Genomic DNA, 72,089 nt, shown 5'->3' with positions numbered 1-72,089 from the left:
TATGACCTGAGCACATCATACTAGACATCTCTGACCATACTCTCATACTAGTTCATTTAAATTATTATAACAAAGACAAATAATGAAAGTCCTCCTTAATCCCTGACGACATGAAAATTATCGTTTCATTACATAACGTCCTTTTTAATCCTCCATCTTAAAAACCTGTGCCTGACATAATATATCAACTAAGAAGTCTCACTGCACATTATATAAAACCCCAACGGTATTTTATACTTACCCAAATAAACTGGTTAAAACAAACCGGCAAATAAAAGCTCCTCTACTCCTGACAGCATGCAACTATGTATTTAAATTACATGACGTCCACAACCACAACCCAACCAACCCTCATGGAACTTAAATATATCACAAATATCTTTTGATATAAAAGCCTAAAAATACTTGTTATCTTAGTTCATTGAATTTGCTAAAACAACTGGCAATACAGTCCTCCTTCCTTCCGACAGCATTCACATTTAATATTTTGTAATTCATACCGTCTCCTCCAGTTAGCCCACCTACTTATACTAACTGTTTTAAGGATATAATAGGTGAATTTTAAGTATTTACAACCTCCCATACTTTCCGGAAACTCCGTTTAAGCCCCTGAAGTCAGAAAAATTACCAAAAAAACCCCCGAAGGGGTTTTTGTTCAAGGGAGCCGGCTTCCCCCCATGGTGACCCCTGAGAGCCGTCTCTGCTCCATGCGTCTTCTCTGTTTCGTCCGGTTGCCTTCTGCGCTTCCGGCGAAGCTTCCAGTCACTGTCCCAACACTTTTAACATTCCTAGGGTTCCATCTAAGTTCCTATAGTCCTAAAAACTCTTCACCTTCCACTATGAATTAATTTACAAAATTTTTAATTCATAAACAAACACAGTATGCAGGGAACCGATTTCAGTTCTTTAAACACAACAAGTTACAGTCTGTTACACATGCATTAACCATCAGTTTTGAGCTTAAATTTAAAACTGGAATTTGGCACAGCCTTGTTATATGAGCTCAAATTCCAACACTTCTCATATTAGAGCGGGACTGACAGAGTAGTTTCCACGGATCTAGATGAGCGATTGCTGATGCTACACATGGGTCAGGATTTTGGTTAGGATATTGTTTGACTAATAAAAATAAATCAGCTTCACTTTATCTATTTTAAACCTGGTTAGGTATCAGTTCCTACGAATAGCACAGATCACGAGACGGCTTAGATGGATAGATGTGGTGATTCACACTTTACATTAAGTTTCATCTGGTGGAAGTAATAGGGAGGAGGATGATCTTATCAACCGATATGGTAATTGAACATTCAATGGTTATTGCGCAATTCATTGCGTTTTTACGTGTGGAAATAATAACACTTGCTATTACCAGGGAAAGGGAGGCGGTCAACTTGGAATATTTGAGCCGACCCCACAGGAGGTAGTACTTTACTCAAATGGGTAGGGAAGGAGGATTGGTAGTTGTTTTACTGATTCCAAGAAGGTCGGAGTGACTAAGATATAAAATTCATAAATTTTACGGTATAGTCAAATGGATAGGAGTTACAGCACGACTTACCAAGTTTGTCTTGGTGAGCCAGTACGGATAGAGACATGTATATCACTGTCTCTAAGTGTATCACCTGTGAGTAAGGTGGAACATGGATACTTGGATATCATTGGAGGTTTTAGCCACTTCCTATATCAAAATGGGAGTAGGACTAATCAGGAGAGGGTGGTGGGTAAAAGTTACCGCCATTAGTTGGGAATTTTAATTCCATATGGATTAAGCATGGTGGATAGAGCAAGTTTGCTTAGGGACGTCACTTTAGTGGTGTTTACCTTGGTGTTTCATGTCAGTGCTACATTGCATTGATCACGGAGTTATAGCATGTGCTTATTTCGTCTAGTTGATTAATAGTGCTATGTTAATGGAATTTTCTGAAGGTGTTGGAGCAACAACTATGCTTCACATCTCTAGACGGAAAATTTGATCAAAATATTATATTCGATCATGGCGGATATGCTTAGGATATATATCCTAGGTTTGCATGGGTACTTGAAAGTGTTATTTCGCTTTACAGTTATTATCTGTGCTATTGTTGGCACAAGGAGGTTAGTGCGACAATGTTTGGGATTTTGGATGCTATGTAGTACAGATCTCTCACTGGTTGGTCTGGCTTGGAAGCGAGGTTCTATAATAAGACCTTGACTTTATTTAAGGATACATCAAAGAGAACTACTCTCTTTTGTAATGATTAGGCGCGGTTTGGGGGCGGCAGTCGGATTTTGTAGATAATTGAACTCGTACATCAGAGTTTTCTACCAGGAAATGGTTGTTTGGGAGGATTTCCATATAGGAAGCAATGTGTTTCGGAGGAAGGTTAGTTTTACGTATTACACTGACTTTTCAAGGATTTTGGTTTTCGATTTAGGCAGTAGCCTATTGCTTAGTGTTACCAATTAGCTGGCGCTGGATGCATAGGAATTTTATGCATCTGTTCTACAGAACTTGGAGGAATAGAGCTCGTTACCCTTCGCTAAATATTGGGTAAGATTGGATCGTTGATAGATACAACCTAGGCGTTGTACAGTTATGGTATTTCTTAAACATAGAAACTTGGTTATTGTTGGATGTGTTGGAATTTGGTAGAGCTCATATGACAAGGCTGTGCCACATGAAAACCGAAAAGAATTTTGACCAGAAATTAATTTAGAGTTTCGTGAATTCTGAGGACGGAATTCCTTTTGTTAAGGGGGAAGAATGTAATACCCCTAGTTTTCAAAAGGATAAAATGGGAATTTAATTTTGATTTTTATTGCGATTTTATTTAATTATGTGACTTTTGTGTTTTGGGTTCTTAATTGAGTAATGGTGAATTTGGTTTATGTGTATTTGCTTAATTGATTAATTGATTATTTTTGTGTATTTAAATTAATTATTAATTAGAAATTGTTTTAATTTAATTGTTGATGTGTGTGGAATGTTTTATTTAATTATATTTATTTATTTGTTTACCTTGGTTTGTTTGTTTTAAATGTTTTATTTAATTATCTATTTAATTGTAATGGACGTAACTGTTTGGTTATTTGTTAACACAGTGTTTGCATATACTTAAGTTTAGGGTTTTGTTTTATGTAATTAGGTAAGCCGACATATAAGTAGGCTAGAATTAGGATTAGGGTTTTTACAGAAGCCTATATATATGAAACAATATATGTCTTCAAGGGTTTGAGAAACCCTATTCACGTATTATCTGGAGAGTAGAAACAGAGGCTCTGGAATGGTTTTGAGAATAAACAGAGAGGGTTTTGGGAGATTAATAAAGGGAATTGCTTATGGGTTAAGCCAAGGAGCAACCTAGGTAGAGAGCAGTGGACAGAGGAGGAAGGAATGGTCTTGGAGTTGCCAGATTATAGAGACGACGTTTTAAGGTTTCAAACTGAAACCTAAAGGCAAGTTTCAGTCTATCTCTTTCCTATAAACTTGTGTTCTGTGCATTCTTTATAGTCTCCAGGGTTTAATTCAACTTTAAAACTGATAGTTGATGCATGTGTAACAAACTGTAACTTGTTGTGTTTAAAGAACTGAAATCGGTTCCCTGCATAATATGTTTGTTAATGAATTAAAAATTTTGTAAATTAATTCATAATGGAAGGTGAAGAGTTTTTAGGACTATAGGAACTTAGATGGAACCCTAGGAATGTTAAAAGTGTTGGGACAGTGACTGGAAGCTTCGCCGGAAGCGCAGAAGGCAACCGGACGAAGCAAAGAAGACGCATGGAGCAGAGACGGCTCTCAGGGGGATAGAGCCGGCTCCCTAATTGAGGGAGCCGGCTCCCATTAAAGTAGAGCCGGCTCTCCATTGAAGATGTTTAATTTGAGCTTCATGTTCCCAAAAGAAATATCCATAGCCCCAGTCCTACAGTTAATGTTGGCATTTGCTGTAGCTAAGAATGGACGACCAAGGATCACAGGAGCACATCAATTGGGATCATGGATAGGTTCTGTATCTAGGACAAGAAAGTCAACCGAAAAATAGAACTTATCCACTTTAATGAGAACATTTTCAATGATCCCACGTGGTTGCTTCATAGATCGATCAGCAAGTTACAACACCATTGTTGTGGGTTTAAGCTCTACCAAGCCTAATTGCTCATACACCGAGTAAGGAAGAAGATTAATGTGACGGCCCAAGTTTTGTAAACTTGGTGCGTCAGTGATGACCAAAAGATGACCCGATAACGGATCCGAAATGCGAAAGCAAAAGGTGAAACAATGGTCTCTAGAGATACAATGCGTCTCTAAGACACCAATGTGACCCTCAATGAGGTCATGGAACCCAAAGGAAAGCAAATGCGGAAGTGTCGTTTCAAAACGGACAAAAAGGAACCTAGGGGCAAAATGGTCATTTTGTAAAAGTGGATTGAAGTGCTATCGAGCACACCGTTGGGAAGACAATGAAAAATTAAACATAATGGACTCAAGAATTTCATTATTCGGAGTCCGGACGAAGGAGAAAGGTCAAAAACAAAAATGATGTCGTGGCGGCCCGAGGACAGCCCACTACTGCTGCAACTGAGAGTAAAAACAAGCATCTAAACGGACTTTTCTGCAAAAACTCAAAGAATAAACCCCCCCTAAATCGAGTTTCCTACTTCGCACGTGAATAGGAAAAAAAAAATGCATTATAAAATACCCAGAATGCCCCCAAGAAAATCTTGTCAAGGGGGTAAAAATTTCTCCGAGCTGCTACCCAAGGAAAGGAAATAGGGCTTCGGGAGGTTTTTAAATTGCCTAAATTGAAAATGCAATCTTAAAATACACCCATAAGACCCCCGGAAGTTTTGGATCGGTCGTCACACTTTTAAAAAAAAAGTCGATGAATAGTACCAAGTACATTTGCACTAAAAATCTGCAAAACCTGGCAGCAAGGATTTTTCAGACAAATAAGGATTTTTGAGGGCTAAGATAGAATTTTCTGGAAATACACAAACAAGAAACCTCCCTCAAAGTTGAGTTTTCTATGTGACTCGTGTGGAAAAATGAAAAAAATGCATTTTGAAATACCCAAAATGCCCTTGGAACAGAATAGGGTAAAACTCCTTTAAAATGTTACTTAGAGTTTTTGTTTCATCAAGGATGGTGTTGTTTGCCTAAGTGAGTATGCAAGTGCACGCAATATGATAAAATAGATGTATCAACATGGCTTAAATCCTCTTGACATTCCATTAACAAGTTTTTGCATACAATGCCTCCATTTCGCACAAATAAGCTACAATGGCAATACTTGAGTTTTAGAGGAAACATACTTGTAACCTTTCAAGTTAAAGGCCCTTGGCCTCATGTCATATATGTAAAATGCATTAAAAGGAGTGTACTTATGTACACTTTACATACGTAGAATCAAATAATACAAGTTTAATACATAAAGCTACCAAACGATCTAAGGCAATGAAATCTTCAAGTCTTGAGTCCTGTACCTGAAATATGCCCCAGTATCGTAGGGGTGAGTAACATAAAGCTACTCGTAGGAGATGAGCATGCATCGACCTAGCATTTTATAATTTTATCACCTTAAGGTGAAACATATCAAAAGGGTTAAAGGAGACTCAAGAAGCATCCTAAGCTACCTTAAAACATTTCTAGCATAATCACATTATTCATGCAATTCAAACAACATGGAATCATGTTATACAAAGTAACAAGATATAGATTCTCAAAGTCTTCAACTTGAAATCCAAGATACAAAAACAACAAGAGTGGGTCATGCCACCTAACGTCTATGTTCAAAGTGAATCTGTAGGATCATTCCTAAACTACATTTGAACATCAAAACACAAATTATGATATCGATACAATTTAACCAACATTGGAACTTCCAATACAACGCTTAAAGCATGATTTCTCAAAGTTAACATCTTGCAACTTAAAATGGGAAATCAAACAAGAACAACAAGTTACGATATCATCTAGTTATCAACTTGAAATGAAATACGAAATCAAACAAAGTGGATACTCGGACGTCACGCCAGATCAGACCAACAACATAGTTACTTTAGGGTTACTAGCTCATGGGTAGCCTCCCTATGTGCACACTAGACTACATAAAGGGACAATCCCCCATACTAGAACCAAGTCCTAGCCGTAGCCAAACAACGACATCCCTAAGTTTCCAAAATCAACAAATTATGCAACAACGTATATATATATCAACATGTATATACAAGATATCAACTATTTACCAACCATAATCCAATTTTGGAAACTTATACAATACATGCTCAAAGTTTACAACTACTATGGCATGAAAGATGTCAAATACAAAGTGTGCAATTCCTTACACATAGCAACAATATATTCAACAAGGAAAAACATATTCTCATGAATATAAAAGTAACAACTATGTTATCCAATGCTCAAAAGTAATCAAGTGAACATACACCAAATCCAAATCCATGATTTAAATATAAAAACAACTTCCAAAATGCAATTAAATCCATGGAGTAATAAAAATAGAATTTAATTAAACATAAATAGTTAAATTCTCTAAATCCCATGTTAATTCCAAATAACCTCAATTTAATATATTTTGAAGGACATGTCATGGTCATCACATATATATCATCAAATGACAAGTTAAGTGACTCAAAAATACTTAAAACAAAATTAATCAAGCTAATTAATTAATTTCCTCTAGATTTTTAAACAATTCCTAATGCCCTCAATTTAATCTATGTTAGAGAACATGCCAAGGCCTATCCAAATAACACATTACATCATGATTTCATGTTTGCTATCACCATGTGAATTAAACTTTCACAAAAGATAAATATTAAATAAATTTTGTAATTCTTATCCAAATGTCCCAAATTTATTATATGTTAATCAACATACTAAAACTTAATTTCCTAGCATGCCACAATTTAATTCCATGTTATACACAAAGCCATATGAATTAAATCTCAAATATAGAAATTAATTAAATTAAATTCTAAATCTTAAACAAAACATGCTCACAAATTGTATATGCTCATATAACAATCAATACAACATAAATATAATCCTAAGACACCCCTACCTCAATTTGAGATGAAAATCTCAAAAGCCATTAAAACGAAACGGCTCCCAATCCGACGAAACTCCTAGGTTTTGTCCGGGACAACAAGATCTATATGAATCTCAAAGAAGCCCCATGAAAATCCAAACTTGGCCTAAATCCCAAACTCAAAATTTGGATATATATGGTTTCTAATAAGGGGTAATGGTAGAGCATGATGAGGCGAGCAACAAATGCAAAGGTTGAAGGATTTTCACTTAGGAAAAGTAGGTTAAAGGAGGAAAGAGAAGATGGAAGCTCCATGGGAATCCGTGGCTGCCTTTGGTTGTGCAAGGAGAGGAGGAAGAAGAAGAAAATCTGATTTTTCTTCTTTAAGGCACCTATTTATAGTAAATCACAAAAAGTGCCTTGAAAGGGCCCCGCCGGGTCCGGAAAAGTGGATTTTGAGCAAACGCGCTTAAACGAAAAAACTTCGTGAACAAAAAAGATTCAAAATTAGAAAATATGAACAACGGAAGAAACGAAGTCAAAAACTGAGTCTCGAGCAGAAAGTTATGCCCCGAACAAGTTCGACGGCAACCGGGTCCAAGAATTCTGAAACTGGAGAAAAATGACCTGAACGGAATTCTATGAATTTACAAGTCAACAAAAAGTGAAAATGAATCTCGTACGAGGATCCAGGCTCCAGACGAGACATTTTACAATAACTTTCGTTAATTGTACAATGACCCCTATAAAAAGGGTTAACTTCGAAATTGCCCTAGAATAAAAATATCTTCCAAAAGATATTTTCTTAGATGCCTCTGAAATAAAATATCTTCAAAAGATATTTATGAAAAACACCCCAATAAATGAAATTAATTCCAAATATTTATGCATCCATGCCCCTGTGGGCACCGGGAGCAACCAGAGTAATTTCTTGCAAAAGTAAAGATACGTATTTTGTGGAAACCACTCACGATAAGGATACGTGAAGTCAAAAACCAACTCCGAGCACAAGAAGTGAGATTGTGCCAAAAACTAACAAACATAGATAAGACAAAATAGGGAAAATGATAGACTAGGGAAAAGACGAAATAGCGCATAGTGTCAAAAAACGAAAAATTCGAAAATGACTCGGTCCTCAAAGGAAGTTTTCAATTCATATGAAAGAGTCTCAGAAACCAATTCTGAGCACTCGAGATGACACTAAGTGACGAAAAACCATCCACAGAAAAGAAAAGACAACGGAAAAAATTTATCCGTAAAATTTGAGGAAAAAAGGAAAAGGAAGAAAATGACTGGGTCATTACAACCTTCCCACCTTAAAGGGATTTCGTCCCCGAAATCCAGCTCCAACAAAACAAAAGGGAAAACTAGGATAACTACGGAGTACATCTCCGAGTACCCCAAACAACATGCAACGAAAACAACCCTAAGGCTGAAAGACAACGCTTAAGCCAGTGACATTTGCACCCACGTGCTTATGACTGGACAACCTCTCAAAAGAAAAATGACCACACGGCCACACGACAAGTCAAAGGTCACTCAGAGAACCCAATGCCAGACAAAGGAACGGAAGACAACAACCGTAAGCATTTCTCCTGATGAACCATCATACCAATCCAAAACCAACCCAAAAAGAACTCCAAGATCATCACAGATCAAATCAAAGTACAAACAAGGACAACGTGGCAGTACGAATAGCGACCAAAACCGGCCACACTTACTCGACAGTAACGTAGCATGATAGTATAAGACACTAATTCATAACCTTCCTCTCACTAGGTCTGTAACGACCCAGTTATTTGCCTTCCTTTCCTTTTTCCTGAAATTTTACGAATGAATTTTTTTTCGTTTAATTTTCTTTTCTGAGCTCTGTTTCGTGTCGCTTAGTGTCATCTCGAGTGCTCAGAATTGGTTTCTGAAACTCTTTCATGTGAATTGACAACTTCCTTTAAGGACCGAGTCATTTTCGTATTTTTCGTTTTTCGGACACTATGCGCTATTTCGTCTTTTCCCTGTTCTGTCATTTTCCCTATTTCATCTTATCTCTGTTTGTCAGTTTTTGGCACAACCTCACTTCTCATGCTCGGAGTTGGTTTTTGACTTCACGTGCCTTCATCTTGAGTGGTTTTCTCGAAATACGTATCTTTACTTTTGCAAGAAAGTACTCTGGTTGCTCCCGGTGTCCATAGGGGCATAGATGCATAATTCTTCAGAATCTTTTTCATTTCTTGGGGTGTTTTTCATAAATATCTTTTGAAGATATTTTATTTCAGGGGCATCTAAGAAAATATCTTTTGGAAGATATTTTCATTCTGGGCAATTTCGAAGTTAACCCTTTTTGTAGGGGCCATTGTGCAATTAACGAAAGTTATTGCAAAAATGTCTCGTCTGGAGCCTGGATTCTCGTACGGGATTCATTTTCACTTTCGTTGACTCATAAATTCATAGAATTTTCTTGTGGTCATTTTTCTCCAGTTTCAGAGTTTCTCAACCCAGTTGCCGCAGAACTTGTTCGGGGCATAACTTTCTGCTCGGGACTCAGTTTTAAATGCCATTTCTTCTGTTGTTCATATTTTCTCATTTTAAATCTTTTTTGTTCATGGAGTTTTTCCATTTGAGCACGTTTGCTCAAAATTCACTTTTTCGGACCCAGCGGGGCCCTTTCGGGGCAATATTTGAAACTTACTATAAATAGGATGCCCTAAAGTGAAATATCAGATTTTAGTCATCTTCCCCACCTCTCTTGGCCGGATCTCCTAGCAGCCATGGCTGCCACTTTCTCTCTCCTCCTTTGGTCCACTTTTTCTTGGTAGAAATCCTTCGACCTTAGCATTTATTGCTTCCCTCGACGTGCTCTACCTTTTGCCCTTATTAGAATCCATTTCCGACGATTTTTCGAGTTTGGGTTTGGAGTCAAGTTGAGATTTTCATGGAGCTTCTTGCGGATTCTTATTCACGGTGTTGTCCCCGACAAAACCTCTCGTTATCGTCGAATTCGGAGCACTTTTATTTTGGTGGGCGTTTGGGATTTTCATCTCAAATTGAGGTAAGAGGTGTTATAGGTTTAATTGTTGTTATATAACATGCTATTGATGCTTATACAATTTTATTGCATGCTTAAATATGAAATCTAGAGATTTTATTATTTAATTTTCTTGTATTGGATTTGATTTTCCCGGTTGCTTATAACTTGTTTTAAACAAGTAGCATGGTAATATAATACTCTATAAAATGGTCATTGACATATATTAAATTGAGGGAATTTGAACAAATATTAAAGATTTTATTTAATATTTATCTTAGGTGAAAGATTAATTCACATGGCCTTAACTAGCTTAAAATCAATATGTGTTAGCATATTAAATTAGGCCTTAGCATGCTCTCCAACATAGTTGAATTTGAAAGTGATTGGAGGTGTTTTGAAAGTTAGTAATTATTAATTAATTAAATTAATTAATTTGCCCCGAGTGCACTATTCACTCTATTTGAATTCCAACTTGATATTCTTGACTTACATGCCATATAGCTTCACATATATTTGATTTAGAATATTCGGTTAGGTTTTGAAACCTTTTATTTAATTAAATTCCATGTTTAAGATTTAATCCTCATGGTGATATACAACTTGGAATTGTATTGTGGTATGCTAGAAAATTAAGCTTAGGTATGGTTGTTCACATATATTAAATTGGGATTAATTGCATGAGAATTGCAACTTTTAATTTATATTTAACTTTAGTGAAAGTTAAATTCACATGGTCGTAAATTGAATGAAATAAACTTGTAATGTGATATTACATTAGTCCTTGGCATATTCTCTAAGATATGTTAAATTGAGAGCATTTAGTTAAGTTTGAAAATCTAGAGATTTTAATTAAAAGAATTAATTAAAATCTATTTTGTGGTCCCATTAGCTTAATTAAGGTTTTAACTTGATATTTGTATTGATCATGACTTGTTTACTTGCATGTACTAATTTGGGACTATTTGAAGTTGTTTTAGAACCTTGGGATTTAAATTAGCATGATTTAATTAAAGTTCTACCTTGTTGTTGTATTTAAACTCATGAGCTTATATTTTCAATATTGAATATATTGTTATCTTGCGTAATGATTTGCACACTTCATATTTGACATCATTTATGCATAGCGTGTAACGAATCGCACACTGAAGATTCGACATTCATCCTAGCATATTAGTTGTGGATTTAGAGCATGTATTGTATAGGTTTCCAAGTTTGGTTGTGCTGGGTAGATAGTTGATTATCTTGCATATTCCTGTTGATATATGCATTGTTGCACAACTTGTTGATTTTGGAAACTTAGGGATGTCGTTATTTAACTATGGCTAGGATGTGGTTCTAGTACGGGGGATAGTCCCTCTATATAGTCTAGTGCGCACATAGGGAGGTTACCCATGGGCTAGTAACCCTAAAGTAATTATGTTGTCGGTCTGATCCAGCGTGACATCCGAGTACCCACTTTGTTTGATTTCGCATTTCATTTTCAAGTTGATAACTAGATGATGTTTGTAACTTGTTGTTTCTTATTTGTCGTTTCATTTTAAGTTACAGGATGTTAACTTTGCGAAATTGTGCTTTATGCGTTATATTGGAAGTTCCAATGTTGGTCAAATTGCATCGATATTGAAAATCGTGTTTTGACGTTCTAATAAAGCTTAGGATTGATCCTATTGATTCATTTATAACATAGACGTTAGGTGGCATGAACCACTATTGTTATTTTGTGCTTTAGATTCTAAGTTGATGGCTTTGAGAACTTAAACCTTGTTGCATTGTATAACATGCTCTTTTGTTGTTGAATTGCATGGATAATGTGATTCTTGTTAACTTGTATTCAAATATGCTTTTGTCATGTTGTATGGATTACTTTAGACCTAGTTCAATTGTATTGAAAATGCAATTCATGTTAATTTATGCTCAATCATTCTTCTTGTCGTGTTCTTTGGATTATCCCAACCATGATTCGTTTCATACACGTATGTATATCATGATTCTTGTTGCTTAGACTCTAAGGTAGCTTAGGATGCTCCCCGAGTCTCACTTGGACATAGACGTTAGGTGGCATGAGCCCCTTTAACATGTTTCACCTTAAGGTGATAAATTTGTAAAATGCTAGGTCGATGCATGCTCATCTCCTACGAGTAGCTTTATGTTACTAACACCTATGATACTGGGGCATATTTCGGGTACGAAGACTTGGTTCGGGACGCCTAACATTTCTTGGATGTCGTGTAGCTTTCAAGTTTCCATTTCATGCGAATGTTAGCATGAAATGTCATTTTGTAGACTTATATGTAAAATTTGTATTCTTTGATTCCATGTATGTAATGTGTACATAAATGCACTCCTTTCAATGTAATTGACATGTATGAGATGAGGCCGGAGGCCAATGACATGTGTATTATATTCTATACAACTTCTTAACTTCATGAAATATTATGAAAACCTTGAAAAATCGCAAGTCATTGCTTCACCACGGTTGTTTCGGGTGTGGGAATTCCATTTTCATTCTTTCATAGGGTCTTATTAATCTTGTATGAAGTGTGGCCAAGGGCCAAATGGTCATTTGACTCCATTTTACATTTTTGGATTCCATGTTTTCCATTCCAAGTCCATTTTTGCCTTTTTGCCCATTGAGGGGTCGGATTTTGCATCGGCTATATTTTTAAGTCGTGGACCATTGTAGCACGTCAAAATAGGTAAGTTACGTTTGCGTGCATGGTCATTTCTGAGCAAAACCTTATCGTTTGTGTTTTGAGCTTCCTATGGACTCATTTTGAAGTTTTGTTGCATAATCTGATTTTAGGTAACTTTGGGGTTTTCCTTCAGGAAATAAATTCCGTTCTTGACATGGTCACTTAGAAAATGTGATTTTAAGGGGGGTTTCTTCTTCGTGTTTCTCCAGAATATGTCGCCTTGGTGCCGGAAATCCCATGCAAAGTTCAGTTTTCTGTTATGCATATAGTAGCTTTTTAATCCTCTTGCCCTTTTCTGATCTAGGGCATTCTGGGTACTTCATAGTGTTTATTTTTCATTTTCGTCTACTAACCGGGTAGAAAATGTGATTTTAGGGGGGGTTTCTTCTTTGTGTTTTTACAAAAAAAATTAGGTTGATGCCGAAACAACTCGCAGATTTGGAAAATCTGGTCGTTCCAGGTTTTTCCGGAAAAAGTGCTGATCTAAGGGGCATTTCGGGTATTTCACTTGTAAAATAAAATCTTCTCTTGACATGGTCATGTAGAAAACATGATTTTTTGGGTGAGGGGGGTTGTTCACAACTTTTTGCCAAAAAATGTGATTTAAGCCCTCAAAACCACATTTGAAGTCCAAAAATCTGTGTAGGTCCTGCCCAGATTTGAACCCAGAAAGTTGTTTTTTTGAAACTTTGAGGCTTCATATCTTCTTCGTCCCAACTCCAAATCAAGTGATTTTTGAGTCTAAGTTTATTAGTTTTTGCTGGTCTATATAACGGTATGCACAATTACTTCAAATTATATCTTAAAAGACCATTTTACCCCTTGTAAAGTACCCTTGCCGCACTGATTTTAAACCCAAAAGTTGGTTTTTATGAAACTTTGACGTTTCATATCTTTTTCGTCCGGACTCCGAATTAAGTGATACTTGAGTCTAAATTCTTTAATTTTTCCTGGTCTATCTAACGATATGCTCAGTTACATTCAGTTTTGTCAGAAAAAACCATTTTACCCCTTGCAAAGTACCCTTGCTGCATTGATTTCAAACCCAAAAATGTGATTTTTTTGAAACTTTGGAGTTTCATATTTTCTTCATCCGGACTCCGAATCAAGTGATTCTTGAGTCCATCTTGATTAGTTTTTTGTTGTCCTTCCAGTGGTGTGCTCGGGTGGCACCCGAGTCCACAGTTTTCAAAAATGACTATTTTACCCCTAGGGGCTTATTTGTCATATTTTTGGTCTTTTGCTTCCGCGTCAGTTCTCATTGAGTTCCACGACCTCATGGAAGGTCATTTTGACTTCTTGGAGTCTTGTTTTCTGTTTTCGCTTCCGCATATCGGATCCGTTATCAAGACAATCTTCGGTTCATCACAAGACACACTGGCCTAAAAACCAGGGTCATCACAAGGTCTACCCATGAAACCTCTCAATACAAATGACATCAATGTCGTGAATCATCATTACCTAAAGCACTACGGGAACCAGGCATCTTGTCAGAGTTGGGGTAGCTAATCCCAAAACTCTGACAATAATGTCATAGGCACCGCTAAGCTTAAGGTCCTAAGTCCTCAATACAACAAAACCAACAACTCTAACGCCTCAAAATCCTCCTATTAACAACCTAAATCACGAATCTAAAGCCTACCAAACAAGTCAACACCTCAAAAAAATCAAAACGAACCTCACTACAAGACTCTTCATCGAAAGTCCTATATATCTCCCAGAAACAGATCAACCGTAAAACCACACCAAAATCAAACATCAGATCAAAATCCCTACTACGGATGACCAAATCCTTGAAATACAAGTCCACTAAGTGGTTCACACATCAAGTCCTGACAACCAAAGTCACAAAACGAATCTCTCAAAACCGTGCTTGGCATCACCAAGCTAAATCAAAATCCTTTAATTTCAATTCACAATCAATCACTGGAACTACAATTCCTCAAAACTATGCCTAGCCATAGCTAGGACGAGAAAACTCTATAAACATGCCAAATCCAATGGCGATCTTCCAAAACTTCTCCTAAAAGTCAACCATATCTAGGTCTCCAAAAACCAAGACAAGTCTCCAAAGGACATTCTCAAAAGAGTAGCGAGTTCACCTCACGAATTTAATAAATCCTCAATCAATTGGACACAAGTCCCCGAAAAATGATCTCACACCAATCAACTCACTCTAAGTATCACAACTTCTTTAACAACCACGGCAAAACTTCCCAAGGAAAGGCACGAAGGAAAGGAAACCACCAGTCCTAAGAAGGATAACACCACGACTCCACCTCTGAAATGAATGACAACAAGGTCAAAGACTTCACCCCCTACATGAAAGTAAGTCGACTAAAATCCATCAAATCCTCGCTAAAGACTCAAAACGACAACGATGATCCTCACGGACCAACCAACCCCAAAACTGCGCACAAGGCAACGAAGAGAAGAGACTCACTCTTTGTGAAGTCCCAACCATGAACCAAGAAAGAAGAGGAATCCCATTCTCCCACTTCCCACCTTAAAGAAATGGACAGCTCAAGACTAAACAAATGTGACAACTCCTCTACAAGGAATCTCATAATAGAATCGTACACACTATATACGACTGAGGGAAATAAAAAGGAAAATCAAACAAGGAAGTCATGCATTTGACAAGGAATGCAACTACCAAATAAATAAATCTACTCTCATAGATAAAATCAAAGGTACATGCGGCACGCCTCCATGTAAACACAAAAGCATGTCATTAAAGCACAACAACAACATGACATCTCTAAGCATATATGCAGGGCATGCTAATGTTACACAACAAGAAGACAAATGTGGATAGACCTCCACCTACTCATGCATCGCAATAACATAAATCATACTACTAGCATGGTAGTAAACGAAATTACAGAAGATAAAATGATGCAACAATGAACCTTATGGACATCGTGACCTAAAGTATCTAGATAAAAAAAAAAAAAAAAAAAAAAAAAGGACCAATCCTAGCCACAATCTGACTCCAAAACCATTGTGATAACAACCTATCTCAAAACAAACATGAGCCCTTACCACGATGGTAAGACTCTAACAATCCATTTCCAGTCTAAAGGTGACACTACAAGTGACACTAACAGTGCAATTGTCTTACCAACCCTAAACATCAATCAATCAACTTGATCCCAAAAGCGTTATCACGCAAGGAGAACTTAAATGAAATGGCCACTCTAGCCATACAATTGAACAATCAAAACGATTTCCAAAATCATCCTCAAAATGATCATCAATCACTGACCAAAAGGACTACACCTGTCGGAACAAAACCTAATGTTGATTCCATCCGAACTGCACTCGTAGCTTGCCAGTACGGTAGCATGACAGTGGCATGCACCCACCCACAACGTACCCGCCCACAAAAATTACAATCTCAGAGGAACCTTCCAAAACAACCAAGGATCCCAAAAGGTCCAAAACCTAACCATGGCCTAAAATTAACAAATCCAGTACTACAGTTGTGCCTAATGGCTCACCCCACGAGAGCCTAAACAAAGGTGCCTCTCTACCTACCTCAAAACCAACTTTAGGTCAACAACAACCTAAACTACAATACAACCGTGACTACAATCACCATCAACCTCAACTCGTGCCTCAATGACCCATCCTGTGTCATGCCAAATATGCAACACAGTTATGTATATACGAATCTAATCTAGCATACATCATATTCCATGCTCTTTATATTGGAATCAAAATAAGTTAAACAAATAGCATACCACGTATAACACATAAGCACCTAAACATGTTATCAAACCAAAACATGTTATCATGAAGCATATAAGTACGTAAAACAAAGCAACAGAAATGTGATATGCACCCAAAACCTATCATCCCAAGGTATTCAAACCTGGGATCTCTGATACCACCTGTGACGGCCCAAGTTTTGTAAACCCGGTGCGTCAGTGATGACCAAAAGATGACCCGATAACGGATCCGAAATGCGAAAGTGAAAGGTGAAACAATGGTCTCTAGAGATACAATGCGTCTCTAAGACACCAATGTGACCCTCAATGAGGTCATGGAACCCAAAGGAAAACAAATGCGGAAGTGTCGTTTTAAAACGGACAAAAAGGAACCTAGGGGCAAAATGGTCATTTTGTAAAAGTGGATTCAAGTGCTATCGAGCACATCGTTGGGAAGACAATAAAAAATTAAACATAATGGACTCAAGAATTTCATTATTCGGAGTCCGGACGAAGGAGAAAGGTTAAAAACAAAAATGATGTCGTGGCGGCCCGACGAGGACAGCCCACTACTGCTGCAACTGAGAGTAAAAATGGGCATCTAAACGGACTTTTATGGAAAAACTCAAAGAAGAAACCTCTCCTAAAATCGAGTTTCCTACCTTGAATGCGAATGGAAACAAAAAAAAAATGCTTTGTAAAATGCCCAGAATGCCCCCAAAAAGCCTCCATTTCTCACAAATAAGCTACAATGGCAATACTTGAGTTTTAGAGGAAACATACTTGGAACCTTTCAAGTTAATGGCCCTTGGCCTCATGTCATACATGTAAAATGCATTAAAAGGAGTGTACTTATGTACACTTTACATACGTAGAATCAAAGAATACAAGTTTAATACATAAAGCTACCAAACGATCCAAGGCAATGAAATCTTCAAGTCTTGAGTCCTGTACCTAAAATATGCCCCAGTATCGTAGGGGTGAGTAACATAAAGCTACTCATAGGAGATGAGCATGCATCGAACTAGCATTTTACAATTATATCACCTTAAGATGAAACATATCAAAGAGGTTCATGCCACCAAACGTCTATGTCAAAATGAGACTCAGAAAGCATCCTAAGTTACCTTAAAACATTTTTAGCATAATCACATTGTTCATGCAATTCAAACAACATGGAAACATGTTATACAAAGTAACAAGATATAGATTCTCAAAGTCTTCAACTTGAAATCCAAGATACGAAAACAACAAGAGTGGGCCATGCCACCTAACGTCTATGTTCAAAGTGAATCTATAGGATCATTCCAAAACTACATTTGAACATCAAAACACAAATTATGATATCGATGCAATTTAACCAATATTGAAACTTCCAATACAACGCTTAAAGCATGATTTCTCAAAGTTAACATCTTGTAACTTAAAATGGGAAATCAAACAGGAACAACAAGTTACGATATCATCTAGTTATCAACTTAAAATAAAATACGAAATCAAACAAAGTGGATACTCGGACGTCACGCCGGATCAGACCGATAACATAGTTACTTTAGGGTTACTAGCCCATGGGTAACCTCCCTATGTGCGCACTAGACTGTATAGAGGGACAATCCCCTGTACTAGAACCAAGTCCTAGTCGTAGCCAAACAACGACATCCCCAAGTTTCCAAAATCAACAAATTGCGCAACAACGTATATATATATCAACATGTATATACAAGATATCAACTATTTACCAAGCACAATCTAATTTTGGAAACTTATACAATACATGCTCAAAGTCTACAACTATTATGGCATGAAAGATGTCAAATACAAAGTGTGCAATTCCTAACACATAGCAACAATATATTTAGTAAGGAAAAACATATTCTCATGAATACAAAAGTAACAACTATGTTATCCAATACTCAAAAGTAATCAAGTGAACATACACCAAATCCAAATCCATGATTTAAATATAAAAACAACTTCCAAAATGCAATTAAATCCATGGAGTAATAAAATAGAATTTAATTAAACATAAATAGTTAAATTCTCTAAATCTCAAGTTAATCCCAAATAACCTCAATTTAATATATTTTGAAGGATATATCATGGTCATCACATATATATCATCAAATGACAAGTTATGTGACTCAAAAATACTTAAAACAAAATTAATCAAGCTAATTAATTAATTTCCTCTAGATTTTTAAACAATTCATAATGCCCTCAATTTAATCTATGTTAGAGAACATGCCAAGGCCTATCCAAATATCACATTACATCATGATTTCATGTTTGCTATCACCATGTGAATTAAACTTCCACAAAAGATAAATATTAAATAAATTTTGTAATTCTTATCCAAATGCCCGAAATTTAATATATGTTAATCAACATACTAAAACTTAATTTCCTAGCATGCCACAATTTAATTTCATGTTATACACAAAGCCATATGAATTAAATCTCAAATATAGAAATTAATTAAATTAAATTCTAAATCTTAAACAAAACATGCTCACAAATTGTATATGCTCATATAACAATCAATACAACATAAATATAATCCTAAGACACCCCCTACTTCAATTTGAGATGAAAATCTCAAAAGCCATCAAAACGAAATGGCTCCGAATCCGACGAAACTTCTAGGTTTTGTCGGGAACAACACAATCTATATGAATCTCCAAGAAGCCCCCTGAAAATCCAAACTTGGCCTAAATCCCAAACTCCAAATTTAGTCAGAAATGGTTTCTAATAAGGGGTAATGGTAGAGCACGACGAAGCGAGCAACAAATGCAAAGGTCAAAGGATTTTCACTTAGGAAAAATAGTTTAATGGAGGAGAGAGAAGATGGCAGCTCCATGGGCATCCATGGCTGCCTTTGGTCGTGCAAGGAGAGGAGGAGGAAGAAGAAGAAAATCTGATTTTTCTTCTTTAAGGCACCTATTTATAGTAAATCACAAAAAGTGCCCCCAAAGGGCCGCACCGGATCCGGAAAAGTGAATTTTGAGCAAACGCACTCAAACAGAAAAAATCCATGAACAAAAAAGATTCAAATGAGAAAATATGAACAACGGAAGAAACGGCGTAGAAAACCGAGTCCCGAGCAGAAAGTTATGCCCCGAATAAGTTCGGCGGCAATTGGGTCCAGAAACTCTGAAACTGGAGAAAAACGACCAGAACAGAATTCTATGAATTTACATGTCAACAAAAAGTGAAAATGAATCCCGTACGAGGATCCAGGCTCCAGACGAGACATTTTGCAATAACTTTCGTTAATTACACAATAGACCCTACAAAAAGGGTTAACTGCAAAACTGCCCCATAATGAAAATATCTTCCAAAAGATATTTTCTTAGATGCCCCTTAAATAAAATATCTTCAAAAGATATTTATGAAAAACACCCCAAGAAATGAAATTAATTCTAAAGATTTATGCATCCATGCCCCTATGGGCACCGGGAGCAACCAGAATACTTTCTTGCAAAAGTAAAGATACGTATTTCGTGGAAACCACTCATGATAAGGATACGTGAAGTCAAAAACCAACTCCGAGCACAAGAAGTGAGGTTGTGCTAAAAACTGACAAACGGAGACAAGACGAAATAGGGAAAATGATAGAATAGGGAAAAGACAAAATAGCGCATAGTGTCCAAAAACGAAAAATGCGAAAATGACTCGGTCCTCAAAGGAAGTTGTCAATTCACATGAAAGAGTCTCAGAAACCAATTCTGAGTACTCGAGATGACACTAAGCGACGAAAAACCATCCACAGAAAAGAAAAGACAACGGAAAAAATTTATCCCCAAAATTTGAGGAAAAAGGGAAAAGGAAGAAAATGACCGGGTCATTACAATTAACACTCGCTCCAAGATCAAGAAGTGATTGGTCTATCACATTGTTTCCAATGGTGCAAGATATGGTAGAAGCACCAGGATCCTTGAACTTACGAGGAGTGTTGTGCTGAATGATTGCACTGACTTGCTCAGTGAGATAGATTTTTTTAGAGACTTGGCTTTTTAATTTTCTCTTTTGAGTGCATGAATCTTTCAAAAATTTAGCATAGGCAGGGATTTGATTGATAGCATCTAGGAGAGGAATATTAACTTTTACTTGTTTGAAGACATCTATCATGTCTTGGATTTTCTCTCATTGTTTACCAAAGTAAGAGGGTCCATTTAGATGTTCAGGAAAAGGCACTCTGGGTCATAAGCTGTCTCAAGGTTGGGAGTAGATGAAGAAGTGACTTCACCTTCAACTCCTTTAGAGCTTGATGGAGTAGGATGTGAGGGAACATCTGTGGGATATGGAATTGGAAAAATGGGATTGATAGGAATTCTACGCCTCTCTTTTTTTACCTCTTTTTCCTCAACTTGATTATCAATGATCTTTCCACTCCTTAAAGTAGTGATGGCATTAACTTGCTCACGATGAGAACTTGAAGGAGTAGTCTCATCAATCATGTAAGTTTGCCTTTTTGGATTTGCAATTGGCTGACTAGACAGCTTTTCTTCCTCTCTTTGAGTCAACATTTTAACTATTTACCCAACTTGAATCTTTATCTTGGCTATAGATTGGGAATGGGAATGTACCAATTGAGTGGTGGAATTAAAATCATTAATTGCATCTAAAACCTTCTCTTTAAATTCAGATAAGTAACTATGAGGAGGAGGATCAGGATTAGCTTGGTTCCTAAATTGAGGAGGATAGTAGATGGAAGATTGATTGAAAGAATTATTTTACAGAGGATTGGATGAATTGTGGTACTATCCCTGAGATTGGGGAACAGTATTGCATTGGCTTTGATTCTGCCATGATATATTGGAATGATCTCTCCAGCCAAGGTTATATGTATTGGAATTTGGATTGTAACCCGAACTGGAGAATGCAGCATTGGTTTGTGCTTGTGGATTTTCAAAAGAGTGACCCAAAAGATGACAACTGGCAGCATAATGAGATGGACAAGCGTAGACAGAACACACCTCATTTGGCAAAGAGGAGTGCTGAGAAGAACTAAGAGTACTGACAACTGATAAGACTTGGTCAAACTTTTGATTCAAGATTTCAATTTAAGTGGCAAGCTCTCTAAATATTTCTGCTTTATATAAACTTTCAACTTTAAGGACACTAGGAGTGGACCTAGACCTAGAGGAAGAAGCATGTTGAACAGAATTTTCACTTAGGGCCTCAAATAGTTCCTAAGCGTTATCTGGGCTCTTATGCAGGAAACCACCATTACTAGAAGCATCTACCATGTTCCTATGTAGATCATGTAATCCATCATAGAAGATTTGCACCAAATGCCATTTAGCAATATCATGGTGTAGACACTTTCTTAGAAGATCATTGTATCTCTCTCCGGCAATGGCGCCAATAATAAATTAACCACTCGCAATAGAACGAATCCTTGTAGGATAGGGCTATGTTGAGGGTGTCGAACCTCAAGGACTGTGGTGGTTTATCAAGTCTTCAATTAATACTATTTTAATTTAGAAAGATGATTTGATTTTGTGTGTTGTGCTGCAATTCATAACATAAAAGAAAATAAACAGAATAAAAGGATTAGGATCAAGAGAAGAAATACTTAGGGATTGATTTCACCACGAACCTCATACTATGGTCAATTGTTCAACCTTGGGATTTCAATAATTATATATCATATGGAATTAAACTCAATAACATTCGTTTAATTCGGATTTAAAGAAAGATGTTCCATGAATTTCAGTTAATAATAACCTATCTTCGGTTAGCATGAATTATCTACCTACCTACTTCTAACTAATTTTGCAGTATAACTCGTCTTCCCTAGGCATAGACTATGAAAACATTCATTCATGAAAAACGTTTGAACACCATTGCATGATCTCCATTCTTATATCCGACAGGGCTCCACCAGATATCGTCCAATAAGAATATGTTGAATATAATTTAAGAATAATTAAATCTAAGACAATGTATTAATCATTTAAAAACTATGTAATCATTAAAACACCAATTGAATTAAGCAATTGCCTATAATCATGCAATCAAAATATATAATATATTAAATTCTCTAAGAATAGAATAATCAAACTATAGTATTCAGATTCGGGCTACATCAATGCCCTAAGAGAGGAATTAGCTACTCATGATGACGCAAGATATCATCTGTGTTATTGTGGTCTTCATCGCAATGGACGGCCAAAACTCCTTTTGGATCTTCTTCTTTAAAATCCTAAAAGCTGTCATGAGAGAGAGATATGAGACAATGGATGAGAGATACAACGATACTTGGGAGAGATACAATGATCCCCCAAAGTATAAAACAATCAAACCATAATATTTGGATTCAGGCTACATCAACATCCTAAGATAGGAATTAGCTACCTATGACGATGTAAGATATCATCTGTGTTGTTGTGGTCTTCATCGCCATAGACCGCCAAAACTCCTTTTGGATCTTTTTCTTCAAAACCCTAAAACCCGCCGTGAGAGAGAGGAATGAAAGAGATGGATGAGAGAGATTGATGGATTTTCTATGGCCTTCTCCTCTTATTTTATAATGGAGAAGAAGTCCCAATCCCCTTTCGATTGGTTTTCTAGCTTTTGGTAAGAATTAGGCCCATAAAGAAATAAAGAAATAAAATTTTTGGTAATTCCCGCATGTATTTTCATCTTCCAGGACGTCCAACCTTGAGCTTTAGAGTCCCAGGCTCGAGTTTTGAGGTTTTGGCTCGAGCTTTTGGGCTCAGGCTCGAGCATCACCTACCAACAAATTATTCTGACTTTGTAACGTGATTTTGACCCATTAGAGTGTGAATCTGGAGATGGCTATTAGAGACAAAAACGCCGGGCATCGAGTTTTCTTTCCAGAGCCACTGAGTTTACTTAATTTGGACTTCCAAGTCAAAAATTATACGCAAAATACTAAAGCGGGTTCAGAATTTTTAGCCATGCTCGAGCCCGAAGTGGTGGTGCTCAAGCTTTTTGATTCGGGCTTGAGCTCTGGGAGCAAAATTTGTTTGGAACGTCTTTTTATTGATGGTGCTCGATCCTCTCTTCATGATGCTCAATTCCAAGGTGTTGGGCTTGAGCTTTGGGGCTGTGGGTTCAAGCTCTAAGTGTTAGTGCTCGATCCTTGAGGCTTGGCACGAGGTCTGGGAGCTTGGAAATCAACTCTTTAAATTCCGACGCCTTGTGCTCGAGCTTTAGGGTCAAGGCTCGAGCACCCTTGGTTAGGCTCGAGTACACTTTAAGTTAGGCTTGAGCTCTAAAGTTTAGGCTCGAGCTTTCTTGCCCTAGTAGAATTTCTTGTTTTGTGCTCGAGCCATAGAACTAAGGCTCGAACTTCTGAACTTAAACTCTTCCAAAATTTACCTTTTTGACTCTCGACTTGCTTCGGATGACCAGCGACAATGCGGTAAACTTCATTATCAATCTTTTCATCATAAAAGCTTGGTTTGAACCGTTTCTTTGGGAAATCACCTAAAAATATGAAATAAACATAAATTAGTATAAAACAGGATATATATATCACTTTAGGTCTTAACATATGCGTATTTAGGGGCTCGAATATACAATATTCAGTGCTCATCAAAAACTACCTCGAATATGCAATTTTTCAACAATCTCTAAACAACTCTCCAAAATTTCAACACCAAGCAAACAAATATTGTCCTCTACATATCAAGACAATGATCATGCAAATCAAAACAAATCTAGAATCCTTTTTAAATGAACTAGCATTAAATATGTTGCTATCTAAGCCAACTAAAGAGATGATCACATCCGGCCTCAAGCTGGCACACAAATTTAGTACCGATCATCAAGATAAAGAATAAATCTTTTATTAAAGCTTTATTCAACTAGGTGCACTTATTTTTTTTATTTTTTTTATAGGATCAAAGATGGAATCATGGTACAATGTACTGATCTCTTGACCGGTCCTTTACAAGGGTCGCGATACCAAGTCAAGCTTAAAGAGTTGTGAATTTAGGAGGTGGCCAAGTTTTACATTTATAGAAAGCCACTACTACCTTTCTCTATATAAAATATAGATAGGACAAGTAGGGATCGTCCCAAGGGATTTGATGGTGTATCGAATTGTGAAACTATGATAATTAGGGTTAGTAGGTCGAGTGATCACACAATTGATTGGTTGGTTGATTATACTAAATGAGCTAAACTATAATAAAGCAATGCAATAAGATAAAGAGTAAGTAAGAAGGAAAGGTCTTGGGGTGTAGAGATCACCACCAAATAATACTATTCCAAACCATAATCAAGTGACTAATGAGGGAAATGAATGTGTTGCAACAATGTTGTGTGTGTAAAAGACATTCAATTGGTAAGGGTGACTCAACAAGTGCAAATTGTCTCAATCAACATGTGTAAGGCCACAATACATCTATTGGTAGAGGAATATATTGTCTAAACATCATGTGAAGATAACAAAATAACAATTCAAGTCATTGAACCTTTCATTAAGCTCATAGTCCAAGCAATCCATAAGGATGATTTAGTTAAACATGCATTATCTAACATCATGTGAGAGATACAAAACATCTATTGGGAGAGGAATAAATTGTCTAAACACATGTGAAAGATACAACATATCATAACTAGTCATTAATCCTTCATTAAGCTCAAATTTCCATTACACCACAATATTAGAGCATATGCTTCTTGCATTCAAAAGCATGGAACATCAAAGAACAAGCATGAATTGTTTCCCCAACTAACGCTACACTACTTAAAAGAGAAGCACAATCCATCAAGGAATAAGTATGAACCATCTAGAGACAGAACATGAGCATTACATTAAGAACTTCATATTTTGACAATCTCAAGATTAAAGGCATTAATACATATAGACATGCATCAATAACATTAAATCTAGAGGTGAGCATCTACTCTAGCATACATAGACATATAGATAGAGAAAATGATCAATTAGAAGCATTAATCCATAGAACTCAATGAATAATCAAGATCTTCATAAGTTCAAGAGTCAAAATATGCATTACAACACAAATCCCTCAAAATTACACAAGATTAGGTAAAGAAAGCACGTTTGGGGCTAACTCTAGCCCCAAGAGGATGTCTAGCCACTCATGATAATGAAGCTCCAACCCTCAAAGGCTAAATCCATGGTGAAAATCTGCTCCTTGATGATGAAGGTCTCCTCCAAAGGTTGCTCTAGCTTCCTCCCTTCTTCCTCTCCAAGAATAGCCTCTAAGATCAATTTTCAATGTGTGACAAGAGACTCTCTCAAAAAAGTGTATCATATTCCTTATATAGGTAGGTCAAATACACCCCATGATGAGCTGTGGTCGTGCAAGGCATATTCTCCAATCATTGGATGAAGGACGGAATAAATAAGCTGGACTTTAACTTTTTCTCGCTGGAGGAAGTTCGATCGATCGAACCTTAACTTGGGTCGATCAAAAATGGGTTCGATCGATCGAACTGCATCTTGGATCGATCGAAGTGGTCTGACTCCTCCGGATAATGACAAGGCTGGGATATTTTCAAGATATTTATGAGGAAAAAGACAAAAGTGGTTGGTAGGCGTACAGCTGTGGATAAGATCAATCATTTGAATAGGACAAAATAGGGTTCGATCGATCGAAGGTGATGTTCGATCGATCGAACTTGGAATTTCAGCAAAGGCCAAGGTTGGATCTATCGAGAAGTACTATGATCGATCATAGATGTTCGATCGATCGAACTCTAAGTTGGATCGATCAAACTTTTCAGCTACACAACTTGATTCCTTTTTGCTCCTTTCTTTCTCCACTTTGCTCCCTCCTTTGGTTTATCTCAGGATTGCTTCAATTAAGCTCTTATTTGGCTGAGTTAGCTCAATTTTGGGATTAGTGCCTGAAAATATAAATAACACGTAATAAGTCTAAAACGGCAAAGTAAGATAGATAAAGGTACTAGAATGCTTAAGCTTAACGGGTTTAAATGCGCACTTTTCAGTGCTCATCATCTCTCAAGCTTTCTATAAGATTCATGAGGTGAATGTTAGGTCAATGACTCATAAACTGAACGGCTTTAGGGAACTAGGTGTAAAGACACCCCTAAGAACTTATAAGCTCAAATCAACTAGGCTACAAATCAAAACAACCTCCATCTAAACATTTCCTACTCCTCACCTTTGGTAAGAAGTTCTCACTTATTTGCTTTTGCAAATATCTTATTATTATTATTATTATTATTATTATTATTACTTTTTAATGTAGAGTTTGGCCTCTCCACCTTTCGACGCGAGAAATTCAATGCTTGATGAGGCTAGAATCCCGGCTACTTAGTGAAAAGGGTTTGTTATTCACCTTTGTCAAGAATGAAAGTTTTCAAAGCACTACTAGCTTAATTAGGATATAACCAAATCAATAATCAACAAAGCATGTACCCCACAAATGAATGCTAGTGTGCGCCTATGCTAGTGTAGAATCCTAGAGCAAATCTCAAAACAATCACAAAATCAAGATGATGTGGACCACAAATGCAAGCAAGATGTCAATCTTTCGAAAAATTTGCTCTTAAATGGCATCCACAAGGCATACAAGGAGTATTGGACTCTTAAGTCAAACAATTTTTAAATTTTAAGTATCATGGTCATCAACAGATCAAAATCATAGCTAAAAACTCTCAAGTCATACCACATACATAGAAACTAAGTGTGACATGTAAAATATGCTAACATACCCCAAACTTAATTTGTACATTGTCCTCAATGTACATAGAAGCAACAAATAATGGAAAGAGTATACCAAATGGGTGTAGCAAATAGGACCCAGCAACGGAAGCTTATCATTGGAAGGTGCACCCCCAAACTTAGATTCCAAAAACCTGTCTGAAAAATGGTCACACTAGCAACTGCCAAAGCATATGCATCAACAATATAAATGAGAGGTGGAACTGAGAACTGGGTGGTGTGTCGTCAAACCAAAGTGTGTGTGTGATGAAATGATATGTGGCCAAGTTTAAATTTATAGAATGCCACTACCACTACTAACTATTAATGTAGCTAGAGTAAGTAGGGATCGTCTCAAGGGAAATGAGCGGTATTCTTGGAATCAATGATGGATTAGTAGGTCGAATGATCAAACGATGGTTTGATTTGATTAATTAACTAATGGTTCACTTAAAGTAATTAAATTAAATGACAATCTATAATTAGAGAAAAATATATGAGAGAAAGGTCTTGGGGCTTAGAGTTCACCACTAAGCTTCACTTCACCAAACACTAACAATTATAAATTAATGGGCAAATTCAAGTTATAACTTGTGAGTGTGTATGTCACCAATTTAAAACTAAGCATGGATGACAAATAAGCATAGATTGTCTAATCAATCTAGTGAGTAGCATAAACTATCAAATGAGACGATTCATCATTTAATTAAACCACAATTAGTGCACACAAAAAAAATATAGAGAAATGTACTTCTTGCATTCATAAGTGTGGAACATCAAAAAACAAGAATGAATTGTTCACTTACCTAAGAAATTAAAGCAATTGCACTATATCTAAGCTAATGACATGAAAATTAAGTTAACTAAACTAAGAATGTGGCACAATCCATCAAGAAATAAGTATGGACCATCAAAAAAATTACAAGAGTAATTAATTAAGTACTATGCCTTGACCATCACTAGATTAACAACATCAACATGCATAGATATGCATCAATTTCATTAAATCTAGAGAAAAACACATGAACATTCATTTTAACATACATAGACATATGGATAGAATTAAATGATCAATTGAAAGCATTAATCCATACATATCATGTAGAAATTGTAAGTCTATATTTATTCAAGGTCAAAACAACAATTACAACTAAAATCTCCAAAAATACACAAAAGCTAAGTTTAGGAAGCAAGCCTAGGGGCTATCTCTAGCCCCAAGAGAAGGATTTAGCCACTCATTAAAATGGTCATGGAATGTGATACCCCTCGATTCTAGAGCCACGGGTGATCAAGTCCGAGCACAGATCCGAGGGATACCAGACAATCAATATGTAAACAAGCAAGAATACAAAAGAATTTAAAATAAAATAATACACTGAACAGATATCTAAATATAAAAATCCTCCAACTAAAATAATAAATTAATATCATTTAAATCTTTTAAATCTGTACAACTCGGGAATCCATCTAGTGGACCCCTAATAACTCCAAATGAACAATAAATACAAAACCAAAATCTAAAACTAAAATAAGAAAGGAAATCCTATGTAATCAGAAGAGTGAGTGTCTGTATCTGTATCCACACGATCAAGCCCTAAGCCTGGTATTGACGAACACCTGAAAAATAAGAGTGGGTCAGGCCCACATGCAAGTTCCATCCTACTACAATCCGTACATAAACCCAATACGCAGATACATCCTAGATAGCTTGGCAATATCTAAAATAGTCCATATATATATATACACACACACACACACACTATAAGATGCTCACTAACCTATAACATAGTTCAGCCTGTGTAAAAGGTGACATATAAAACACGCTTTCAGCGGCCAAGTACCTAGACCTGCCAGGGAACATCAGCTATATCTAGCCACTCAATCTTTACGATATACGCACCCTAACCATGATTAGGAGACTGAAGCTCATATCACGGTACCATAAGTATATATATAAATTCCTTTCTAATGCAGAAAGATAGAATAAATATCCATTATGTCGTTCAACTGTTTTAGTTGACAGGACATGCATCCATGTAGGATTTAACTATTTTAGTTAATCCATTCCGTATGTATGAAAAGGTAGGACTTAGCTTTTTGATCTAATCCATCTCTGATATGCCACCGTCCCATACTGGTGCATATAATGCATATGATCCACAGATGATGCATACTCAAATGAACATCAAATATATCCAGAAACCAGCATAATAGAAAATAGATATTATTAAGATCCTATCATGCATCCAGTATATGATTATAGTCATAAAACTTCCATTTAAATTGTTAAAGCATTGATAGACAATTTAAACCATCCATATCCATCCAATTGACAAAACAGAAATTTCAACAGTTCATCAATCAACATCCATAGTATGGTATAACGATTATCAGAATTATGAATTTAGTACATTATACTAGAAAATCCCAAACCATACTCTCATACTAGTTTATTTAAAACACTAAAACAAAGACTAGTAATGAAAATCCTCCACAATCCTTGACGGCATGAATGCTAACATTTTCATCACATGACGTCCAGTTGACCCTCCACTCCAAAACCTGTGCCTGATATAATATAACACTCTGAAGTCCAAAATGCACAGTATATGAAACCCCAATAGTATTCCCATAGTAGTCCATTTAGTTTGCTAAAACAAAACTAGCAACTAAAATTCCTACCACTCCTGACAGCATGCCACTTAATATCTAAGTTCATGATGTCTATGACCATGTCCCAAACCGACCTTTCTGGCCTCCTTTAAAATATATATATAATTTATATAACATTCCAAAAGTAATTCAATACCAGTTAGTTTAAGTTATTAAAACAAACTTAGTAACTTAAACCTTCCTTCTTCCTTGACAACATGTTTATTCTACATTTCCGTTTCATGATGCCCCTTAAGATTAGCACCCTAGCATAAACCAACTATTTGAGGGTCTTAATAGGTTAATTTTTACACATTTGGAACCCCCTTTGTTTTTCAGTAATTACCTTTAAGCCCTTGAAATCAGAAAAATATCCGAAAACGTAAAAAAAAAAAACACCTACTGGGCAATTATAAAAGAGGAGCCGGCTCCACAAAAGTGTGGAGCCTGCTCTACCCTCTTAGAACTGCCTCCAAAAGAGTGTGGAGCCTACTCCACTTCAATGGAGCCGGCTCCATTGAAGGGTGGAGCCTCCTCTACTCTCTCAGCCTCCGTTTTTTTTCCTTCTCCGTTACCTCTGTTTGCCTTTTCCGCTTCCCGCAAAGCTTTAGTCCTCTGTCCCACTTTTGTTAAAGATTTTTAAGGTTCAATTTAAGTCCTAAAAATCCTAGAAATTTCTCCAATTCCAGAATGAATTAATTGACAAAAATATAAACCATAATCGAAATAGTTTATGCTTCATCTGTTTGCCTTCTCCGCTTCCAGCAAAGTTCAACCCTCTGCTCCAGATTTTTTTTAAAGTTCTTAGGGTTCAATTAAGTCCTAACCATCCTAAGGACTCCTCAAATATCAACAAGCATTGCTTGACAAAAATTTAAAACCGAACAAAATAGTTTATGCAAGGAATACAATTTCGGTTCACCTAAACATACGAACAGTCTAAAGTCTGTTACCATGCATCAAAATTCTGTTTTAAAGTTTAATTAACTTCCTGGAGACTATATAGAATGCACAGAACACAAGTTTACAGGAAGGAGATAGAATGAAACTTTCCTTTAGGTTTCGGTTTGAAACCTTAAAACATCGTCTCTATAATCCGGCAACTCCAAGACCATTCCTTCCTCCTCTGTCCACTGCTCTCTACCTAGGTTGCTCCTTGGCTCAACCCATGAGCAATTCCCTTTATTAATCTCCCAAGACCCTCTCTGTTTATTCTCAAAACCATCTCAGAGCCTCTGTTTTCCTCTTTCCAGATAATACGTGAATAGGGTTTCTCAAATCCTTGCAGACACATATACATGTATATATATATATAGATTTTTATTAACCCTACGTATAATTCCCAAAACACATTTAAAAGTCGGCTAACCTACTTCGTACAAGAAACCTTAATTTAAAACAAATTCACCATTAATCAAGTCACCTAATTTAAATAAAAATGCACATAAAATCATAATTAAATTCCCATTTTATCCTTTTGAAAACTATGGGTATTACATGGAACCCTCAAAGGCTAGCTTGGAAGTTGGTATCATCATCTTCATCCTTGCTTTCTTCCCCAAAACCCAAGTTCTAGAGAGAAAACTATTTCTATAATTGGTAAGGAAAACTATATGATATTTTTATAATATGGTTCAATTATTCTATTACAAGCCTCTTTGAGTAGGCACCAAATCAGATTTACAGCCTATGATTGAAGGAAATTCGCAGCTACACAAGTTAGGTAAAGTCCAGTGCACTCGGGAATTAAACAGCTTACTGCCAACAGTCAGTTCGATCGATCGAACAGGACTTCGATCGATCCAACACTTGCTTCAATCGATCGAAGCTGACGTGTGATCAAAAATATCTTTTGGACCTTATCCATTTTGTTGAGCTGGCACTACCTCATTTCGATCTATTGTAGCCATCTTTGATTGATTGGGACATCCTTCGATCGATCGAAGTTCCTCTAGTGCAATTTTCTTGACTTCTCTCCAACTTTGCTACTTAGCTCCAAAATTTAGCTAAATGACCCTTATTAGCCTGTTTAAACTTTATTGATCTAAAATAGGCAAAAACATAAATAAGTACTAAAACATGAAAGTAAGATAGATGAATGGACTAAAATACCCTAACTTAGGTGCTAAAATGCGTCACATTTGAACACTTATCACAGTCCCAAACTTAGATATTTCTAGTCCCTAGCAATGTACTACAAGGAAACGAAAGAAATAAATAACTATACAACAATGAACTAGAAAGCAATAAAATGATAGCGCCACTTTCGTAAGGAACACGATTGCATTTAGCATATGCAACAAGCCTTTTGAATACCTAGGTTACCCTTAGTGGACGAGTGAAGTCTCGTGAGGGTTTCCAGAAATGGTATCCACAAATATTGAGCTCTTTCTCACTAAAGAGGTACTAATATACAAAACAAGCATCAGGAGAAAACTACCTCAAGTATACAATTTTTCAACTATTTCCAAGCAATCTCCCAAAATCTCAACATTAAGTAAGCAAGTATAGTCCTCCACACATTAAGATCATGATCATGCAAATCAAAAAAACTCTAGAATCCCTTTTAAGTGAACCGACATCAAATATGTTGCTATCTAAGTCAACTGATAAGTGCTGAAAGTGCATATTTAAATCGCTTAAGCTTGAACGTTCTAGAACCTTATTCTATCTTATTTTCCCATTTTAGTCTAATTTCATGTTATTTCCCTTTTCAGACACTTATCCCCAAAATAAGTCAATTCAGCTGAATTAGAGCATTAAAAGAGGTAATCTTAAGCTTAGTGGAAGAAAGGAGCAAAGTGGAAGCAAAGTGGTGAAGAAGCCTCATTCGATCAATCGAATCAAGCTCCGATCAATCACACTATGATCGTTCTAACCATGCCATGATGGATCGAGCCTTTTGTCTTTATCTTCAGGAAAATTTCCCTTTCGATCGGTCCAACCTTTCCTTTAATCAATCGAACCCTTTTGATCTTATCCTCATTTACCACTTTTGTCCTTTTTCCAAAAATATCCCAAAAATATCTCAGCTTGTCGTTATCCAAATAGCGCCGCCATAGTTCGATCGATCCAAACAACCTTGTGATCTATCGAACTACCTCAAGTGCATAAAAAATAGAGTTCCAGCCAATTTAAAGGTGTGCTCGTGGTGCAATCTTTTGGAAGTCCTAGTGCACGAGGTCTGACCATTGGGTGTGACATTTGAGCTACCTATATAAAGATTTTGGCTATATTTTGAGTAAAGAGATACAATAAAGAGGTTAATTAGTTTTGGAGGAGGCTAGAGATTAGAGAGAGAAATACACAGTTTGGGAAAGTTCTTCCACTTATCTAGGGTTTCTACCAAGAAGAGGAAACTGATTTCTACTATGGAGATAGCCCTTGAAGGTTTGATGACAACATCAATGAGTGGCTAAATCATTTTCTTAGGGCTAGAGATAGCCCTAAGCATACCTTCTAAACTTTGATGTTTTGTAATTAATGAGAATTTGTGTTGTAATTATTGTCTTAACATCTTATATATAAGAATCTTGTTTCTACAATGATTTATGTTGTTTAATACTTCCAATTGATCATTTAGTTATATCCATATGTCTATGTATGCTAGAATGAATGTTCATGTGTTTATCTCTAGATTTTGTGACATTGATGCATGTCTATGTGTGTTAATATTATGAATCTAGTGATGGTCAAGGCATAGTGCTTAAATAGATTACTCTTATGGTTTGTTTGATGGTTCATACTTATTTTTTGATGGATTGTACCACCTCCTTAGTTTAATTAGTTTAATTTTCATGTCACTAACTTAGTTGTAGTGTAATGGCCTTACTTTCTTAGATAGGTGGACAATCCATGCTTGTTATTTGATGTTCCATGCTTGTTATGAATGCAAGTCCTATATTTCTCTAATTTGATGAGTGTTCATTAGTTGTGGACTTATGGAAGGATTAATGGCTTAATTTGATATGTTGTGCTACTCGCTAGATTGACTAGACAATGTATGCTTACTTGGTCATCTATACTTGATATTCAATTAATGTCACACACTTTCATTTACAACACATAATCCCTCAAATCCATCAAATCTTGAATGCCTAGGAAGGTTATGCTTATTGGTGAACTCTATTTCCCAAGACTCCTCTCTCATATTCTCTACACCTCATATTTGTTTTAGTTAATTTACATTGCATTTATTTAGATTAAATTGTAGTATAATCCAACCACCAATCATCTTTTGATCACTCGACCTACTAATCCATCATTGATTCCAAGAATACCGTCTATATCTCTTGGGATGATCCCTACTTGCTTTAGTTACAGTAATAGTTAGAAGTGGTAGTGGCATTCTATAAATTCAAACTTGGCCACATTTTATCACACCTTTGTGCTTTGGTCCGATGACACACCAAGTTTTGGCGTCGTTATTGGGGATTGGCAATGTTGTATTTTGGGAATCAATTAGGAACTAGTACTCTTTTAATCTTATCTTTATTTTATTTTGGTTACTTATTGTGTTTGTGATCGGTTGATCAATTAAACATCAACCTTCGCAATAGCACGAATCATTGTAAAATAGGGCTATTGGTCGGGTAAGTCGAACCACTGGGACTGCGCTAGTCTTAAAACAACCTAAGTGTCTAGAGTCATTTTAGAGTGATAAGGGGTGTTCATAGAGGGTTTGTTTTATGGTCACTAAACTAGGAATTCAAAGTGCATAAAACAATATTGTGCTAGGAAGTAAAGAGATAGAACAATAGAGAAGAGACTAGGGAATTGACTTCACCACAAGCCATATAAACATACCTAATTGCAACTAACTTGGGGAACAAAGTATACATGCAACCATGATATGTAGAAATGCAAGACAACTACAATATCTTCAAGAAGTTCACACATTCAAGAATTAAGTATAATCCATCCAAGGTTGGCACAAGTCATCTATCTAAACTAGGGTATAGAATGAAGTATCCTTCCTAAGCTATGAACTATCAAAGTCCTCAATTTGTGTGGTAAGTGCACATGAAGTCTAGAACTAAGCCATAATCCATCAAAGGTTTCCCTAAGCCATGGAATATCAAATTTCTTAAACAACATGCCATTAAAACCATTGTATAATCTCATCTTCATTCTCACTATAAAGATGTAAGTAGCATAATCATGAAGAAACAATTTCTAAGACAAGATAAGAGTCTCTACAAGATTAAATATGGAATGAAACACAAATACATCAAAGTGTATCTCTAGATTAGACAACTTGTTACATAAATGCAAAGTTCCCCAAATATAAACACAATTAATACATATTTACTTGACAAAGGTTACATCAACTCCCTAGGAAGAGGTTTAGTTACCCATGGTAGCTCTAGATGAAGGAGGAAGCATCATCCTCATCTCCATTTTCGTGCACCCTCCTTGAAGCTTCAAGAACTCCTTTCTTGCTCTCTTATCTCTCCTCTAATCTTGTAAAAAATGAAGCTTCATGTAAATGTGTGGCCTCCCTCTCTTATCTTCTAGAGATAAGGCTCAAAAAATCCCCACCAACCAACATCTCCAACCAACCATTAAAGAGGGAAATTAGAATTGAGGAACCCAAGATGCAAGTGGCTGAAAATGGGCCATTTCCGGATGCAATTCTGCCCTAATTTCGAGCACTCGAAATAAGGGCTCGAGCACTCAAAATTGGAGCAGAATGCTCCATTCTTGCCTTGCTCCGCCTAGACCTACTTCGGTTAAACAGCCATAACTTTGCGCTCTGAACTCCGAATGATGAACCGTTTAAAGATTTGGAGAGATGATTCATAGCTTTAAAAACTTCATGTGTTGATGAAGACCCAAATCTCAAGTCTGGTTGGTCGAAAATGGGGAGAAAGGCAGTACTTCAGTGCTGCCAGGCAGTTCTGCGCACCTCTGGTAACAAGGCCATAACTCTCTGCTCCGAGCTCTGAATGATGAACCGTTTGAAGATTTAGAAAGCTAATTTAGAGTTCTAAATCTTTCATGTTATGATGGAAGTTCAGTTCTTGAGCTTTCTGGGTCAAAATGGCAAGCAAAGTCCTGACTCCACTACTGATCTCGTGAAGCAATCTGCCCTAATTTCGAGCACTCGAAATAAGGCCTCGAGCACTCGAAAATTGGCCAGAATGCCCTATGCTTGGTTTGCTCCGCCCGGACCTACTTTGGTAAATCGACCATAACTTTGCGCTCTGAACTCCAAATGATGAACTGTTTGAAGATTTAGAAATCTAATTCAGAGCTCTAAAAACTTCATGTTTTGGTAGAGATCCAATTCTCAAGGATGGTTGGTCAAAAATGAAGATCAAGGCAGAATTTCATTGCTGCCAGGCAGTTCTGCGCACCTCTGGTAACAAGGCCATAACTCTCTGGTCCAAGCTCCGAATGATGAACCGCTTGAAGATTTGGAAAGCTGATTCAGAGCTCTAAATATGCCATTTTATAATGGAAGTCCAGTTCTCGAGTTTGCAAGGTCAAAATGGTGAACAAAGTTCGGGCTTCACTGCTGCCAGAATTTTAGAATTGGCACCTTTGATGTTCAAAACTCCACAAAGCATCCTTCTTGCTTCTTTTTGGCCAATGGACCTGAAAATACATACATACACACAAATGAAGATAATCTACTTAAATAATCAAGCGATGGACTTAACTAATGCAATTTAGGGCGCTTGAATATACAATATTCGGCGCTTATCAGTTTGTTCTTGATTGACTAGTGTATTGAGTAAGAGGAATGAATCTAAAAATCTAAAGCAAGGGAGTAAGCTAAGCTAAGCTAAGCAAAAGCATAAAAAGCTAAAAATCTAAACAATTTGCAAAGCAAAGCAAGGCAAAAATTGAAAATAAATTAAAGTTGCTTAAGGACCTTTTGTGAGTTTTTCTAACTCTATCTCTAGTTAAATCATCGGCCTACGTGGTGGCAAGTTTTAATTTATTAGATAAATCGTGAGCCCGCGTGGAGGCAATTTACTTTTCTTACATATTTTTCAAAGCATGGGAGTATGGGATCAATATTTGTGGAGGTTTGTTAATTGATTTGTTGCGAAGGAGAAGTGTTTATTATATTCTTGTTGTTGACTTGTTGTTTGTTTTAATAGTGCATGCATGGTCATAAATCTTTGAATCCTACTCTTATCCCACTTAATTTGAATCTTGAATCCATTATTCGTAATCCGAGAGGAAGGGGTAAATATTGTGACTCCATTTCATCGATGGAGGAGCATAATTAGGACTATGTGGAGGACCTTGGTCACATCGACCAATAAGATATTCTTCACCCTAATGTGCATCATGACACATTCAAGTATCATTAGGCATGCCAAGACTCTTAATTCCACAACAACAAGGCCATGTTCCAATTGGAATGCCTCAGCCAAATTTTGTTCCACCCCAACCTCTCATTGTTCAAGGAAATGACGGTGCTCGTGTGGCACCACTAGTTGTGAATCTCCCTCTCGCATTGAGAGATCACTATGTGCTGAATGAGTACAATGCACCGACATGCATTCAATTACCTCCATTTAGAGCGCACCATTATGAAATCAAACCACAAAATATTCAAATGCTTCCCAATTACCTTGGCTTCCAAGTGAAGAACCTTTACAATCATTTGGATGAGTTTCTTGAAGTGTGTTCCATTGTGAAATACACAGACATGTCAGAAGAGGTTTTGAGGTTAAAACTCTTACCTTTCACCCTTAAAGATAAAGTGAAATATTAGTTCAACAATCTAAGGCCTTTTTCGATAACTTCTTGGGCAGAAATGCAACAAGAACTGTTGAAAAAGTACTATACGGTATAAAAGACCAATGCAAGGAGAACCTCAGTTCGAGAATTTTCTCAAAAGGATGGGGAATTGTTTCACGAGGCATGGGAGCGCTTAAATGACTTGCTTAGGAAGTGTCCATATCACGACATTTCTAAATGGAAATTGGTTCAATTTTTCTTCGAAAGTTTGTCAGACAATTATAAAGGAATGGTAGATGCCTCTATGGGTGGTTCATATTTTGATAGGCATGAGGATCATGTATGGCGTCTATATGAGAGCATGAGTGAGAATTCAATGCATCGATCCTTATCCTCAAAAAATGGTAGAAACCTATGTGGAAGGAAGAATGTTGGCTTATATCAAGTTGACCATTCCAATGATATAGCCACCGAAGTGAAGTCTTTATCCCAACTGTTTGATCAATTTTTTATCAACCAAAATTTGGCGAATTAAGTGTCTTCCTCTCCTAGTCATACTCATCATACTTCAAATGAATCTTACATGACTTGTTCTAGTGTTTTACATTCTACTTCCAATTGTCCCCATGGACATGTGCAAGGTGAGCAGTGAATGCTGCATTTGTCAACTAAGGGAATAATCCTTATAGCACTCATTATAATGCCGGGTGGAGGAACCATCCAAACTTCTCTTGAAAAAGCCAAGGGGAAGGCTCAAACCCTCCCCAAAGTGGTTTTCAAGCCAAGTATGTTCCGCCCCCAATGCAAAGCCAAGGTTCCCAAGGTTATAGATCATCTTACCAAGCACCACATGGAAACCAATTTTCAAACTCTCACTTTCTAAATCAATCTTCATATTCTCAAAGGAATTCAAGGAGTCCCGCATTTGAGGAGAAAGTCTTAACCACTTTGGGTACTTTAGAGGCAAATACCCAATTACTTCATACTCATTCCTAATCAATTATAAAGCTAGACACCCAAGTCAGGCAAATAGCTAGTAACTTGAATGCTAGGGAAAAAGGGAAAATGTCTTGGAATCCACCACCCAAGCAACAATTTGTTGTGGAGACCAATTCCTTTTCAGAAGGCCACACAATTGAGCATGTGAATGCAGTGACCACTTTAAGAAGTGGAAGAGTTGTTGATAATCAAATTGGTGTTCAAAATGAAGAGGGTGAATCATTGCAACCAAAAGTTGACACCCGTCCCGTCTCACATCATATTCATCCTTCATTGCATGTGAAAGAACCCTTTGTTGAGAAAGACTTGACAAATGATTATGAAAAAGTTTTTGAGCCTAAGGCTCCATTTACAGATGCCTGAAAAGGATCCAATTCTCTTAAAAAATAACAAACTAAAGCAAATAAGATAATTGATGTGTTTAGGCAAGTGAAGATCAATCTTTCTCTCTTGGATGCAATTAGACAAATTCCGGCTTATGCCAAATTATTGAAGGATCTTTGCACCCTTAAGAGGAAGAACAAAAGCTAAGCACCAAAAAGAGTTATTTTAACCGAGCAAGTAAGCTCAATTTTGCAACATAATACCTTTCCAAAGTTCAAAGACCCCGATTCATCTACCACTTCTTGCATCATTGGTGATCATGTCATTAACCAGGCTCTTTTTGATTTAGGAGTAAGTGTGAACCTTCTTCCATGTTCAGTGTATGTTCAATTGGGCTCAGGGGATTTAAAACCGACGTCGGTGGTTTTGCAACTAGCCGACCGATCCATTAAAACTGAGGTATTATTAAGGATGTATTGATCAAAATTTATAAGTTCTTCTTCTCGGTTGATTTCGTTGTCATTGACACGGAACCGATCCCAAATCCCAAAAGCCAAATTCCCGTTATCCTTGGTCGTCCCTTCCTAGCAACCGATAATGCCAACATTAATTATAGGACGAGGATAATGAAAATTTCATTTGGCCATATGAAGGTGAAGTTGAACATTTTCACTCCAACCCCCAATTCCATGGACAAGCATGAAGAAGTATGTGTTATTGAGAAATGTCTTCAAAATGAATTTGACGAAAATAAGTCTTTGCTTGGTATTAAACAAATTAACAAATGTTTTGCTTTATAAAAAGGCTTTAAAAGGAAGTGTTTTCAAACCAAGTGTTCCAAGGGCATGGAAGCCCAAAGATCTTGTTGACAAAGGACCATCAATTCCACTTGAATCAAATCTAACAAGTTCCTTAAGGAATAGTTTGTTGGTTGGGGTTCAAAGTTCTTTTCGCCCCATTAAGGAGGGGATGTACACTAAGATCTTCGATCCGGATTAAAAGAGCCCAACGCCTTGCTAGAGACGTTAAACACTGGTGCTTCGTAAGGTTTCCAACCCTATTCCTCCCTCATTTCTATTTTCTTTTCTTTTCTTGTGACGTCTAGATATAATCTGGGATTCTATATGTTGGTTGAGACTTTGATAGGGAATGCATGTGTTTTCATCTCCAAATTAGGCATTTAGTGCCTGTTCGATCGATCACAAAAGATATTTGATCGATTGAACATCATCTCTATATATTCTCATATCTCTATTCCATCGTGCAAAGATTCTCTGCATATTTCATCTTTCTGTGTATCATTCGAATTTTCTCTCCGATCATTCAAAGATCCTTCGATCGATCTCAGTTTTATATTTAGAAAATTTTTGAATCTCTCCATATTTTAGGTCTCTGTGTATCGTTTGAAACTCTCTGCAGGTTTTCACATCTTGGATCGATCGAGTTTCGATCGATCATCCTTCGATCAATCTGTGTTCTTCTCTTTGACTTTGACTTTTCAAAATTTAAAATTTAAATTTGATAAAAAAATTAAATATTTCAAAATTTCAAAATTATTTTTCAATTTTTAAAAAAATTAAAATTAAAAATAAAAATAAAAAATAAAATAAAATAAATATTTTGCAAAAAATCCAAAAAAATTTTCAATTTTCAAAATTCAAAAATTTTTCAAAAAGACTTTGTCGTTTTGTAGGTTTGATCGATCTGATCACCTTCATGATCTATCAAGGTTCGATCGATCACACATGCCGGGACCAGTTTTTAAAAAAATGACCCAAGGGTCATTTGGATCGTTCTTTGCATCGATCCAAAGCCCTCTCTCCCTCTCCCTAAACTTCCTTCGTCTTCCCCATCTCCGGCGAGACTCCGGAGATTTCCAAAGCTTCAAAACTCCATCTCCGATCTCGATCTCCTCTTCTCTTTCTTGGTCCATTTCTCTCCTAAAATCTTTGGTATGTTTTTATTTTTATTTTTATTTATTTATTTTTTTCTGTGTTGTTTTGATGATTAATCTTGCCATGTATATATTAAAGCCTCCCATGTTGATTTTGTTGCCATTTTTAGAATTGGGAGCATGTGTATATATAGATTTTGTTTCTGAATTTTCTTCGAGGGTCACGTGCCGTTTTAAGTGACCATTTTTGCATTGTTGAGGTGTATAGGGGGTCACGGGCCTTGAAGTGACCATTAGATGCCCCCCGTGTCTTCCACATCACAACTCAGTAACTTTTCAGTTCTCAGCAGATTCGATTAATCACACCAGTGTTCTAATCGATCAAAGCACGATTGATCCAATGCATATCATGATCGATCCAACTTGGATTGATCACATTTTTCTATAATCGTTCGAACTTCACTGTTTTGCATAATTGATTCCCCTGTACCTTTTCTTGTGTCCATACTATTATATTTATGCCCAATGCCTGTGTATTCCACATTGGTTGCATTCTTTACTTGTCATATCTAGCATGTTTCACATATTTGATCATTCACTGTCTATACTTGGTTGTATTACCACTTACATAGATAGGTTCATGTTCTTATATTCTGAGTTGTCTATCTTAATCTGACAAGCATGTTTCTATCTTTGTGCTTTCATTTCTATATCTCCTATATTATTTCCTGTACTAACTACAATTGCAAGTGTTCTTTCCTTTTTGCAGGCCATGACTATGTAATGACCCGGTCATTTTTCTCCCTTTCTTTTTTCTCAAATTTTAAGGATAATTTTTTTTTTTCCCCGTTTAATTTTCTTTTTCGAGTTCTGTTTCTCATCACTAGGCGTCGTCTCGAGTGCTTGGAAATGGTTTCTGAGACTCTTTCGTTTGGATTGACAACTTCCTTTGAGGACCTAGTCATTTCCACATTTTCATTTTTTTTGACACTATTCACTTTTCGTCTTTTTCTCGGTTGTCACTTTGTTGGTACAACCTCACTTTTCATGCTTGGAGTTGATTTCTGACTTCACGTATCTTCATTCTATGTGGTTTCCATGAAGTACGTATCTTTACTTTTGTAAGAAAGTACTCTGGTGTTCATAGGGGCATGGATGCACAGTTCTTTAGAATCTTTTTCTTTTCTTGGGGTGTTTTTCATAAATATATTTTGAAGATATTTTATTTCAGGGGTTTTTAAGAAAATATCTTTTGGAAGATATTTTCATTCTAGACAGTTTTGCAGTTATCCCTTTCTATATGGGTCATTATGCAATTAATGAAAGTTATTGCAAAATACCTCGTTTTGAGCCTGGATCCTCATACGGAATTCATTTTTACATTTCATTGAGTCATGTACTCTTAGAATTTCCTCCTGATCGTTTTCCCCAGTTTCAGGGATTTCTGACCCCGGTTGCCGCCGAACTTGTTCGGGGCATATATCTCTGCTCGGGACTTAGTTTTGATCCCGTTTCTTCCATTGTTCATATTTTCTCATTTCGGTTCTTTTTCATTCATGGAGTTTTGCCATTTGAGTGCGTCTACTCAAATTTTACTTTTCCGGACCCGGCGAGACCCATTCGGGGTACTTTTAGGGTTTTTCTATAAAAAGGGGGTCTTAAGTCAAAAAGTCAGACTTCATTATCTCCCTCCCCTCTCTTTGGCCAGCAACCATGGTAGCCCTTTGGGCTACCACCTTCTCTCTTCTTTTCCGGCCACTTCCCTCGTGTGAAATATCGTAGTGCCTTAGTGTTTATTACTCGCCTTAACGACGCGCACCTTTTCCCCTTATTAGAATCCATTTCTGGCTATTTTTTGAGTTTGGGTTTGAAGCCAAGTTTGATTTTTCATGGTACCTCCTTGATTTTTAATGTTCCTCTCGTTATCCCTGACATAACCTAGGAGTATTGTCGGATTCAGAGCATTTTTCTTTCTGTGGGGATTTGAGATTTCATCTCAAATAGAGGTAAGGGGTGTTATAATTTATATTCTTGATGTATTGCATGTTATTGATGCTTATACAACTCATTTACACGTCTTTGTATCAAATCTAGAGATTTTATTTAATATTTTTCTTGTATGAGATTTGATATTTCCAGTTGGTTATAACTTGGTTTAAACATGTGACATGATAGAATATTAACCCTTGACATGTTCATTGACATATATTAAATTGAGAGCATTTGGATAAGTATTGAAGTTTTTATTTAATATTTATCTTGAGTAAATGTTTAATTCATGTGGCCTTAACTAGCTTGAAATCAACATGTGTTAGCATATTATATTAAGCCCTAGCATGCTCTTCAACATAGGTGAATTTGAGAGTATTCAAAGGTGTTTTAAAATTTAGAGACAAGTAATTAATTAGATTAATTAATTTATTCCAAGTGCACTATTCATTCCATTGGATTTCTGATTTGATATTCTTGATGTGTATGCCATATACTTTCGCATATATTATTTTGAGAATTTTTGGACAACTTTGATTTCTAGATAAATTAATTAATTAGGTTAATTAATTTCTACTTAGTGTTCTAATGAATTAGACTTGTATTTCATGGGGCTTTTGTCTTTTTATCATATATCATGACTTGTTGCAACCTAACTTCATTAATGTAGTTGATGAACTTGCACCTTTACATTGGAATGATTTAATTGTTCAAGTGTTGTTAAACAAAACATTAAATCATTAATCTTGTACTAGTGGTATGTTTACATCAATGGATTCTATGTACTTTATATCCTAGTTTGTAGTCTATGTAAATGCATACTATGATTCCTTGACATTTCACATGCCATAATAGTTAAGAACTTAGGGCATGCCTTGTGTGTTTCCAAAATCTTGGTTGTGCATGAAACGTGTTTAATGCATTATTTGTATCTTGATGCCATCTTGACTTGCACAACTTGTTGATTTTGGAAACTCGAGGATATCAATCAAGAAGTGACATGGCTAAGACTTGGTTTTAGTACGGGAGATAGAGAGCTCCTTACACTATCTTACGCACTAGGGGAAGGTACCATTGAGTTAGTAGCCCTAAAGTGATCCCAAGATTAGGGGAAGGTACCCTTGGGTTAGTAGCCTAAAGTGATTCCAAGAGAATGATTTTCTATCGTGCGCATTAGGGGAAGGTACCCATGGGTTAGTAGCCCTAAAGTGATCCCAAGAGTATGGTTTTAATCCGGACGATATCCAAGTTTTCACATTGTTGATTTCACTCTTTAAATTTCAAGTGTTGCATTCCTTGAATATTTAAAACTCTTTCGTGTTATAGAAAATGTTCCATCCTTGTTTAATTGCATAGACATTATACCTTGTTCTTGAATTCGTGTATAATTCTTGCTGTGTTAATTGGTATATCTCAATCATGTAAATCACATTGATAATGTGATCCTTGTATTCTAGCATCCTCTTGTCGTGTTGTATGGATTAACCTTGTTTAGTTTCATAGACATCGTGATTCATGTTGCTTCATATTGATATGATATATGAATGATCCTATATAAACATTTTGACTTAGATTCTAGGTGGCATGGACCATATGAAATGATTTATACCAACATGCAAAATCTCTAAATTCTTAGATTTCAAGTGTTAGCTCTTAAAGATCTAAGAACCTTGTTGTGTTATAGGGAGTATTTCTCACCTTGTTTAATTGTATAGACATTATGCTTATTTCATGTATTTAGACTTAATTCAGTATAATTGAAACTGTGCACTTGCTTCTTGTATCTAGATTTCATTTAGTATACTCATGTTTTGTATACTTACTTTGTGTGTTTCCGATTTTGTTAGGTATCACTACAACAAAATGGGCTTTTAACAACACATTTTTTACAAGGGGCATGCCCCTTGTAGAAAGTACTTTCTACAACTGGCCCGTGCAAGCCCTTGTAGAAGAGTAGTTTTTGACGACCGGCCCAGATAGCCCATTGTAAAAAGGGCTTTCTACAACAGGCTCGCATGGCCCCTTATAGAATAGGGGTTCTTTTTGTGAAAAGTTGAATTTGGCGGCTTCTTTTGCATCAAGCTCTAGCAGCGCGAAAAAGGTACCATTCCTATTCCTCCCAAATTCGCACACATCGATCCATCAACCAAAATCCACACGAAACCCTAATTATCTAAGCCCAAATTTCGCAAATTTCACCTTCATAGGAAAATAACCCAGGTACGTGTGTTGATCTCTGTTCTTTGTTCATCTCTATTCTTCTCTGAATATATATATATATATATATATATATATATATATATATATTTGGTTCATCTTTGTTCTCTGAACTTTCACCGATTTTCCAGAACCTGCTATCCGCCATTAAAGCTCCCGAGGAACCCGTTTCTCATGCACTTAATTTTTTATTCTGTTTAATTTTTAATTTTTCCTTTTCCTCCACGAGACTAGGGTTTCTTACATTAAGATGTAAATTAAAATTTTCTGTTCATTAATATTAATTCGTTTCCTCAACAGTCAAAATAGAAACTAAATTTTCATAAAAATCCATATTCCCTCCATTTTTCAGGCATGCAGAGAGCAGGTTTTGAGACTTGCTCGCAAATAACTTGAAATTCGGGATAAAAAATGTAGCTAAACAACATTCAGACCCAAAATTTTCATCCATAGCCTTGCCTACTACTGGCCACAATTTACTCCCATTACCAGTGCAGCTGCTCATGATATTATGCTGTTTACGGTCTAAATTTTGATCACGCATTGGGTAATTTTCTAAATTTTGATCAATTTTTAAACGTTTGCCTACCAAGAAACATTTACACCTATTGTGACAAACAATAGTAATGTACAAAACAAAGTACACTACACAAAATATAGAGATTTAATGTAGTGTTAATTCACCATATAGTATACTTAAGCAAGAGACTTTTGCATAGATTGCAAGAACTCGGAAAATCCGTTTTCTGAAACCAGTCAAGGCCGATGCTACATCGCCGCGGAGTCCATCCCCACCGTGACTCGGCGGTGGCGACGAAGAAGTGGAGAACACTCCAGAACTCATCCAATAACTAGTACTACTCTCAGACCCGTTAGCTAAATCACCATCAAAGTACTCTTGCTTCTTAATCAGATTGTTCCCAATATGCGAAATTACACAAGCACTTGATCATTAATAAAACTTGCAAAGAGAAGTTTATCCTTTCTCTTTGTGCATGTCAAACCCATAAGGGATATGTTCAGCCTATCTCTATGTCAGAGCTCAATGATTCAAAACTGGAGATTTTTGTCTATTATTTGTCAGGCTAAAAAAAAAAAAAAAGCATAGGACTAACCCCTAGATAAGAAATCTAGTAACAAGAAACTCTAAAATGATGGCTTAGAAACTCCCAATCCTCCTCTGCATATTTGCCACTAGTATGTCATAAATCAGATAGAGCATGGAGGTGATGCTTTTGAATATCCTTTATTTATTTTTAACTATTTTAGTTCTCTCTCACGCTCAACTTAGCGAATTTATATTTTTAATGTTTTATTGGTTGCGTATGATGTCTTGAATTTTTTTACAAGCCTAGGAGCCCTGGGAAACTATCCTGGTTCTCCCTTTTTGCCTTCTGATTAAGATATTTTACTTGATTCACCTGAGCAAGAGGATATAGGTAAGTAGAGTAGTGTCTTTGCCATAGTTTTCTTTTTCTTTTTCTATATTTTTTGGGTAAAAATAAATAACCTCACCAGCTCCTGTATTCGGAGTGAAACCCATCAATTAGGTTCCTTATTGTATGTTGAACTTTAATCCTTGTGTCATTTCTTGGGGCCTTCTAGCAATTTTGTTTTTTATTTCCTTTGCTCATACATTAGCACTCACTGGAAATGTGCATGTGTGCCTAAGCATGTAAGCACAGGCATTTACACATCGATTCATAGCCAAGGCCCTTTGAAAAGAGGCCATAGGGAATGAGTTGTGGAGACCATTAAATGTCTGTTAAGCCAGCCTAAAACCCCATTTCTTCCATGGTTTTGGAGGTAGCTTGGGAACCTTATTTTACTTATTTTCTTGTCTGCAATTTAAAAATTCTCGAAATGATGACCTACCTTTTGATGGAAGTCATATGCCTATTTTTATACCATCATTATAAAAGCTATTTTGATTATAATGGAGAAGCACTTTTAACTTAGTAAATCGTTGGCGTTGCAACTATGCTCTATGTGCTATAATATTCAGCCAAAGATGCTCTACCATAATTCTTTTTCTTTTGTGGTATCTATTTATTCTTTATTTCCATTACAATTTAGAAATCGCGTGCATGCCAAAATTGGCAACTTTTGTCAAAGCAATAAGTATAAATTTGTTTTAGAAGCTAGAAAGTACATCAAAACTGGCCTTTAATTTTATAAATTTTTAGGTTGTCTTGAATCACTTTCTGGAATCTGCATTTCACCATGTTTATTGTGAAGCTTGAGTGCACGATTAGAAATGGAAATTAATCTAATTCTTCAAAGAAAATATGGCTTTCAAACAATCAAGTGTTTTAGTATTAGCAGTATGTTCTATTTGTGTGTTTGTCTGTGTCTTACGCTTGGGTTGTGTTTAAAATCCCATTGATTTTAAAATGGGTCCATGGCATTTGAAGAGAAAATTCATCAATAAAAATTAACTCATTAGGCTAAATTAGTGATTTTTCCATATTTCATGGTACACGATTGTTTCATGTTTCCTTGAAAGCCTGTTTTTTATGGCTGTGATTTGGAAATGGTACCATTCAACATGGTAGAATCTTATGTTGAAATGCTATATAAGAAGTAGATAGGGTGGTTTGAAATTCAACAAGCCCTTGAAAAGGTTGTCTCAAGTATAACGTCTTAAAACTAGTTCTTGGCTTTAGAATATTGCTAACAAAATTTACAAAAATGGCAGTTACAGAATTTTTTACAATGACCCTGTCTATTTCTGTTGAAACTTCAAACTGTTTGAGAAGAAGTTAAATTAAGCTGACATTTTAGAATCTAAAAACATATTTGAATGAGGTCATAATTCATATGTTATAATTCTGAAGCAATTCCATCCCATTTAGAGAATTATTTTATAAAATCAGTACGATTTATTCATCATATATACTTTATTATTGTACTCCATTATATTTATAGACTCTTGATTTATGGTTTATGTTTCACACTTGATTTTGTTATTGTGACGACCCTGGTTTTTAGGCCAACGTGTCTTGTGATGAACCGTAAGGATGATCCGATAACGGATCCGAATGCGGAAGCGAAAACAGAAAACAAGACTCTAAGAAGTCAAAGTGACATTCCATGAGGTCGTGGAACTCAACAAGAACTGATGCGGAAGCAAAAGATCGAAAATATGACAAATAAGCCCCTAGGGGCAAAATAGTCATTTTTGAAAACTGTAGATTCGGGTGCCACCGAACACACCACTGGAAGGATAACGAAAACTAATCAAGATGGACTCAAGAATCGCATGATTCGGAGTCCGAACGAAGGAGAAACGGCATGACGAAGAAAAACGAGCACTTAAAGCAAAAAGGGTAAACTGGTAATTATTCAGGAAGAACCCGGTGCAACCGAGCACACCGTTGGAAAGACAGCGAAAAATTAGTCAAGTTCAAAAAAAAATTCACTTAAATCGGAGTCTGGACGAAGGAGAAAAGCCCAAAAGAAGAATTGATGTCGCGGCTGCCCGACGAGGGGCCATGGCGCACACGGCGCCCATACACGAGCCCACTGGCGTGCATGCCAGCGCCCAAAGCTACTGCTACATTTTTTTTGATCTGCCCAGAACTGAGGCTTGAAACGGAGGTCAAAACGAGCTTTTCTGGAAAAACATGAAGAAGAAATCCCCCCTAAAATCGAGTTTTCTACCTAACTACGCCGACGGAATCGAAAAAAACTCATTGTGAAATCACCAAAATGCCCCTAGATCAGAACTGAACAAGAGGGTCATAAAGTTGCTAAATGAAAACTGGAAGCTGAAACTTCATGAGGGATTTCCGGTACCAAGACGACATTTTCTGGAAAAACACGAAGAAGAAACCCTCCTAAAATCATGTTTTCTATTCAACCATGTTGAAAGAAGGAAATAAAATTGATGTGAAAGGTCCAGAACGCCCCTAGATCAGATTATGCAAAAAAAGTGCGAAATGAATTCACAAGAGGCTCAAAACACAAATGATAAAGTTTTGCCCGGAAACGACCATGCACGCAAATGTAACTTACCTATTTGGACGTGCTACAATGGTCCACGACTTAAAAACATAGCCGATGCAAAATTAGACCCCCCAACGGGCAAAAAGGCAAAAATGGACTTAAAATGGAAAACATGGAATCCAAAAATGTAAAATGGAGTCAAATGACCGTTTGGCCATTGGCCACACTTCATACAAGATTAATAAGACCTTATGAAAGAATGAAAATGGAATTCCCACACCCGATGCAACCATGGTGAAGCAATGACTTGCGATTTTTCAAGGTTTTTATAATATTTCATGAAGTTAAAAAGTTGTATAGAATACAATACACATGTCATTGGCCTCCGGCCTCATCTCATACATGTCAAATACATTGAAAGGAGTGCACTTATGTATACATTACATACATGAAATCAAATATACATATTTTGGCATATAAGTCTACAAAATGACATTTCATGCTAACATTTGCATGAAATGGAAACTTGAAAGCTACACGACATCCAAGGAATGCTAGGCGTCACGAACCAAGTCTTCGTACCTGAAATATACTCCAGTATCGTAGGGGTGAGTAACATAAAACTACTCGTAGGAGATGAGCATGCATCGACCTAGTATTTTACAAATTTATCACCTTAAGGTGAAACATGTTAAAGGGGCTCATGCCACCTAATGTCTATGTCCAAGTGAGACTCGAGGAGCATCCTAAGCTACCTTAGAGTCTAAGCAACAAGAATCATGATATACATACGTGTATGAAACGAATCATGGTTGGGATAATGCAAAGAACACGACAAGAAGAATGCTTGAGCATAGATTAACATGAACTGCATTTTCAATACAATTGAACTAGGTTTAGAGTAATCCATACAACATGACAAAAGTATATTTGAATACAAGCTAATAAGAATCACATTATCCATGCAATTCAACAACAAAAGTGTATGTTATACAATACAACAAGGTTTAAGTTCTCAAAGCTATCAACTTAGAATCTAAAGCACAAAATAACAGTAGTGATTCATGCCACCTAACGTCTATGTTATAAAAGAATCAATAGGATCAATCCTAAGATTTATTAGAACGTCAAAACACGATTTTCAATATCGATGCAATTTAATCAACATTGGAACTTCCAATACAACGCATAAAGCACAATTTCGCAAAGTTAACATCCTGTAACTTAAAATGGAACGACAAATAAGAAACAACAAGTTACAACATCATCTAGTTATCAACTTGAAAATGAAATGCGAAATCAAACAAAGTGGATATTCGGACGTTACGTCGGATCAGACCGACAACATAGTTACTTTAGGGTTACTAGCCCATGGGTAACCTCCCTATGTACGCACTAGACCATATAGAGGGACTATATCCCGTCCTAGAACCACGTCCTAGCCATAGTCAAACAACGACATCCCCAAGTTTCCAAAATCAACAAGTTGTGCAACAACGCATATATCAACAGGAATATGCAAGATAATCAACTATCTACTAAGCACAACCAAATTTGGAAACCTGTACAATACATGCTCTAAGTCCACAACTAATATGATGTGATGAATATCGAATCTTCAGTGTGCGATTCGTTACACGCTATGCATGAATGATGTTAAATACAAAATGTGCAAATCATTACACAAGACAATAGTATATTCAATAAGGAAAGCATATTCTCATGAGTATAAACATAGCAACTATATTATCCAATGCTCAAAACATAACCAAATGAATATACAACAAGTCCATGTCCAGGATTTTGATATAGAAATGACTTTCAAACACAATTAAATCCATGGCTCAATTCGATAGAATTTAATTAAATAAAAATAGTTAAATTCCCTAAATTCTAATTCAATTTCAAATAATCTCAAATTAATACATATTAAAGAATATGGCATGGTCATTACCTATATCCATTCTAAAACTCAATTAGGTTATTGGAATAACAAAGTAGAACTCTAATTAAATCATGCTAATTTAATTACCAAGGTTCTAAAGCAACTTCAAATGGTCCACAATTAATATATACTAGTAAATAAGTCATGGCCAATACAAACATCAAGTTAAAACCTTAATTAAGCTAATGGGACCACAAAATAGATTTTAATTAATTCTTTTAATTAAAATCTCTAGATTTTCAAACTTAACCAAATGCTCTCAAATTAACCTATGTTGGAAAGCATGCCAAGAACTAATGTAATATCACATTACAAGTTTATTTCATTCAATTTAAGACCATGTGAATTAAACTTTCACTAAAGTTAAATATAAATTAAAAGTTGCAATTCTCATGCAATTAATCCCAATTTTATATATGTGACCAATTATACCTAAGCTTAATTTTCTAGCATGCCATAATTCAATTCCAAGTTGTATATCACCATGAGGATCAAATCTTAAATATAGAATTTAATTAAATAAAAGGTTTCAAAACCTAACCGAATATTCTAAATCAAATATATGTGAAGCTATATGGCATGTAAATCAAGAATATCAAGTTGGAATTTAAATAGAGTGAATAGTGCACTCGGGACAAATTAATTAATCAAATTAATTAATAATTACTAATTTTCAAAACACCTCCAATTACTATCAAATTCAGCTATGTTGTAGAGCATGCTAAGGCCTAATATAATATGCTAACACATATTAATTTCAAGCTAGTTAAGGCCATATGAATTTATCTTTCACCTAAGATAAATATTAAATAAAATCTTTAATACTTATTCAAATTTTCCAATTTTAATACACGACAATGAGCATATCAAGGGGCAATATAAAATCATGTTACATGTTTAAACCAAGTCATGAGCAATCGAGAAAATTAGATCTCGTACAAGAAAAATAAATAATAAAATTTCTAAATTTTATATTTAATCATGCAAACAAGTAGTATAAGCATCACAAGCATGTTATATAACAAGAATTTAAATCTAAAACATCACCTACCTCAATTTGAGATGAAAATCCTAAAGGCCCACCAAAATAAAAGTGCTCCGAATTTGACGATACCGAGAGGTTTTATCGGGGACAACACCGTGAACATAAATTCGCAAGAAGCCCCATCAAAATCATAACTTGACCTCAAAACCAAACTCAAGAAATGATCAAAACTGAATTCTAATAAGGGGGAAAGGTAGAGCACGACGAGGGGAACAACCAACGTTAAGGCCGAAAACTTTCCATCAAGGAAAAGTGAACCAAAAGAGGAGAGAGAAGATGGCAGCACCCTTTAGGCTGCCATGGGAGCTCCAAGTCGTGCATGAAGAGGGGAAAAGATCAAAAATGAAATATCTCACCCCCCTTTTATAAAAATCTCAAAAAGTGCCCCGAACGGGCCCCGCCGGGTCCGAAAAAGTAAAATTTGAGCAGACGCGCTCAAATGGCAAAACTTTGTGAACGAAAAAGATTCAAAATGATAAAATATGAACAACGGAAGAAACAGCATCAAAAACCGAGTCCCGACCAGAAAGTTATGCCCAAAACAAGTTTGGCGCAAATCGGGGCCAGAAACCCTGAAACTGGAAAACATCGACCAGGAGGAAATTCCGAGAGTACATAACTCGACGAAATGTGAAAATGAATCCCGTACGAGGATCTAGGGTCAAAACAAGACATTTTGCAATAACTTTCATTAATTACACAATGGCTCCTACAAAAAGGGTTAACTGCGAAACTACCCCAGAATGAAAATATCTTCCAAAAGATATTTCTTAGATGCCCCTGAAATAAAATATCTTCAAAAGATATTTATGAAAAACACCCCAAGAAATGAAATTAATTCCAAAGATTTATGCATCCATGCTCCTATGGGCACCGGGAGCAACCAGAGTACTTTCTTACAAAAGTAAAGATACATATTTCGTGGAAACCACTCAAGATGAAGGCACGTGAAGTCAAAAACCAACTCCAAGCATGAGAAGTGTGGTTGTGCCAAAAATTGTCAAGCGGAGATAAGACATAATAGGGAAAAGGACGAAATAGCGCATAGTGTCGAAAAACGAAAAATGTGAAAATGACTCAGTCTTTAAAGGAAATTGTCAATCCACGGAAAAGAGTCTCAGGAACCAATTCTGAGCACTCGAGATGACACTAAGCGACACGAAACATAGCTCAGAAAAGAAAATCAAACGAAAAAAATTCATTCGTAAAATTTCAGGAAAAAGGAAAGGAAGGCAAATGACCGGGTCGTTACAGTTATCAAGCTGATTATTTGCTCTTATAGGTTTCTTTTCTGAGATACGAAATTGTTGAAATAAGATGTCTTATTTATTTGATTAGTTGGAGGCATAAACCTACAGAACTCAAGGCTAATGTTAAATTGGCTCAAATTGTTTGAGAGGCTCACCTCAAATAATGACCTGATATTTAGGAATTGTTCCCTTGGTGTTCTTTTATTTTTTTTTATTTTATTTTTTATGATTTTATATCTCTGTTATTGTATCCTCTTATAATGATAACTTGAAATTTATTCATTCTTAATGCCAATTGTTGTCCTCAAGGTTGCCATGTTATGTGAAGGCTGTGTTGGGGTCGTAAAAAGGGTTTTAGGCAAAATGGAAGGTTTCTTGTGCTTATGTGTTCACTTTATTTTTCATCTCTTCCTACTATATGCCATTTCAGATGTTGTATGATTATTAGAAACCGAGAAGTCCTAACTTGAATTGAGTAAAGTGCCCTTTTCCCCTTTCTTAAGCACAATGGAGCATTTGTAATGTGGCCAAATGTTTGGGAGTCACTATTATTTTAAATTATCCTACTGTAGCCATGTAAGCAAAGAAGGCTTTATCTGGGAGAGTTAAATCAAGTCATGGCGCACAAAGAAAAAAGAAAAGTAAAATACTGTCACCTTTGAGAAGGTAGTTTCTTATGAATGCACATTTGTTTTTAATGATTCTGCGACCTCATTTGCAAAAGACTTCGTTGCTTCTTTGCGTTTCTTAGAGCCTTCTGATCCATACCTTCCTTTTATGTGCATAATGTTTGAGGTAATCTAATAATTCCAACTTTTCTTATTCATTTGAACTCTGCAGCACTTTACCAAGAAGAAATATGATTGTGAAGTCAATTGTTAGACAAGGGAAACTTGAGTTGAATCATACATCTATTAATGTAGAAATTTATACAATTACAAAAGAGTATTGTAAGATACTAGATAGAACCACAGCCTGTTTGTTCAAAATTCATAAGTCTAAATTAATATTTGTAAATCTGCATTTTTTCCCAATGATCTGTATAATTATAGGGCTTATCTTCCCTTTGTTTGTTTTGACTCTTTTCCTCCCTTTTCTTCCTTCGTTCTTTCATTATTTTTTGGGTTTTCAATTGCATGCACTTTAAGTTTTCCTTGAGAGTTAAGATGAAATACTATGTATCCATATGCTTCAACTCAGACCAAGACCAGTTTCTTTCTGTATTTACCATTCAAACAATGCTAACTCCATATCATTTGATCTTTGAAGTTTGTGCAATACCCAATTGCAAGTGATCAATAGAAGAAAAGTAATCAACTTTTCGTTATTGCTTCCAGGTTTCTGATGATCTTCATCAATGACTTGCTCTTCGTAAAAGATCTAACAGTGTTAAAAACCACCCTTTAGCTAGTATTCCAATGAAAGCCTTTGTCATATTGAAGATTCTATTGTTTAATTACTCTAATCTTAAATTCACAATCATCATACCAATTGTTTTCAACTGACCTTATATACATATTATATATATATATAATTGTTCAATGATTTTGAGGGCCTGACATCTATTATACAATTTTTTTTTTTTGGTTTTGTTCTCTCTCTACACACACACACACACACACACACACACACACACATATATATATATATTTGTTTATCTGCTCACTCACTGGTGTGGAAGTAATTAGATACTTTTTTGAGCACGTTTTAAAATATTTTTAATGATATATCAATATGAAAAACATTATTTGGTTTACATGTAGGGCAGAACGTGAGATAAGCTTGTATTTCTAAGTTTTTGCTTAAATGATGTTTGAGGTATGTATTTTTTTCCCTTGGATTTTTGGGTTGGATGCATTTATGAGTTTTTGCTTGATTAAATGATGCTTAACGCTTGATAGACTAATTTAATAGAAACTAATCATTACAAAAGGCATGAAGTGAAAAAATTACAAAATGGCAGCTAAAGTTGTTGATGTAGAGATGCATAGGAGACTGTTACTTACCAAAAAACATGAGAGACAGTTTCCCATCACTAGTTGAATCATCCAGCCTAGGCTGGTTTTGATGGCACTTGTCATGTATTAAACTTAGGCAGAGGTCAGAATATGCATCCAGGAACATTATGTTAAACTTATACTGTTCACTGCAGTTTTTTAGCACTGTGATCCTTCGCCTCTGACTACATGTACGGGACTCTGATATTATATTTGTTCTCTCTTTGCGTGCACTCTTTTTTGTAGATTCGTGTTATACTTTTAGATCCTTCATGCTCTGGATCGGGGACTGCTACAGAGAGACTGGATCATCTCTTCCCATCTTATAGCACAGGTAAGTATTAGTCTCTTTGTCTTTTGAGGTTCACATCTTCATCTTTCTGATCTCATTCCTTTTAACCTCTTACTCTTCTATTTCCGATTAAGTTGTTGCTGGCTTCCACTCATTTATTTGTTAGCACAAGTCAATTATTATTAAACTACTGGTTTTGTGAAATAGACCTTTTAGTAAGAAACTGCATAGTAGGAAATACCTTTCTTCCCCACATTGATGCAATTTGTTCTTTGAGAGTCAGATCCACTGCTACGGCTAGCTTTTGTTTTCATCACTAATATTAGTAGACTAGGTAGCTTTTGGAGCCAAGGGGATCAACTGCTACGGCTAGCTTTTCTCCACATTGATGTAAATTTGTATAATTTTAGCCCAACATCATAAAACTTAAATTGAGAGCTTCAGTCTTATTAATTACCAGTTTTTTCTTAAAGATAAATGGCCTAAGACAATTAATGGTAGGCTAGCAGCTCATTTTAATGCAAATCGGAGATATTACCAAAGGAACCTATTATCTGTCACACTTTTACAGGAACATTTTTTTATTATCACTTATTTCATGCATATTAATTCATAGATATGTGTATGCCTTGATTTATTTATTTTTTATATATTTTTTCTTTCTTGAGCTCTTTAGTGAGAGTTTCGGCTAAAATTTTCTTCTTTGTTTTTAGTTATGTTTAGTTGCTTGGAGTCTTGCCTTGAATGCTTTAAAGAGAAAGTTGTTAGCCCAAGAATTGACTCTAGAGGGGGTGGGGGGGGGGGGGGGGGGGGGGTGAATAGAGTCAATTACAAACAATGGATAATTTTCGCAATATAGAAAAACAATTTCAAGTAAAGTACTTAACACAATTGTGCAGAGGGGGGGGGGGGGGGGGGTGAATAGAGTCAATTACAAACAATGGATAATTTTCGCAATATAGAAAAACAATTTCAAGTAAAGTACTTAACACAATTGTGCAACTATAAAGATATGAAATTAGCAATTAAATCGCACAATAATAAGAGAGATAAGGGAAGAGAAATTGCAAACATTAACTCGGCGATTTTAGCGAGGATCGGAAACTCCTACTCCTCGGCTCAAGACTCCTCTTGAGACTTCCCAATCTACTATGGCTTCTCTTTACGAGTGGAGAGCAAAGCTTTACATGAAGCAAGACCTTGCTTCTTTTCCTTGTTAGGAGAACACTCTTCTCCTAGGCTTCTTTTGGGTTACACCAACCCTTATAAGTTTGTAGAAAAGTTTGTAATTGAAACACAAGATTGAATCTCTCTCAAGATAGATATACAAGTGCAAGCTCACAAGAAATATCTCTCAAAGATTGATGTACAAACTTTAGCTCTCAACTAGAGTATATATGATTATAAGTGAAGCTCAAACTCTATAAATGATATAAATGAGAGAAGATGATATAAGTGAAGAACAAAATCTCTAATGAACTCAATAAGATCTCTCAAGTGTAGAATAGAACAAAAGCTCTATGGAGATTCGAATTAGAGCAAAAGCCCTTTGAATCCTTAGTTAAATCTATCAAGATTTGTATATATAAGTGAATGAGAGAGATTAAGAGAAGATTTGAGAACAAAAACTCTCTTTAATGCAATGTAAAGGCTTTCAAATAATGTCTCTTGATTATTTAGACATTCCCCACTCTATTTATAGAGTTTGCAAGCTTAATAGAGCTGTTAGGAGTTGAATGCACAAGGTTCGATGAGAATAGAGCTGTTGCATTTTGAAATCTGCAGATTCGACAGGAAGCGGTCGACGTATGGCATAAACCGGTTGACGTCTTTGCATGAACCGGTTGATGTATGCTCCAAACTGGTCGACGTATGTTATGTTTCTGAAATTTCAGTACTGCCTAGATATCGGTCGACGTATGCATCAAACCGGTCGACATATATGAGCTCCTCCTTGAATTTTGCTACTGCATAGATACCGGTTGACAGTTGCATCAAATGTCTTTATAGTATTTATATGTCCATTTACTTTAAGTTTACAATGTAAATAAGGAAGTACTCCCCATTTGGATTCAATAAAAAATACTAAAAAATTGAAATCCAACTAAATCAAAATGTAGAAATTCAGTTTTAGTACAAATTTGGATTTCCGACAGTTTTGGTAAAAATGAATCCTTATGTAGACCAATGTAGACTTGGTCAAAAATTCTGATAAAATCAGTTTAGGCTAGATGAAGTATAAAGAGTTATTACCGGGAAAAATTATTTTGAAATAATTATTATTTCAAAAATCCAATTTTCACACTTAGCCAAAAACATAGTTTTTCATGACGCGTATTCTGGGGTCCTCATGTCCGTTACTAACTCATTGTAATGAAGGCTTCTTATGCCTTAATTGTTGACCAATATGAATTATATGATTGATGTGCATGGTCTTAGTATTTCTAGCATAAGTGATGAGTTCTTTTAAAGCTTAAACAAGCTTGAACTAACTCAATATTTAGCGAAGACTCCATATGTCAATTATATATGAATTAAATGCATAGTCTATTGCTAATGTATATAGGAATATATGAATGATAATGATGATATGCATGATCCTATAGAGATGAGCTTCAAATGGATTCATAAATACTTTGACATTGAATCCTAAACACTCACCAATCTATCTACCCCTTTCTTCGTGCTTTATCCATGATCGTGTAGGCTAGGTAGACTTGCTTTCTTCCATGATCGTGTAGGATAGGTAGACTTGTTTTCTTCCTTTCTTTGAGTTGCTTTCTTGCTCGTTGTAGTCCAAGCTATCTTTGGATGGACTTTGCATTTGGTTTCTTGCAACTTCAAGTTCCTTTTGACTTCTTTAGTTTCCATAGATGTGATCTTGAGTAACGGAATACTTGGAATGATCTTTATAGCTTCATTGAGGTCATTATTTGAATGTGAATAATCTATATAACACTTAATGTATAACACTTAATGTATACATTAGTCCTTAAACATCATTAATGGTTTGTTATCATCAAAACATCTAGATTGTCTTAGATGAAATCCTTATGGTCAACAATCTCCCCCTTTTTAATAATGACAAAACATTGATGTGTTCATAAGTAAGTGGAGTGACATTTGAAAAATGATCCCCCTATCAAAGTGCATTCAATGAACATAATGTTATAAAATTGCATGCTTAATATATCATAAATATTTTTAGATATAAACATGCATTTAAGATCATTTAACACATCACATATCTCTTCTCCTTTGGCATCTCTAAAAGGTGGGAGGTCTAAACAACTTCATTAAGCATTTAACATTTAGTATAGTGAAGCAATGAAAGCATAAGTTCAATACATCATTAAGGTTCTTGGCATATACAAAAGTATACATAAAACATAAACCTAAGATGAAATATATACTCAATTAAGCAAAAGTATACAAAAGTATACATAATAGTTCGTAACAAAAATAAAAATGAAGCAAGGATTAGAGTAAGCCAAAAGACAAAAACCTTTGTAGAGGCAAAGCAAAGAAGTTAAGTGAGCTTCAATCCTAATATATTTTTCCCATTTGATGTATTTGATAAAGAGGGAAATTTTTTTCAAAGTTATGAAAGCTCATAAGAATGGAATATAATGACCAAAAAGTCATTTTAAGGCATGTTTTGACAATATATAAGATAAGTCAATTAAGCTAAGCAAATCATGCAATATTCCTTCACAAGAAATTACTAATAATCTCCCCCTATCAATATGCTTCCATTTGCATCATATATTATTCAATGATTATGCAACTAATTGAATAATGAAGCAATGATAGGTAAAGTATGCTTAAGATATATCATGAAACAAGTCATACTTAAAAACCCTTAATTCAATAATGAAAATGATAAGATGTATTATTTGAAGATCATGGGTTTCCCAAAAGTATATAAGCCAATAAAGAGATGTAATTACAACACATAGGAGCAAGTATGGTTAAAATCATAAAAAATGAGGTCTTGATACCAAAATAACTTCTTTAAGAGATGTGGTGAGAGATTGGCCACATGAATTTCCATGTGGATGAGCTAACTATCTCTTCTAGATGCATTCTTTAAGAAGTGATGTAAAAATATCACATGAAGTTCTAAAGTGCTAAAAATGGATATATCAAAATAGTATAGCACTTGTAATATCACATTAGTCATCTAAGGTAGAACATAGTATCCTTTGAATGTCATATTCTCAAGACTAAAGAGTCAAATAGATATATGAAATTTAAGTTCATGACACTTGAGGAGTTTAAACTCTAGAAGAAATCATGTTTACTCATCATGCTAATTTCAATTTATTTTGCATGCTTGAGGTAAGCTTCTTTGCACAAATCATAAATGTTGATCCAATGATAGTATATATAATCAATCAACATATTTTCATGAATGGTTTTGAAAACGCATATATATCAATTTAGTCAAAAATCATCAATCTTGAGAAAATCACTAAGCCTTTCAAAGAGAGCTCTAAGAGCTTATTTTAATCACATAAGGCGAAAGATAATTTTAAACATATAGTTCAAAATTTTATACATTTCAATTATAGGTGATTTTTCTTTATAGTCTTTAAAAATGAAGTCAATTAAAAATCATTTCATGCAATTGAAATGAAAGTCATATTTGCACAAAGACATGTATTCAATTTCTTCTTTTTGGTGTAACCTTTGGGAGTAGTCTAGCTTAGTTACAAATGATACCTTAAGATTCTTATCATGATGAGATTACACGGTAAAGGAATATGGTTAAAAGTATATCAACTTTTAAGAAAGAATTAATTCCTTTAATTTATGATCGGTTGATCAACTATACATCAACCTTCGCAATAGCACGAATCATTGTAAAATAGGGCTATTGGTCGGGTAAGTCGAACCACTGGGACTGCGCTAGTCTAAGGCAACCTAAGTGTCTAGAGTCATTCTTAGGATGATGAAGGGGTATAGAGTGTTTGTTTGTCACTAAAGATAGGAATGTAAAGATGCATAAATTAAGAACTTGCAAGAATTTAAAAGAGATAAAATGTGGGTAAAAGAGACTAGGGAAGTAGCTTCACCACCTACAATATAAACATGCTAGAAAATGATTCATTCGGGGAAAAATAACATAAATATGTGGCTATGATAAGTAGTTATTCATGGTTACTACATTACCTTCAAATGATTCATGGAATCAATAGGCAAGAACAATTTATTAAAGATTTTACATGCTCAATTACCTAAACTAAAGTGTAATTTAAGACAAGTTCACTAAGCTAGAAATTGTCAAACCATCAATCACATGATAAGAGCACATGAAGCTAAGAATTAACAATAGGCCATCAAAGGAAGAACCTTAGCTATGGCCTATCAAATCTCTCAACAACATGCCATTAAAACCATTCCAAAAATCTCATCTTCATTGTCATCATGAAAATGTAAACCATACAATCATGAAAACATACATTCTAAGACAAGAAAGTAGGTCCAACATGATCATTAAATCAAAATCAATTCATTACATCAAGTAAGAGTTCTAGATTATGGAATCACCACAAAAATATATTATTTTTCCCAAACTAGAATCAAAGGTAAAGCATGCTTACAATGAGGGGTTCCATTACCTCCCTAGAGGAGGAGTTAGTTACACATGGGAGCCTTAGAATGAAGAAGAACCATGGATCCTCCTTCCATTTTCGAGCTCCCCTTTCTTGCTCCAAGAACTCTCCTTCTTTTCTTGCTCTATTCTCTCTCCTCTATCTTGCCAAATGTAGCATAGCAATTGTGTGGCCTTTGGTTGCCTTTTGTCCTCCAACAAAACCCTCTCTCTCCTCCAAGGAACACCTCCAACCACCTCATAAAGAAGGAAGATGGCATTGAGGAAACCAATGTGCAAGTGGCTGAAATTGAGCCATTTTCGAGTGCAATCTGCCTGATTTTCGAGCACTCGAAGAGTGGTCTCGAGCACTCTAAATTAGTGCAATGTGCAACATGCTCTTCTTGCTCAGCACTGACCTACTTTGGTAAAACTGCTATAACTTTGTGCCCCGAACTCCGAATGATGATCTGTTTGAAGATTTGGAGAGCTGATTCAGTGCTTTAAAAACTTCATGTTTTGATGAAGACCCAATTCTCCAGTCTGGTTGGTCGAAAATGGGGAGAAAGGCAATACTTCAGTGCTGCCAGGCAGTTCTGCGCACCTCTGTTAAGAAGATCATAACTCTCTGCTCCGAATTCTGAATGATGAACCGCTTGAAGATTTGGAAAGCTGATTCAGAGCTCTAAATCTTTCATGTTATGATGGAAGTCCAATTCTTGAGTTTACTAGGTCGAAAATGGCGACAAAAGTCAGGATCTACTGTTGCCAAAAATTCCGAATTGGCACCCTTTTTGTTCAAAATTCCACAAGGCATCATTTTTGCTTCCTTTTTGCACTTTAACCTGAAAATGCACAAAAACATGCAAATGGAGTTAATCTATATAAAATAATCAATTAATAGACTTTGTTAATGTAATTTAGGGCGCTTGAATATACAGTATTCAGCGCTTATCACACCCCCAAACTTACATTTTGCTAGTCCCTTAGCAAAACCAAAATGTAAAAATCAATGGAATGACAAACATGGGACTGCTACTACAGAAATATCTACCATGGTAAAATAAAATAGATACATAGCTCAAATACAACTTGAAATAGACAAAAACTGGAGATGGGGTCATTGGGAAAACTACCTTGCATATATGAAGCATTGATACAAAAATTTACAAAAACCACTTCAACATGCATGCATCAACATCATCGTCCATATAAATAACTCAATTGTCATCTCTTAAATGGAAATCAACTCTACTTCAGTGAAAGTGAATTGAATTCTCAACATGCGGCTTTTACTTTCTTTTCCAATTCCAAGGCACAAGTTTTAAAATCAATGAATTCCCTTTACATGAAGTCCCTAAGGCATGATTTTATTTTCAAGATAACTTTTGTTGCCTGTTGACAATTTATTGTAACTCATAAGCGAAACATAGAATGGTTGTGCAATGCTAAAGTCCCTTAAGCTTTCTAACCAACCTATGTAGCAAGCGTTAGGCCAACAACTCCCAAACCAGATGGCTTTAGGGTGTTAAGTGTAGAGACACTCCAAAGGGCTTAATAGCTCAAGTTGGAAAGGCTACGAACTCTAGCGAACCATGTTTATTACAATTTTTTTTTTTTTTTTTTTTTTGAATGACCGTGCAATGTTTAAGTCCCTTAAGCTTTCTAACCAACCCTTGTAGCAAGCGTTAGGCCAACAACTCCCAAACCAGATGGCTTTAGGGTGCTAAGTGTAGAGACATTCCTAGGGCTTAATAGCTCGAGTTGAAAAGGTTACGAACGTCAACTGGTCATCTTTTTAAAAATTTATTATTATTATTATTATTATTATTATTTTTTTTTATTTTTTTTTTTAGATTCATGCCAAAGGTATCCATCTATCAGGTTCATCAAATCAGATTAACTAGGCCAAGGTCAAGGTCAATCAAGTTGCATGCCTCACAGTTAAGTTTCCAATGTGCATCTGTGCATTGTGAAGCTTATAAGAATGTAAATCCAGCAAGAATCTAATTGAGGCATTTATATAGACTACATTGTATTTGCATGATCACTTCAATTTCAAATTTCTTTATTTTCAAAAATTTCTCAATTGCTTCTATAGACAAGGTATTAAACATATGCTTTGTCTCCGACAAGTTCCAAGTTACACTATCATTGCTTTTCAAAAATATGATACCAAAACTATGCCAAGAATGCTTTGGTGCACCCCCAAACTTAAACTACACAGTGTCCTCAATGTGGGACATGGATGTAAGTTAGAGACAAAAATGACAAAGAGTATAGAAAGGAACAAAAATACCCAGGGGGAGGAAACGGCATGGGATACAAAACCCCCAAACTTGAATTGGACTGCGCAACCTGGAGAGTATCACGAAGTACAGAAAGAAACAACCACAAAAAGCATTAATAGCACAAGCATAAATATAGAAAAATAATGTACATAAAGTTAACAGAAAAGAGAGAATTTGCATTTCAAAAAGAGTTTTTACATGATTACAAAAGAGCTGTACATAGATCATGTCTACTAGAGCAACCTATACATAGCAAATTCCGGAAGTTCAAAAGGAAAACAAAAGATACAAGAGAAATATGTACATATGAAACAAAAAGATAAGGGCCAACACTCGCAACAAGCTACGGTCCAGAGGGTAAACGGGCGAGGATGGAATGGAGGAGAGATTGAGTCTTACGACGTTCCTCAGTTGCGACACGACGGTCTTCAGTAACAAGACGACGATCTTCTTCGGCACGTGAAGAAGTCTCACACAGAGTCCGAGTGTACGCGGACAAAGAATTCTCAAAATGATCCAGTCGCTCATGAATACCAGCAATGCTAGCCCGGATGAAAGCCTGGTCCTGGTGAGAGTCGACCGGAGGCTCTACCCTGGCAGCGGCTGCTGCTGTGGAAGCATTCGCAGAAGGAGGAGGAGGTGGAGCTTGGATGAACAGGGGGGCAGCAGGCTGAGGGGTACTAGAATGGCTAAGAACATTGATCCAACGGCGCTGGGTAAAAATTTTAATCTTTTCGCCTTTTGGTTCATGGGGAGGAACAATGAAACCCTTGTGCTGAAGGAGCCGAGTGATGAAAAACGGCAAAGGTAATTTCTGATTTTCAACTCGCGAAACCCGTACATTATGAGCGTCATGCCAAAACTTCATAAATGTGGTCCTAATGAGCTCTGGGATGGAGAACCATTGGCCTTGGTCCATGGCATATAAGGCTTACAAAAGGAGGCCCCTACGCTCGGTGCTATGCACCAAAGGGCAGACATTGTGCTTGAGGACAGTGTCAATGAACCAGAGGCGTTCCGGAAGATTGGTTTTGCGGATAAAAGACCGGGGCCTGGTAGGATCGTCAACAGGGCAAATGGCAGCGGCAATCTGCTCCACAGTTAATATATCCGGCTCTTCATATAAAGGGAGATTTTCACGATTGACAATGTCATCGGGGCACTCAATGGGGCAACCAGAAACCTGAATGATGTCAGTCATAGTGAAAGCATAGGTGGTGCCATCAATGGATGTAGTGAGAGAAATGGGTAGCTCTTCAGGGCATTGGAGATTCTGATAGAAGAGGCACACTACACGGGGGTAGGCAACCCTGGCAAGGGGCGCGCAAATGTGCTGCAGACGCCGGTTAGTCAATTCGGCTACAGCCCACGAAGTTGTGGGGAGAATATCAAAGGCATCGGTGAGCGGAAAAGAAAGCTCATAGTGGAGTTGTTTGCGATCCCAAGGATCACGTGGTCGCTCACGATTGACAGCACGGGCACCCACAGAGGGTCTAGGAGAGCGAGAAGGACCGGCACGAGACATTTAGAGAGGTGGACTTGGTTGAGGACTTTCAGCGAGCACCTGACGTGCACCACAAAAGAGAGAATGGGAAGATGAGTGGGAGGGATGAAGAAAACCAAAAATTTTTTACAATCAAACCAAGCTCTAGCATAGAGCACTCAGCAACCACAAACAACACAACCTCCACAATGCATTCCCATCCTCCGTATAAAGGAAATAAAGGCAAGGAATTGAGAAGAAAATGAAGCTCACATACCTTACGAAGAAGAATAAGAATGGAGGCACTTGGAGTGAATGCATGCATGAATGAGAGGGAAAACGGGGAAGGTGGGGTGGAAGGGAGAGAAGGTTGTATGTGGTGGGTGGCCAAAGGTGAGGGGTTAGAGGGAGAGATGAAGAGGGAGGCCGAGAGGTGAGGGGTTGTGAGATTGAGTTGTTGGTTGTGAGGTGAGGGGGATGGTGAAGGTGGTTTGGTTGAGAGGGTTGTGGGGGTGGCTTGGATTTGGAATGTGACCGAGAGTGGGAAGGGAAGTGGAGTGTGGGTTTGGGGTTTAAAAGAGAGGAGGGAGCTTGGGTCGAGAGAGAGAGGTTGTGTTGTTTTAAAAGAGAGAGGGAAGCTTGGTTCGAGCACTCGAAGGGTGTCTTCGAGTGCTCGAAATTGGGGCAGTGGCCTCGGCTAAGGATGGGGCATTGTGCTCCACACTTCGAGCACTCGAAATGGGACTTCGAGTGCTCGAAGTCTTGGCAGTGAGCTCGGGTGTGAGCTTCAAACAAGCTCGAGCACTCAAGAGGGAAGTGAGAGGGCTCGGGTGAGGTCTGGTGTGTCATGAGAGGTGGTGGTGTGTGAAGTGGGGGTTGGTTGGTTGTTGGGGGCATGCATGAGGTGGTGGGTTTTGAAGTTGGTGGTCGAGAGTGATTGAGGCTGGGTTGGTGAGGAGGTTGGTTGGGGTTTGCATGGATGGGGTTGGTTGTGTGGGGTTTGCATGCATGGGCATGCAGGGTCGTGGGTTGAGAGGAGGAAGAAAGGTGGTAAGGTTGGTTGGTCAGGGAATGGTGAAGATGGTTGGAGAGGAGTGAAGATGGAGGTGCATGCATGCATGGGGCTTGCATGCATGCATGCAGGTCTACATGGTGGCTGAGAGGTGAGGTGGCTTGCATGGGTTGGGTGGGCTTGTGGGGGAGGTAACCGAGATGGTTGATGGGGGGAGGATGATTTGAGGTTGAAGCATGCAGGAAGAGAGAGATGGGTGCTGTGGGTTGGTTTTGTGTGGTGTGTGAGGTTGGTGAGGTGGTGAGTGGGGGTAGGCATGGAGTGGGTTGTTTGGTTGGAGCCGAGATAGAGTGATGCATGAGGTGAGAGAAGGTGATTGCTGGGATGTTGGTTGTTGGAGTTGTTGTCGAGCACTCTAAGCATGGAAGTAAAGTGCTCGAATTGGGACCAGTAGCCTCAGCAGCTTTGGGGTTCAAAATTCAAGCAAGGTCGAGCGCTCCAAATTGGAGTTTAGATTGCTCGAAATGAAGCCAGAGAGTTCGGGTTTGCTGGGATGAGGCTGCGAGCACTTGAAGCTTGGTGGTAGAGTGCTCTAAACTGGATCAGTAGGCTCAGCATTGTGGGTTGAAGAATTTGGAGCACTCAAATTGGAATTTGGAGTGCACGAAATTGGCTCAGTAGCTTGGAAATGAATTGGCACATGGAGATTGAATGTTTCAGCCAACTTGAATGCATGGATGATCTTGCATGGATGGATTGCATGGCTGCATTTTGAGTGCATGGATGAATGCATTCGATGGATTGGCATGCATGGTGCTTCCAACCATCCATCCATCATGTAAGATTGCAACAAAGAAATGCATGGAATGCATGCAACATAGAAATGCATGCAACATAAAAATGAATGGAATGCATGCAAGCAAGGTGTCTAGGCATGCAAAAATGCAATATGGAATGGATGAACTTTCAACTGGATTGAAAATTTATGCATGGATGCATGGATTTGGAACTCTCTATATAATTTTTTTTTTTTTTTTTTTTTTTTTTTTTTTTTAATCTCATGCATTGCATGACTGCATGCATTTTTCTTATACATGGATTGAATTTTAAGAACTTTGCATGGACAGAAAAGTTGAAATTTTTCATGGAAAATTTTTTCATAGAATTTTTTTTTTTTTTTTTCTTTAATGATGCATGCATGAATGAGTTTAAGAAAATTTAAAGGACTTAAATTTTTTTTTCTTTTGCACTACACAATGCATGGATGAGTTTAAGAAAATTTTAAAACTTTTGCAACATGATGCAAAAGGGATGGAATTTTTCAAAAATGAAATTTTTATGCATAGAGAATTTTTGAAAATTTTCATGTCAGTCCTAAATTCAAGCCATGCATGGAAAATTTGAAACTTTGCACATTATTCCAATCCAATGCATGGATGATTTTGAGAAAAAGTTGGAAAACTTTTCAACTTCTTTCTAATGCATGGATGATTGTAGGAGAAAATTTTTAAACCTTGCAAATTCATTCCATTCCAAAGCATGAAAAAAAAATTTTGGAGAACCATGATCCAACAATGCATTGAAAATGAGAGGTTGAACACATGAGTTGCATGCCAAAGATCCTATGAAATTGCTAGAAAGCGATGGAAATTTTCGGGAATGAAAATTAGAGCTGAGAAGGTCTAAGAGGCCAGTCTAAAATTGCGGAACACAACTGAAGACCATTTCAGAAAAATTAAATTTTTGGCTTTTCTAAACCATTTCCCAGAAAATTTCAAGGCACGAGCAATTGAAAAGATAGGGAAGCCTTGAAGTAGAAAGAATTGCTCCCCATGGGTGCTAAATTTAATGTCGATAGCTAGACAAAGCTAGAGTAGGCACTAATCCTCATAAATTGGATCCGTTAAGAGGACTTCCTCAACTTTTCGGGTTAGGATTGTGCCGTCAATGCAAGGCTTAAGCCGTTGGCCATTTACCTTGAAAAGTGATCCACTTGCAGGATTATGAAGTTCGATTGCTCCATGAGGAAAGACGGTAGTGACAATGTATGGACCATCCCATCTTGACCGGAGTTTACTGGGAAAGAGTTTCAAGCGGGAATTGAAAAGCCAAACCTTTTGTCCCAAGGCAAAAGACTTCTTGACAATGTGTTTGTCATGAAAAGCTTTAGTCTTTGCCTTGTAGATTTTGGCACTTTCGTACGCGTCATTACGCAATTCCTCAAGTTCATTTAATTGCAACGCAAGATTAGAGCCGGCTTGTTTGAGATCAAAATTGAACCTTTTTATGGCCCAATAAGCACGGTGCTCTAATTCTACCGGGAGATGACATGCTTTGCCAAAGACAAGTCGATATGGTGACATGCCAATGGGTGTCTTATAAGCTGTTCGGTAAGCCCAAAGCGCATCGTTTAGCCTTAATGACCAATCTTTGCGGTCCGGTCTAACCGTTTTTTCCAAAATGTGCTTAATCTCCCGGTTAGAAATCTCTACTTGACCACTCGTTTGAGGGTGGTAAGGTGTAGCAACCTTATGAATGACTGAATACTTAGCAAGGACGGATTTGAGATAACGATTTCGGAAATGAGATCCGCCATCACTAATGATTGCTCGGGGCGTACCAAAACGACTAAAGATGTGAGACTGAATGAAATGGATCACGACTTTATGATCATCGGTTTTGGTAGCCTCAGCTTTGACCCATTTAGACACATAATCCACCGCTACAAGGATGTACTCATAGCCGTAAGAAGATGGAAATGGTCCCATGAAGTCAATCCCCCACACATCAAAAATTTCAACAATTAAAATGTTGGTGAGGGGCATCATGTCTCTTCGGGACATGGATCCAAGTTTTTGACATCGTTCACACGATTTGCAAAAATTGTATGCATCCCGAAACAAGGTAGGCCAAAAGAATCCGCTTTGAAGGACTTTGTTAGCGGTTTTTTTGGCACTAAAATGGCCTCCACAAGCAAGAGTATGGTAAAAATTTAGAATGCTTGTGGCCTCGGTTTCAGGAATGCATCGCCGGATGATTTGGTCGGGGCAATACTTGAATAGTTCCGGATCTTCCCAAAAGAAATGCTTCACTTGGGAGAAAAACCGGTCCCTCTCTTGTTTGGACCAATGGGCTGGAATTTTGCCAACCGCAAGATAATTGACAATATCCGCAAACCATGGAAGAGTAGAATGTGAAACTTGAAGAAGTTGCTCATCCGGAAAGGAATCACGGATGGCTGCGAATTCTGAAGATTTCTCAATAAGTAAGTGAGAGAGATGGTCGGCGACAACATTATCGGTCCCTTTTTTATCCCAGATGTCAATTTCAAACTCTTGAAGTAAGAGGATCCATCGAATTAAACGGGGTTTTGTCTCTTTTTTCGCTAACAAATGCCTAAGAGCGGCATGATCTGAAAAGACGATGACCTTGGAGCCAAGAAGATAAGAGCGAAATTTATCCAAGGCGTACACCACAGCTAGCAATTCTTTTTCAGTGGTGGTGTAGTTCAATTAGGCATCGCAGAGAGTTTTGCTAGCATAATAAATGACATGCGGAAGTTTATCCACACGTTGGCCCAAAACAGCCCCTAATGCATAGTCGGATGCATCACATATGATCTCAAAGGGAAGAGACCAATTAGGGGGTTTCATGATTGGGGCGGATGAGAGGAGAGTGCGAAGTTTGATGAAAGCTTCCATGCAAGCGTCATCAAAATTAAACGGAACATCCTTGGCCAAGAGATTACACAAGGGCCGTGAGATTTTGCTAAAATCTTTGATGAAGCGACGATAGAATCCGGCATGGCCAAGAAAAGAACGGATTTGACGGACGGAATTCAGAGGAGGAAGATTAGAGATTAACTTAATTTTTGCCTTGTCTACCTCGATTCCCCGCTTAGAAATGACATGTCCTAAAACAATGCCTTCTTGGACCATGAAGTGGCTTTTCTCCCAACTTAGAATGAGATTCGTCTCTTTGCATCTTTGGAGTACAAGAGATAAATTTTTGAGACACAAGTCAAATGAGGAGCCAAATACGGAAAAATCGTCCATGAAAACTTCCAAGAACTTTTCAACCATATCGGAGAATATGGACATCATGCACCTTTGGAACGTTGCCGGTGCATTGCATAGACCAAAAGGCATGCGTCGATAGGCAAAAGTACCAAAGGGACATGTGAATGTTGTTTTCTCTTGATCTTGGGGGGCGATTGCCACTTGGTTATAGCCGGAATAACCATCAAGAAAACAATAGAAGCATTGGCCGGCTAACGTTTCTAGGATTTGATCAATAAATGGGTGTGGGAAATGATCCTTCCTAGTTGATGAATTGAGTTTCCGATAGTCAATGCACACACGCCACCCGGTGGTGGTTCGTTGTGGCACGAGCTCACCTGCTGAATTTTCAACAACGGTGAGACCGGATTTCTTGGGGACAACTTGTGTGGGGCTCACCCACTTGCTATCAGAGATAGGATAGATGATTCCCGCATCTAGCAATTTGATCACCTCTTTCATGACCACTTCCTTCATATTTGGATTTAACCGGCACTGGACCTCTCTAGTAGGCTTTGCGTCATCCTCCATATGAATGCAGTGCATACAAATAGAGGGGTCAATTCCTTTCAAATCTGCCACTGTCCAACCAATAGCTTCTTTATGCTCTTGGAGCACCGCTAAAAGGTTGGTCTCTTGGTCTTTTTGAAGGTCCGAGGCAATAATGACCGGAAGGGTTTGCTTTGGACCAAGGAACGCATACTTGAGATGGGTCGGGAGCGGCTTAAGTTCAAGTTGTGGCGGAGATAGCAATGATGGGACCGGAGGAGTGGCGGAAAGTTGGGGAAGTGGTTCTTTTGGAATTTTCCAAGGAGGTACATCCATGACAGCATTAATATCAAGCAAGGAATTGACTTCTTGAATGGCCTGATCAACATCAAAGTTTGAGAAGTCAAAATGGGACATGCAAGTTTCAAGAGGATCTTTGCTTAGAATGAAGGGGAGAGATTCTTCGACCACTTCATCAATGACATCCACAAGAAAACAATCATCCTCATTAAGGGGATGTTGAGTTGCATGAAAGATGTGGAGTTTGACTTGCATGTTTCCAAAAGCAATGTCCATCACCCCGGTTCGGCAATTAATTGATGCATTAGCCGTGGCTAAAAATGGCCTACCAAGGATCACGGGAATGTGCTTTTTTGGGTCATGGACCGGTTCCGTATCAAGAACCACAAAATCTATTGGGAAGTAGAATTTGTCCACTTTGATGATAACGTCCTCGAGAATTCCTCGTGGATGCTTGACCGATCTATCGGCAAGTTGCAAAACCACGGAAGTCGGCTTAAGATCTCCCAAACCAAGTTGTAGGTAGACTGAGTATGGAATTAAATTCACACTAGCTCCTAAGTCAAGGAGGGCCCTCTCGATTTTGCTGTCACCAATGACGCAAGAGATTGTGGGGGCGCCCGGATCTTTATACTTCGGAGGAGTGCTGTGCTGAATGATAGCACTAACATTTTTAGTCAACCTCACCTTTTTTGGCAAATGATTTTTAGTGCGCTTTTGAGTGCACAAATCTTTGAGAAATTTTGCATAGGGAGGGATTTGCTTGATAGCATCCAAGAGGGGCAAGTTAATCTTCACTTGCTTGAAAACTTCCCACATGTCTTGAATTTTACAATTCTTGTTCCCAAAATGTGTCGACTCTTGAAGACGTTGAGGAAACAGAGCTTTTGGCTCATAAGTAGTTTCCACATTTGGGGTGACATGTGTGGGATTTCCATGAACGGTATTTGGACAAGAATTTGGATTAGAAGAGCTTGAATTTGGATTTTTCAAAGGAGAGTTTTTCTCACTTGTGTCTCCATCAACCTTGTTGTCAACCACTCTACCACTCCGAAGGGTGGTGATAGCTTGAACTTGTTCATGAGTCGGCCCACTCGGAGGAGGGGTTTCATCAATCACATGCATTCCTCTAGGATTTTCAAAAGGTTGAGAGGGAAGCTTGCCCTTGTCCTTTTGAAGCAATTGATTCACCGAGTTAGCTATTTGGCCCACTTGATTTTCGAGATTAGCTATGGATTGAGTATGAGAGTGAACCATTTGGAGAGTAGGCTGCAAGGATGTTAAGAGTTGCTTGTTGGCATCCATTATTTGCTTATTTAATGATTCCATCATTTGCTTGTTTGCATCTACTATCTCATCAGTTGGGCACACAAGAGGTTGATTGGAGACATTTGGATTGTAAGGAGGACGGTAGCTTGAAGAGGCTTGGAAAGGTCGACCTTGATATTGAGAAGAGGGCTGATTTTGCCGCCC

At 36.9% G+C, this 72,089-nt stretch overlaps 1 long non-coding RNA gene and 1 pseudogene across 1 annotated transcript; one reads left to right on the top strand and one right to left on the bottom strand.

Moving 5' to 3' along the window:
• Positions 1–37,619: 37,619 nt before the first annotated feature.
• On the bottom strand, positions 37,620–37,718 carry LOC132280591 (small nucleolar RNA R71; annotated as a pseudogene).
• Positions 37,719–45,720: 8,002 nt separating this feature from the next.
• Positions 45,721–55,551, top strand: LOC132279682 (uncharacterized). Its single transcript, XR_009471382.1, has 4 exons — positions 45,721–46,349; positions 53,671–53,764; positions 54,862–54,916; positions 55,342–55,551. It is a non-coding gene; the product is annotated as an uncharacterized LOC132279682 (long non-coding RNA).
• Positions 55,552–72,089: the final 16,538 nt, after the last annotated feature.

This window comes from Cornus florida, unplaced genomic scaffold (assembly GCF_030987335.1).
Source record: "Cornus florida cultivar Cherokee Brave unplaced genomic scaffold, ASM3098733v1 CherokeeBrave_3.0.0_Hap2_Chr10, whole genome shotgun sequence".
NCBI lineage: Eukaryota > Viridiplantae > Streptophyta > Magnoliopsida > Cornales > Cornaceae > Cornus > Cornus florida.
This window is presented reverse-complemented; position numbering and strand designations above follow the sequence as displayed.